At 35.9% G+C, this 72,089-nt stretch overlaps 2 protein-coding genes across 2 annotated transcripts; both read left to right on the top strand.

Moving 5' to 3' along the window:
* The first annotated feature begins 43,602 nt into the window (after positions 1–43,602).
* Positions 43,603–55,180, top strand: LOC131167995 (potassium transporter 4). Its single transcript, XM_058127117.1, has 9 exons — positions 43,603–44,102; positions 49,624–49,864; positions 49,955–50,200; positions 50,423–50,473; positions 50,569–50,829; positions 51,967–52,019; positions 52,411–52,525; positions 52,623–52,877; positions 53,768–55,180. The coding sequence occupies exons 1-9, from the start codon at positions 44,058–44,060 to the stop codon at positions 54,853–54,855; spliced, it is 2,355 nt and encodes a 784-aa protein (XP_057983100.1). The 5' UTR covers positions 43,603–44,057; the 3' UTR covers positions 54,856–55,180.
* Positions 54,896–57,254, top strand: LOC131167996 (non-specific lipid transfer protein GPI-anchored 30). Its single transcript, XM_058127118.1, has 2 exons — positions 54,896–56,114; positions 56,958–57,254. The coding sequence occupies exons 1-2, from the start codon at positions 55,745–55,747 to the stop codon at positions 57,071–57,073; spliced, it is 486 nt and encodes a 161-aa protein (XP_057983101.1). The 5' UTR covers positions 54,896–55,744; the 3' UTR covers positions 57,074–57,254.
* Positions 57,255–72,089: the final 14,835 nt, after the last annotated feature.

Genomic DNA, 72,089 nt, shown 5'->3' with positions numbered 1-72,089 from the left:
TTAAATCTGTCACTAATAAGGGACCAATAGTGACGAATTTACAAAGTCGTTACTAATACTCTGAACTTAAATTTTTTTTATTTTTTTTAAAAAAGGAAGTATTAGTGACGGTTGTCAAATTCGTCACTAATAGTGGTCTAGTAATGACGAACCTACAAATTCATCACTACTACTCTGAACTTGACATTTTTTATTTTCTAAAAAAAATAGTACTGACGGTTATTTAATCGTCACTAATGTTTATCTTTTAGTGATGGATTTAATTCGTCACTAATACCCTAGAAATCGTCACTAATATTTTCCCGAGTTATTTTACGCGAAAAAAATGTTTTCGCGTGATATTTTTCGATTTTTAGTGACGAACATATTAGTGACGAATTTAATTTCATCACTAATATGTTCGTCACTAAAAACTAGTTTTTTTTTAGTGAATGCTTGAGAAGTAATCTTCTGGACAAAACTAGAAAACCTTAATTGAATTGTGTTTTAACGTTTTCCTCATAATATTTTCTTCATAGATGGTATTATGTTATATGAATTGTATATTGAGCTACTGGAATACATGCTTGTGTTGAACATCAACTGCATGACTGATGCAGTACATTGTGAATTGCATGCTGGTAGTGAATTTAGGTTCTCGCATGCTCAAACTCACTGCGCATTATGCGTATTTTTGTGATTTGTTTGCTTCAAACCAAACTATCAAGTTTTAGTGCAGAAATTTTTTTTGAAATGTCCAATTTACAGGCGACATACCGTCGAAATTTCGGTAAAGTTTTTTCAGAATAAAATCATGTACAAAGAAACGTATGCATGATCAGTAAAAACTTAAAGTCATTGTAAATCGCACTTCTCACATGTTGATATTCATAAGAAAAAAGACGATCTTAGGCTTATCATTCAAAATCTAAAACACTTGTCTAAGAACAACTATGTATAAAATACAGTGAAAGGTCAAGAACTAAATGTCATATAAGTAAGTGAAAGCCACTTATGAACACTAAAACTCATTAAAGAATCACAACTCGAAACCTCCTATATATTAAAAACTTTTATAATCAAACTCAAGTTAGTAAATTAAATCCTAAGAACCAAAGATAAGCTCAAGAATCTCGAACAAAGTAAAGACAATTTTAAAATCTTCTAAACCAGGATTTCATCACTATCATTGAATAGAAGAAAAACAAACCATAATCTATTTCCTTAATCTATAACGAAAGCTTTTTTGTCCATAACTGAATCCAAGAAACCCCAACTCAATCTATCCCAAGCCTTCTCACAATCTAAGAAACAATTTCATGCACAACCCAAGCTGCATCAAGAATGCTTGAGAAGCAACCTTCTGGACAAAACTAGAAAACCTAAGTTGAATTGTGTTTTAACGTTTTTCTCATAATATTTTCTTCGTGGATGGCATTATGTTATATAAATTGTATATTGAACTACTAGAATACATGCTTGTGTTGAACGCCAACTGCATGGCTGATACAGTATATTGTGAATTGCATGCTAGTAGTGGATTTAGGTTTTCGCATGCTTGAAATATTTTATTTTGTGAAAACAATCATATTTCAAGTACATGTTTTATAAGAAAATGTCCAATTTACAGACGACATGTTGCCGAAATTCCGTTAAAATTTTTCAAAAAAAAAAAAAATCATGTACAAAGATAATTATGATAAAATGAAAGTTAAAATATTTTTAAAAGAATGAGTGAAATTTAAACGAAAAGTCATTTCATTAAGTCATAAATTTGCATCTATTAACATACATGGTATATCATTTGCTTTTAACTATGATAAATATTATCGTTTGTCCACCACCAGGGATACTCTGTTTTGAAAACGAGTTAAAGTGTTTACATGCGTGATTTGATGCATGCAACTATATATATTCATACATACGCCATTCACATTCATTTCAGCTATTCGTTTAGGGTTGAAAATTATTGTACGACGCACTCTTTATATTTTTCTTCCTGATTCTACTGAGCGCCAACTCTCCATTTTGTTTTCCATTTGCATACTAGTTTTTTATTTATGATTATTAATTTGTAGGGTTCGCGACTGTCATAACATTAGCACGATGCTATGCATGCACTATAGTCGTCGGATGCAACTTTTGATTATTTCTTTATAATTTTTATTGTTATTTGAACAAATGGAATTTCTGTATTTTAATTTGAATTTGTATAATGTATTTGTATTTGTATTTTAAATTTTTTTCTTATTGTTATTTTTTTTATTTTAATTGAATTTGTATATAAATTTGAAATTTTGAATAATTTATGAATTTTGTAGTGATTATGGTTTCAGGTTATGTATGCGAAAATGTAATTACAGATTTTTATAGGAATTGATGATTCAAAAAAAATTAGTATTAAAATTTTTTTAATTTCTTAATTATTAGTGAAGGATTCAAATTCGTCGCTAATAGTACAGTATTATTGAAGGATTTAAATTCATCACTAATAGTAGAAAATTCGTCACTAATACCCTACTACTAGTGGCGAATTTGAGCTGAACCGGTGTAAAATTTATAGTGACGGTATTAGGGTTTTAGTGAAGGTTATAATCTGTCACTAATACTCCATTATTAGTGACGAAAGTTAATAGTAACGATAAATATAACAATTAGTTTAAAACTGTCACTAATACATATAAATTCGTCACTAATACTTACAAATTCGTCACTAATACTATGAATTTATATGTATTAGTGACGGATTTGATCCTTCACTAATACACTGATTTTTGGTAGTGGGTGTCTATTTATATAAGAGGCATGGAGTGCTGTATAAGTGTAGTACAAGTAATAAAATTATAGTACAAGTAAATAAGGGTTCAACTTCGGCTCAAAGCCTAATACATGTTAACAACAGCAATAATATAAAATCATGTCATAATTACATAGGCTAGTTATGGCACCTATCTAACCGACACCCACCTCACGCTTTCTTGTTTTGATCCAAATGCTGTTCACTCTCTCCATGGAAAACCCTTTTGAAGTTGAAAAAAAAACTCTCATTTTGCAACCAATTCTCTTGAAATGGCATCACCTGCCTGCGACTCCTTGTATTTGCTTTTGAGTTCCAAGGTTTTTTCTCAGAAGAATGGCCCATTTTTAACTCTGGAATTTACTTATTTTCCGTCTGATATAATTAACTTGGCGGCAGTGGGAGCTTTAACTCTTCATTTTTTTATTTTATTTTTTTGTTTTCATGGCATCCAGGAAGAGGTCCCATGTGGATCGAGAATCCAAATGGGTTCATTGTCATACTTGAATTCTTAAGCCAATAACTAATTAGTGCCTGATTAGACTGAGTGGGACTTGGGTTTTTTTAATAATCTCTCTCACATGAAAGGCAATCATAAACTGCCACACCGACTTTGGCTGCAGAAGTGCACATGGCAGAAAGGGAGTATGAAACCACCACCCCACAGATGAAGATGATTCTCATGTTCTTGCATTTTGGTGTTATTATGCTTAAGCTTATCTTTTATAAACTGATACGTGTCACTAAATCACACTGTTCCTTTTCTTTTAAAAAAAATGTTAAAAGATTTGAACTCTTATCTCCCTTGCTCTTTCTGCACCCCTTTCCATTTGGCCCTTTCCTAGTGTAGGGATACACTCCTGCACCAACTTAGTTTTTGTCCTCTCTCTCTCTCTCTCTCTCAAGCTTTGCATATGGGTAAGACAATTGAGAGTCACTGACCTGGTGGGTAACACAATTGAGAATCACTGACCTTGGGGGAGGAGGGGGTGCTTGCATTTGAACAGAAGCCAAATTTTTTTGGTATAGATTGATGAGGACAAAACTCAAAATGACCACAGAAAGCTAAAACAAGTGGCAGTCTCTAAGTGTGAAGGTCCTTTCTTTGTATCCAAATCCCAAACACAACCCCCCATTGAGCTGCACAAAGATTCGTCCCTTGGAAAGTTGAAAGTCACCTCAGGTTTTTGACCTATCTGACACTGTTGGGAGGGCTTGACCCCAGCTGGGTGAATCCAAATTCCCAGCTGTCTACTTTAAGTCCTTGAGCTAAATTATATATGGAGCAGTTTGGCCAAAACGCACTCAGTTCTCACTAGTGATTGTTTTCTTCAAAGAAAGTAGAAAAGATAAAAAGAAGAAAGAGACATGTATCACAGCTATCTAGCTACTGGTTCTATATTATTTTATACTCTGCATTCATTTGGAAGGTGCTTACTCCTTGTGTTTGTTCCTTCTTCATGCTTCAGTGCTTGCAAAACACAGAAGAAAAAATGATTTGGGCATAATAATAATACTAGTACTTAATTTACACAATAACCTTCTCATAGATAGGCACTCAATTTCCTACACAATATGTGATTCACTGGATTTAGGCTGAGTTTGATCTCCTTTTTCTTGTCTCAACCTTTCCTTTTTTACAATTTTACAAATGAAAGGCGAGTCTATCGTTTTTACAAAATAAAATTTCTACTTTTTAAAAATTAGTTCTTAATTTTTTAAAATTTGACTTTTTTGTTGGAAGATAGTTCTATTCTGAGGAAATCGGTAATAATTTTTAATATGACAAAATCACGCACTAACCTCTCCCCCCTCTCCGGTACATATGTTTTTTTCTTCTTTTTCCATAACTCAAATAAAAAATTTAGAGCTCATATTGGTAAAGATATTGTTCTATTCAAATAATATTTTTGATAAATATTTTAGTTAACATTTTAAACATATTATTCATATATGTTAATTTCTAAAATTTATGTTATTGATATTAAATTCAGTTTTTGATAAATAATATAATAAAACACTCATAAATTGACGTACCTATTTTAGTTATTTCAAATATTTTAGTTAACTTATAACTTTTTTACGAAACACTCAACACCAACTCTTTTCTTTTCAACAACTCTTGTTTCAACGCAGAAGTCCAACAACTTTTACAATTATTTGAAAAACATTATTTTAAATAGTTCCTTTTTAAAAGTCACAAGGATACCAAACGAAGCCTTAATTTGAGTCCAAGATTAATAGGAGAGTAGCCAATACGTAGTTAATTATCACAACAACAACAATACAACAAAACCAAGCCTTAAGCCCCCACCAGGTGGGGTCGGTTATATGAATTATTTTCCGCCAATTTATGTGATGGACCATTTCTTTTGACAGATTCGGGGATATTAGATCTTTACTCACTATTTTCTCCCAAGTTATTTTAGGTCTACCCCTAACCCTTCTACTGCTCCCCACAGTAACTAACTCACTCTTCGTCACTCGTGCATTATGTGACCTATGTTGCAAGTGTTCATACCAGTTTAGTCGTTCCTCCATTATCTTATCCTCTATAGGAGTTACACCTAACTTACTGCGAATATGTTCATTCTTTAATTTATTTTTCAATATTATACCACTCATTCATCTAAGCAACTTTTATTTTTTGGATATTATGTTTTTTCGTCGCCCAACATTCCGATCTATAAAGCATAACTGGTCTTATAACTATCCTATAAAACTTTCCTTTCAATTTTAAGAGTATTCTATGATCACAAAGCACACTTGAAGCACTTATCTATTTCACCCAACATGCTTAATTTGGAAAGTTATTACCATTTTAGTCGTCCCTCTCTTATCTTATCCTCTATAGGAGCTGCACCTAACTTACTGGGAATATATTCGTTCTTTAATTTATCTTACAATGTTATACCACTCATTCATCTAATCATTCTCATCTCGACAACTTTTATTTTTTGGATATTATGTTTTTTCGTCGCTCAACATTTCGATCTATAAAGCATAGCTGGTCTTATAGTTATCCTATAAAATTTCCCTTTCAATTTCAAGAGTATTTTATGATCACAATGCACACTTAAAGCACTTCTTCATTTTACCCAACATGCTTTAATTTGGAAAGTTATATTAATGGATAATAAATTAAGTGGTTGACCCTAGATAGATACGTAGAATGAAGTATAATGCTTTTTATTTATTTTTTGATCTGAGTATAATGCTTTTTAAGTTGAAAGGAATTGTGAAACTTATGATCAACACATCATGACCGAAATCACTGATTATCAATCTAAATTATGATTAATTAGGCCTCACTAGCCACTTATTTTTTATATAAAAATAATCCAAGCATATATGCTAATGGATTTTATGATTTATAACTCTCAAAAATTTGTAAATGATTTTGATGAATTATTTAATTGGCTTTAGTCTATTTTAGCTTTCCATCATATAAAAGAAGAGCAAATTGCAACTAGTTGGGATGAATATGATGGAATGTTACTGTGCAGCGACTTGAATTTCACTTTTTATTCAAGACTTTAGAGGTAGCGAGGTCAGAAGCAATCATGTAAAAATTATAATGTAATTAATTAAACCCATATTGAATAATGAGGGATGCATATAGGCATGCGTGTTAAGAACAAGACCTTTACTCAATTAACTATGAACTATGATGATGATGGTGATATTTAAATTATGCGTGGATTTACATGGCAGCATGTTTTGGTCGGTTGAAGTTCAAATTGAAGAATAATCGAAAGATGGAGAGAAGCTAACAAGCATCATTATAAGATTTTCCTATGATTAGAGCACATGATCGTGTTATCAAGGGAGATCGATAGAAGAACTGTAAGGATTGAAAATAAAAATAATAATCACTCTTCAACAAGAGTGAATCAAAAGCTTCTCTCATAATCTTACATTTTTTAAAGTTATTTTTTATCCCCTTGAAGAGTTTTTTGATAAACTCAAGTAGTGAGTTAGTATATTTGAAAAATATAATAAACTCATTGTAAAAATTGTTATCTCATTACCATTTATAAAAAGGACAAATGAGATTTTGAAATGACAATCCGAACATTAATCAGTTATTAATTCAGTGTCATATATATATAGTTTTAGTAAATAGCTATATATTTCGATCTCGACCTCTTCCTTATAGAAATCTTTTTCTGTATTCTCATCTTTCTTTTTTTTTCTCCTTTCTGTCTGCATAATTCTATTTATTTCTCTCTCAATATTACTCTATTTTGTCATCTCAATCTCATGTTTTCCTCAAGAAAATATCATTAGCACTCCAAAATATACTACTAGCATTCCAAAATTTTTTTATGATGAATTGACAAATTCCCCCCCCCCCCTCTCTCACACTAAACCATTGTTGTGATCATTGGACAGTTGTATAGCTAACTAAGCTTCTGATGAACTCGATCAATCATTTAAATTAGTCATTTTAAATGTATGTTAATTTGATTTATATATTTTAATGCAAATATATCACGAGGAGATCCATGATTAGATCCTCATTCATGCATGTACATTATAGGCATGGTTTATTAGCTACATCACATGGAAGCACTTGGACTGTATATCCTCCGTCGGATCACAATCCAAATTGATGGAAAATATATACTAATATATATAGTTGTTAATTAGTAAATTCTATCTAGTACTTAATTTATTAATTGAAGTAAAGTAAGTGTGGTTTGATTGGATACAAGAATAATTAATCATGCAATCAATTTATAAACAAATTGATTAACAATTTAGGGAGGTGCCTAGCTAATATTAATTAATGAAGAAGAGAACATGGTCACCATTGCCATGAACTTCTCTAATCATATATCTCCAACGTCTCCGCGTGCTTTCTTTTTCGTCCCCCTAGCTAATATTATTAGCTAATATATATATATATATAATTATAGCAGCTCAAAAAAGATGGTAACACATTCACACTGATATTTTGCTTTTTGCTTTTTAGCCTCTCCTCAAAACATCAAATATAGCATTAATGAGTTTCTGGAGAGACTTTGAATGTATAATATTCTTTATTAAATATTTTTTTGGCTCCTTTTAATATTTTTTCCCAAAATTTGGTAATACATTTTTCTTAAGAGGCTTGGTAATATGCAATATATTAAATTAGTTTTTGCCCCTTTATTAATGATTGAAAAATGGTCTTCCAATTCTAAAGTATCAAACCTAGTTAGTTTCTAGTGACTTTAAAATTATGCAATATTTATAACAACAAACAACAACAACAGCAGCAACAAGATCAAACCTTAAGTTCCACTATGTGGGGTCGATTATATGAATCATTTTCTATCAATTTATAGGGTCATGGACCATTTCTTTTGACAGATTTAAGGATTTTAAGTTTAATAAGATGTAACATAAGAAATTTAGTATAATGTTTCAATATAATTTTGTATTACATTTTATGAAAATTCAACACAAATTCACATGGAAGGCCTCTCCAAACATAGGAATAATGTGTTTGAAAATATATTCTTTATGCTAAACCATGTTTGAATTAAAAGTGTTCAAACATATATGGGGTAAGTCTTTTTACTCAATAAGAAAGGGGAAGAGATGAGGAAAAAATGAATGCCGATTTCTACAAGAAGACATATAACTTACAAACTAAAAACACTGATATATAAGAGGAGAGAGAGAGAGAGAGAGAGAGAGAGAGAGAGACAGAGAAATATATACATGTAGGGGTAAACCCAATTGACCTGTTACTTTAGCAGATTAATTTAATTTTAATTTTCAGTGCGCCTTGGACTTGTAGACCAAATAAATAAATAATAAATAAGTGGGGTGAGATCATTATAAATAGAGCAGTAGGTTCCTTCATTTCCTTCCCCCCCACCCCCACCCATGCCTGCCCTTGTTATCATAAGCTCCATGCTTCTCTACACCTGAAATTCATATTCAAATTATTGCATGCGTGTTAATTGAGAGAATAGATTTTATCATTAATCAGTATTCACACACACACACATATTTATATGAACCCCATCCGCTCTACCTCTCCATCCGTTGGTTGCTAGCTAATTATAGACATAATTAAATTAAGATTAATGATCCATGATGAACTCCTCATCATCATCATCATCCTCGTGTACTAATTAATTATGCTAGCATGAGTAGTAGTAGTAGTACTCCTCCTGCAGCTTCAAAGAGCAGGAGTAAGAAGAAGAAGAAGCAATCTTCTTCATCATCATCTATTACGGAGGCCGGGAATCATAATAACAATAATAGTGATAATAGTAGTAGTAGTAAAAAGTATGTGGGGGTAAGAAGGAGGGCCGTGGGGAGGTACGCGGCGGAGATCAGGGACCCATCCACTCAAGGAGCGCCACTGGCTGGGCACCTTCGACACCGCCGAGGAGGCCCGCCCTCGCCTACGACCGCGCCCCCGCCCCTCTCCCTTAATATCCGCACCAACTTCCTCTTCTACCATCTCCACGCCAACAACAAGCAAAATCGTCAATATGATGACGATCATCTACATATGCAGCTGGATCACGCCACCGCCAACGGCACTACCGCCCGCACTAATATGCTTTTTCATGATAGTAATTATGATGTGAACCACGCTGCTGGATCAGCAGTACTACCACTACCACCTCCACCTCCCTCCGCCGCCGCTACAGTACTTTTGTCCAATTATGATTATCATCATCAGGGTGATCAATATTGTGGTCGTTGTTTTGATGATGAATGGGATGATCAGCTGCCTCCTCTGCCTCCCGACTACATCTCCAGCCTTTCTTCTTCTTCGGATTGCGCCCACCGCATTAATGGTACTTCCTCCAGTTGCTTCAGTACCAGTACCGCTCCGGCGGCCGCGGCGTCGGATGATTACTCCATGATGATGATGATGGATGAGGGTACCACTACTTTATGGACTACGATGAGCCAACACCACCACCGCCAGCAGCAGCAGCATTACTAGTGCTTTTGTGCAGGGATTCACCGGCGGCGACCACACAGTCGTCGAGTCGACAGTACTGCAGTAGTGCCCACAGCCGGCCACGGGGCCATTAATAGTATATATCAACAGATGATCCATCAGTCTGGAGCCTCGTCGTCCATGGCGGCCGGATATTGAAGAAGAAACGGAGTCAACTTCATCACCCCGGACAGTACTAGCTACCTCCGTACCCCCGCTGGCTCTTCGAAAACCCCCCTCAACTGATCATGCATTCCACTTCCACTTCCATCCCTCAAGATCTTATTAACTGTGTGCCTATATATATATATATATATTGTGGATCGATGTTATTATGGCTGGGATATTTAATATTTTGCAAAGTTTTGACTATTGATGCAGAAAGTAAACATATAAATTACTACTGTGAGTGAAGTGAACAAATTAATTTTAAATGAGATTTTTCTTTTTCGTTCATACTATATAGTAAGTGGCAAAATCTTAGCATGCAAACAGTGAGTGCTATGCAGCAAAGCATAGCAGAGAAGTCAAAATCCCAAAGCCAGAACTCTTTAGGTTGTATTAGTACTATTTATTTGTTTATTTGGTGGCATTAATTACCACTTAGTGCTATTTTAAATACAAAAGATCGTCTTTAATTGTATGCATGTACCCAATTTTTATGTCAGTCTGATTTATATTATCCTATAGTTGAACTTGAACTCCACCTATATATATATTGACGTAATTAAACATTAGTGACAATTGATAAATATATTCTAAATGAATTATAGTTTTCAAAGTTAATATATATCATCAAAATGAGACTTGTCACATGCACAAAGGGTTGTTTATCATAAAAATGTGGTTTTGCTTTTTAATAATGGTTTAATATGTGTGTGTGTGTATATATAAATCAATATAAAATTAGATTTTGTATATTAATGCATTTAATATATGTATTTAAAGAATATAGAAGAACTAATATACAATTAATAAGGGCTGATTTATTAATTAAATATGGATAAATTTAGGAAATAAAATGTTAATAATAAAGAAAATAATTAATTTCTCGAGAAGCCTTGTACCTTTCTGTGTCCCGAGTACAAACAATGGTGGACTCCACGCCCAGATGTGAAGTCAATCCTTATGTAGTATGTAGTATGCTCAGGACTATAGCCAAGATACAACTCCTGGATATATTTAAGGTCCATTTAGTTGTAGAAAATATTTTTCATTTTTCATTTCTAGTTTTCAATGAGTTATAAAATTTTTAATTTATTTTATAGTTTTTCAAGATTTTATTAAAAAGGTAGAAAATAAAGAGTTAGTTTAGTTATATAAAACAATTTATGATTTTTATTTTAAGATTTCAAAATCATTATAGAAAGGCAACATGTTTTTTAATTTTTCAAAAAATATATATATAGGATAATATTTGAGATCATGAATTTGAATTTGTTTGTGTTTGGAAGAAACTTAAAACAATGTATATTATATTTTGTCATAGTCCATAAATTCAAATCCAAGATCCGAATTTCATGTTTCCAAGCATAGTATAAGAAATCAAAATTCTAGAAAATTATAAAAATATATTTTCTAATTTTTTATACAAATTTAGGAAATTAGAAAATACGGAGATTTTTTTTATAATTTATCCTAAAGAAAAATAAAATAAGACTATTTTCCACAAGCAAATAGTGTCAAAAATTTTTGTTTTTAGTTTTTTTATTTTATTTTTTCACGTGCAAATGTTGTCAAGCTAAAATAAAATACGATAAAGGACATTTAGCAAAATTTACAATTTGTTTAGTATAAATTTCAAATTTTAAACAAATAAGCGTGCAAGATTGAAGTTAGTGAACTCCTAGCAGTTAGAATTTCAAGAGTATCCTAATCAAATACAAAGAAGAGTGAGGACATGTGGAGACCCCACATCTCGCCCTAATCCAAGGAAGTCATGTAATGTCATTGGGATGTGAAGTAATGTGCACGCATAAATTAAATTCGTATTCTTAAGGGTAACACAGCTTAAACAGTATTTTTAAGACATTCATTTCTCGATCATCAATAGCAATTAAAAACTCATGCTAAACAATATTGACTGATTAGTAAATACAAAGATAAAAAGCAATCACTATTCGTTAATTTAAAATTCAAGACGATCTTAGAGAAGATGTTAGTACTGAAAGATGTGTTTTATACTCTTTCTTGTGAGATGAATTATTACAAATTGTACAAATATGTAGAGAAGCAAGCAACAAATTAAGAAATTTAAATAAAATACAAATTCAATTAGGATGTAAAGAAATCTCACTTTCTTAATAGAGATTCTAGCCCTTTTTGCAAGGCCTCCTTAGGACATTAAGAGAAGGGTCAAATTTGCAAATAAAAAGTTAAATATATAAATAAAAGGATAATAGGGTGGTGTGTGTGAGTGGGAGTACTGGAAATTAAAAGAGGGAGAGAGAGAGGGAGAGAGAGAGAGAGAGAGAGAGAGAGTTGAGGGCAACTTGACTAAAAAGAAGAAAGGGGGAAGAAGAAACCCATTTGGATACTTGATCAAATGGCCAAATGAACTCCAATCGACTTGAAATTTTAGGTGTGCGATCACGACGACAAGGACTTTAACTTGATCAACTTTCATCATGGTATGCTCCTCCAAATTTTTTCTTCTGGTGAGATAGTCTTTTATTGATCTTCAGTTCTTATTCGTGAGATCAACTTCCGAGTAAGACTAATTATGATTTGTTGCAATTTTCGTTGTTATTGAGAGCACTCATAGAACTTGTGGACCCGTGTATTTTTCTCTTATCTAGTGGTTTGGCTTGGACTGATGGTCTTATATATGGTTTTTTTTCCCTAATTTGAGGTTTTCCACGTAAATTTTTGGTATCTTGTTTTTGGATGCTTTATTGCTTTACTATTCTTTCCAATTATTTGTTGATTTATTTGGCGATTTAATTGTTGGGTTGTCGGATTAAATTCTGAAATTGAAATTTAGTGACTATATCTCTAGCTCATTATTATATTTTATGTGTGCAATGTGAGAAAAGTTGTGTAACAATCCCAAAAATAATATGTGAATAATGTAATGATTCCCAAAAAAAAATTTAATTAATTAATTAATTAATTATTAATTATTAATTAAATAATATAATATAATAATTTTATATATATATATATATATATAATAAAGTAATCTGGATGCTTAGAAGCATCCAGATTTCATTTTCTAAAATGCACCCCCCAGTTCACTCTCTCTCGTCTCTCTGCTCTCACCCTCCCTCTCTCAACTTCTCTCTGCGCTCTCTCTCGCCACACTCCCTCTCTCTCCTCAATTTTTTCGACGAAACGTGCACCAATTGAAGAACGAAAAATATCACTGGGTTTTAATTTCAGCCACCAATATTTTAATCGGGGAGATTTCGTGGTTTGGGTGTCATAGGTACCACTCCTGAGATAAGTGATTACGCGCCGAAACTGCGTAATTAGACGTTTAACCCGGACTTTACGGTTTATATTTTTAATTAAATGTCCAAAATTATCCAATATTTTAATAAAGTGTCAAAATCATCATTCTTGAACTTTATTGCACTATGTATGAAGTTTTGGTAATTTTTTGTCACAGGAAAATTCCCGGGAACTAAAACAGATACCTATTCGTATTTCATGCATAACTTTTCCGTATGAGCTCCGATCGAGACAATTCAAATTTTTAGAGAAAGAGGAAACGATCATCTACAACTTTCATGTTTTGAGTTTTTTGAGATACGGGCTCCAGAAGGGTCAAATTTGTGATGAACAGAGAATGAAAAAAATGAAAAAATCAAGTTGCCGGGTCAACCCTTTCCAAACGGGTCGGGTCAGTGCTATCCGGGTCTAGGGCACCCAATGCCTCCTTTAAATCTCCTTCTCTTCCTCTCCTTGCGCAAGCAGCCCGTGGGGGTTCTCCTCTCCTCTCCTCTTCCTCTTCTTCTTCTTCTTTGGTTGGCTTTGTTTTTTTTCATCTTGCTCTCTTCTCTTCCCTTTACTTTCTCTCCCTCAAACTCTCCTCTCTTCCCCTACTTTTCCTTTCCCTCTGGTTCTCTGTTTAGCCACCAGCCCTCTGCACAGCCAGCTCCAACACCAGCATAGCAAGCCTCCTCTCGGATAGCAAACCATAGCAGTCCTCCTCAGCCCTCTGCACAGCAGCCACCACAGCAGAGCATAGCAATCCTTCTCGACAATTTCCAGCAGGCTTCTCGGCCCATTTACAGCCGCTGAAACAGCCCACAAAGTAGAATACCAGCAAGCAGCAGCAGGTCCTCTGCAACTTGCTGCAATTTGCCAGCTGCTACGGCCAACCAGCAACTCCTCCCATGGATGTTCACTCTCTCTCTCTTCCTTTTTCTTCTTTTCTTTTCTTTCGTTTCATTTCAATTGCAATTGAATGTTTTTTTTTTATTTAGTTATTTATTAAATTCTTGGAGAGTTTATTTGAATATTTGTTCAAGTGGTTTTAATTTCTTTTGAAGTTTAATTCTCTTTTTATTTACTTATCTTGTTTTTAATTCAAGTTATTATTATATTTAGATTAGTGGCTTTTTATCGTTCTTTCAATTTAAATTCCGTTTTACTTCTTGAAAAATAGTAATAAAGAAAAAGAAAAAAATTATTAAAAAAAAAAAAAAAGTGTTCTTGTTTTGAAGTTTTTCCAAAAATCTAGTCTTTTTGTTGAAACTCAATTTTGTTAGGTTCCGTCTTGTTAAAGTTCGTGTTTTCATATTGTCTCAATATTGTTTAAGCGTTTAAAATACTAAATTTTGGTTTAAGTTCTTGAATTGTTAAAACTCCGATTTTTAGTGTGTGCTCGAAATTGATTGAGTTTCCATTGCATGTGTTAATTCCTTATTTGTAATTGCCATCTTTAATAATGCATGTTTAGGTATTTCCTTAAGTAGACTAGGATTTCCATACTTGTTTTTTTTTTAATTTAGTGAATGTTGGTTTTAGAGTTTTTAAATTACGTGCCATTTAATTCATCAAAAGTGAAATTGAACAATTTTGAAAAACCCGAATCTGAACTGAGTTCAGTACAATTTTGTTTTTGATTGGACAAATGTGAAATTGAGATTAAAACGCATTCCCTGAGGAGACGATCTAGCCCTTGGGCTTAATATTACACGACGTAACTCCTATACTTGGGATAGCTTTCGAGTTGCTCATTTTTCGAGTGAGTCAATAAGGTAAAGTAAATAAATTATGTCAAACACTTTGGAACTTAACCGATTAATTTAAAGCATGCGAATATGAAAATATTGTATATGATTTTCTGAATTATCAGGAATATGAAAATAGTGGTTTTGGATTACCATATATTTTTCTCAGCAATTATTATATTATAAAATATTACTTAAAATTTGTGTGGCGTGAGAAATGGTTTTGTTACTGTACAATAAACATGTGGGAATATTTTATGATAAAATGTGATTTATACTGGTTTATGGGAAATATTGAAAATACGACAGATATTGTGAAATATTGATGAAATATGATTTTGTTGACTTTTGGAGTCTGATCCTTGATTTTGATAATGACAAACCGCATGTTACTAATGTGTCTGCCTAAGTACTTGAATAGGTTAATCTTTCAGAACACACACATGAAAGTGAAGTGAATGCCAGAAAGACCTTAAAGAGCACATACTCCCAGCATATTTATATATGGCATGTAAAGTAACAAAAGATTGAAGACCTCTCTTTTTATTATATTTGCATTTATTCTTTTAGGTCTGTAATATTTAATATGGTCTGTAATATCTGCATCACATGCGTGATAGGACTATAAGCTCAATGACCATAGAAAAGACTTGGTTGACTGACGCCAAGTTTTTTAGGCTAAATTAAAAATCTTAGACCTTAGACTGACCATAGGTCCCTACACACCACATGACAAGTTCCCTACAACTTAGAAGTTATACTTATGTGAACAGGGGTGACTTCAAATAAAAATTAGGACCTAAAATGACCATTGAAAGGGTTTTTTTCGACCGAACCAGTCTAGTTATACTATGCTGGTCGACCGAACCACTATTGGTTGAGGAGATTAAGACCCGGTCGACCGAACTTGTGTAGTATAAATAATACGGTCAACCAAACCGTACGTGTGACAACCCGAATAAAAATGAAATTTAAAAAAATAAAAAGGAAGAAAAATTACCAGAGGACTCGTCGAAGAACACAGGGGATTCGTCGACGAGAGTATAAGAGGATTCGTCAACGAAAGCAAGATTCGTTGACGAGGAGATACTGAGAAAGATTTTGAGTTGTCTGAATTTCATCGACGAGGAGTGGATTTTGTCGACGAAATTATTAAAGAACTCATCGACGAATGACGTGGCTCGTCAACAAACTCAGTTCTATAAATATCAAAAATCCGGATTTTTACTTCACAGTTAAGCAATCTTTAATCCTCTCTCTCCTCCCTTCGATTTTCTCTCTCTCTCTCTCTCTCTCTCTCTCTCTCTCTCTCATCGATTTTGGGCCGGATTTACGCCGATTCAATAATTTGAAGCCACCACAATGCTCTTGGGGAAGTTCTCTCCAAATCTGCCGGAGCGGATCGTTGGTGAAAGTAAGTTGGAATTCATCCCTAAGTTGAGGTAAGGATTTTTAAACCAAATTTGGTCTTACGGTAGTTATAAGAAATGATGTACACGTGGAAATACTAAAGTTTAATACTGGGAGTTTTCATTTTCAGGGTATTGATCAGGAAATCCTACGGGGGTTAGAGCAGGATATTTTAGGGGCTTTCTCAGTAGCTAGGTAAGGGAATAAACTAAATCAGTTATTTTCCACGCAAATTATCATTATGTATGAGTAAATTATTTTCAGAAAAACATGTATTATATACGAGTATTATGGATTAAATGTATATTTGCAAAAATACTGTTGTATAAAGGAATTACGATTTTAGATGGAACGTATGATTTAATTCAGCATTGTGTAGCATGAGTATTATTTTTCATGAAATGTATTACGTTACGGCAATTTCACGAATAAGCATGTTTTCAAGAATTACGTAATAATGCAGTATATGATGATTTTGAAATACATGATAATTGATTTATTTTCAAAATGTTATGAAATGTTCGGCATGAGGCCGTATTTATGAAATGTTCAACACGAGGCCGTAATTATGAAATGTTCGGCATGAGACCGTAATTATGAAATGTTCGGCATGAGGCCGTAATTATGAAATGTACGGCACGAGGCCGTAATTATGAAATTATGAAAGATGTTATATTATCATGTATTATATGTCATCAGAACCTAGATGTTAGTTTAGTTCAGTTTCAGGAGCTCGGTACTGTAGCTATATAGATAAGATATCTATGTTCAGACTTGTGCTAACCACCCCATGAGGGGGGTAAGAGATGGATAGTTGATGTGGCTTTCAGTGTAGAGTTGTAGACGTCCACCTGGTAGTCCGAACCAGGGTATGGAAGGCCCATCGTACTTACAGACATTTTTGACTCGGCAGTGATCGGCCAGCCATTGTCGAGTCCTGTCTTCGGCTGCACAACCCGTCATGGGGGTTAATACATGACATCAGCTAGCTATTCATCCTGGGTATGTTTTTAGTATTATCAGATATAACAAATGATTTATGAATGATATGAGTTACTAGAAAAATATGAAACTATATCATGATTCAGTATGTTATAACGTATGTTCACAGAGATATGAAATGTATTGTATATGTATAACTGCATTATATATATATTCATGTTGTCACACAGCTGTATTTAGTTTATTTTCCCTTACTGAGAAGTGTCTCACCCCCGAATATTAAATGATTTTCAGGAGACCCTAAGAGACTGGCGGGTCGTGGCCGCCGTTAAGTTAGTGATATTACCCTGTTAAGAGGGTAAGCAATGTACTAGGATCACAATTGTTTTGGTTATGGGATCATAAATGTATTTTGAAATATTTTGGAAGAATGTAAATAAATACAGTATTTTGGGGAATGTAGATAACTCTGGTATTATGTAATATATGGTGTGATGAATATGATTATTTGTACTACTGTTTAGGTTTCCGTTGTATATGTTAGGTATGTCCCCGTTACCCACGGATTCGGGTTGACTTTTCTATTTATTATACTTCATTTTATATTAAGATTTTGAGGTCGTTATAGTACGAAAGTCAACACTTTGACTTAGTACAATCGACCGTCTAGTTTTGAATATGGTGTCCTCGGTTGACCGAACTACCACGTGCCTAACACCCTCGGTCGACCAAATTTTTAGTTTTGTTTGGCCACGGTCGACCGAACCGTATGAGTAGCCGACCGTCCTCTTTGTTGGTCGACCGAACCTCGAACGGTTCAAAATTGCCTTAATGTGGTCGACCATATCTCCAGTTCAAAATGACCACGGTCGACCGAACTCAGTAATCTAGTCGACCAAACCTTGAATATGGTCAACCAAAACTCTTGGATTGTCCAATTTTTACCGAGGTTAAACCAGGGTTATTTTTTATTAACAATACTTAAAATTTTGCAAAAATACTAAATGAGTCCCGAACGGTTATATTTTTTGGAGTGCCTATATATACTCCCTCTTTTGGTTTAATTAGGATCCATTAGAAAACATCATTAGCAAAATATTCTCTAAAATTTCAAAAACCTATTTCTCTCATATAAGCTTCAAAAATCTACTCTCACCCATTCCTATTGCAAGATATCCTTTGTGAGTGTTTCTAGAGATTATCCATATAAGCTTACACTCTCATTGTTGTGATTGCTTGTTGATTTTATTGAGAGTTAAACAGAAAAGTTTTTTTCCCCTTGAGTTAATCAATATTCATTTTGTGGGGAAACTTTTTATTAGCTTGTGAGTCTTTGCATTTTTTATTGCAAGTCTCTTAGGCTTATCTTGTACTTTGTAGAAAACTTTTTGACAAGTTTGCTCTGAAAATATCTCTTGAGCTTAAACTTGTGAAAATCATTTTGAGATATTTTTATTATATCCTTGGAAATCTTTGAAACCCTATTTGTGGTTGATATATATTTATATATTGTTTCAAAGATAAATTGATAATACACTCTCACACTTGATTAATTATTGACATTACCTTGAGTGTTATTTCACATATTTGCACCGAACTTATAGTTCCTATCATATTGTTGTGCATTGATTATACTGGTACAAATCTGCTTGTTGGAGAAGCACATATTCTGTACACGAAATTTATATCGTAAATCTGTTGTATTCTAGGCGTGGCCTAAACGAGTGATAATCTCGTCCAGAAGGATTGTATGTAAAGGTTGAGGTCAGCCCTAGTAATTTGACCTGATTGTAACCAGTGCCGCTCCACCCATTAAGTGAGCCATAGCGAAATTCTCGAGCTTGCAAGTCGAGGCGAGGACGTAAGCATTGTTGGTTGAACCCCGATAACATTTCTTATTTTTTTAATTTTCGCATTTGAATTTTAGCACTTGAATGTTTGCGTTTAATTGTTTTAATATTTGATGAAGTTTGTGATTATATAAAAAGACCCTGGGTTTGTGTAATATTGCTAATATTGCTTGAGGAGTCTAAATTGACCTAGGCAAAAGTTTCAAATTTTCAATTCACCCCCCTCTTGGAAATACACCAATTTCAACAGATTTTATATTAGAATATGTGATGATGGTTTTATACCGAAATACAGACATGGTATTTTTGGTACAGAGATATGTGATGACTGTATTATATCAGGAAATGAAATAATAGAAATGACAGTTTTTATACTGAGATGTGGAAATGAGAACCCTAATGGACTAGTGATGTACATGAGAGCACGGTACTGTTGCTAGTGAATGAGTTAGTGTAACCACACTGCTCAGTGAGAGTGTTTGTATTGGAAGTCGATTGAGCCCGCGGATAGATGTTGACCGCCCCTGGATTCAGACCAGACTGCGATAAGCCAATCGTACTACAAACGCATACAGTTTGACTTAGCCTGGTAGGCCAGCTATGATTAAGTCTTGCCTTTGGGCCGCACAACTTGGTCATGTGGGGTTATTACATGACGGTAATATAAAAATGTCCACTCAGGCTGGTTCCTCATTACAGACATGATGATTCTACAGTAACAGACATGTTGTGTTTCATACCCAAAGAAACTTATTGAGCACGAGCATTTTTGAGAAAAATATATGGTTGCAAATGTAAATATATATATATGGTTATGAGTACAATTTTCATGATTTCTCAATTAAATTAATTTTTAAATGAATGTGTTATGATATATTAAAACTCATATTACCACACATTGACAATAATTTATTTCTTCTTACTAAGAGGTGTCTCACCCTATGATTATATAACATTTTTCAGTTGCCATGAGATATATATATATGGTTATGAGTATAGTTTTCATGATTTCTCAGTTTAATTAATTTTTAAATGAATGTGTTATGATACATTAAAACTCATGTTGCCACACACTGACAATAATTTATTCCTTTTCAATAAGAGGTTTCTCGCCCCATGATTATATAACATTTTTCAGATGGCATGAGAAGATTAGCCAAAGTCAGAGTAGCGTAGCGGAAGCGTGGGTGGGATAGAAGGTTCTATTTAGAATAGATATTTAATTAAATTATGTTTTTGATGTATTTAGACTATTCTTTTAGGGATATGCAAATTGTGATGTTGGAATAGATATTGATGTTGTATTGGGATAATTTAGTACTCTAATAATTATTATGGAGGTCTTCCGTTGTATGAAAGATTCAGGTCATTTCAAGTGGTATTAGAGAATTTTGGAGTAAAATTTTTCGAGTCCTCACAATTGGTATCAAAGCTTAGGATACAAATTCTGTAGACTCTGGAATAATTATTGCCAGAGTATAGGTATGAAGTAGGATGATGACAGGAATGGGTACGCTAGGTGCTGTAGGAGCGATCGGATATAGGACGCATAATGGAGTAAAGTACAACAAGCGAATTGGAATTTTGGAGTTTTGTCTCGCGGCCAAAACTATGATTCTTCTGGAATAGCCGGCAGTTCCGAAAAAGTCACGGCAAACCATTGACATTTTTCTCCTGGAATGCTGCACTATGACATTGTCTTGCGTAAATAATTACTGCAAGGAATGAGCTGCCATTTGCAATACTGTAGTATTTGAAATAGAATTTTGTGCATTTTTTTGAATGTGCGCACCTTTGCACGTTAGAGTATACTCCTAGCCCTTTATGGTTCCCTTATGGTTTAGTGTGCGTGGATGTAAGAACCCGACCCAAGTAAATATGAATTAATAAATAAGAAAAGGGAAAAAGAAATAAAAAGGGTGAAAACTGCAGGGCTCATCGATGAGGCTCCTTTTCTCGTCAACGAAGTTCCTTCTGCAGCTCGGCGATGAGGTTCAGAGGCTCGTCGACGAGGAGAAGCCGAAAGATTTTGGAAAATCCTAAAATCTTAAGCTCATCGACGAGGCCACCGTCTCTTCCACGAGTTCCCTTCTACGGCTCGTCAACAAGGACGTCGTCTCTTTGACGAGGCTGGTCGGGTTAACTTGTCTATAAATATCTAATTCGGTTACTTCATTGCTAAGAAATGAAAACTCTCTCTCTCTCTCTCTCTCTCTCTCTCTCTCTCTCTCTCTCTCTCTCTCTCTCTCTCTCTCTCTCTCTCTCTCTTTAGATCGCAAACATAGACTTATTCTCTCTACGAGTATTCATCGTTCGTTGCGGGAATCGACGATCTGAGGTTACTGCGTGGATCAGGGGTGAATTCTCACAAGATTTGTGGAACGGATCTCCGTTTCGAGTATTCTCGGGTTTTGACCCAAAATCGAGGTAAGGCTCGATTTCCATTTTCGTTTTAGTAGATCTGTAGAGAATAGAATTGTAAGGAAGTATTGTTCTGTGGTTTGTAGGTTTTTTGAACTCAGTCCTCAGTTTTGGAGCTGTAGAGTTCGTGTTTTGGTTTTCGAGTTAAGGTAAGGGGTTTTTTGTTTATATCAGTTATTTTTGAAATCGGGATTGGTGAAACTATTGTTTACGGTTATATGTATGTTTTGGCTATTAATTTGAGGAAATCTATCAAGTAAAATTACAGGATTTTCAAGTTACAGTTTTTGGGAAAAGGGGGTTCGAGTTGTATCTCTGGTTTCGTTAGGAAATCGTATGTATATTGTTGAATATATTGTATGGAGATGGTCGTGCCTTGAATTATTTTAAATTATGTTCTTGAAATCATAATTATGTATTTTCCAAATAAGTGTGGAATGAGCTATGGTATTAAAATTATTCAGGGTTTGTGAAAGGTCACTGGTTAAGCACTGCAAGCTGTGATTTGTTGAAATGAGTATAGGGAAGTGAGGTCCCAAAATGTTCTAGATTTTGTGAAAATGTCGAGTCGAAATAAGGCTGAATGTTGATGATAATCGAAGCATGTCGTCTTATCCCCAAGGACTGAGATGTGGAAATGGGTCGGTATAATACCATAGGCGGAGCGTGTGAAAGACCACTTTCTATACCGGTCTATCACCGAAGGGTGTGGGTTCACCAGATATCGCACCGGTCAACTCCATAGGAGCCTGGGGCTACACCATGTGTCGGGGGCGTCGTGTAATGCGGATCGACTTCGTGCCAAAGAGTGTGACGACACTGGATACGTGGATCATGTATGTTACTAGAATATACTAGAACAGTATTGTGATTATACTGGAACTGCATTGTGAAAATACTGGAATTGTGTTATGTTTTACGTCATAATAACACTCATGTGCCACACACTGATATAACCTGATTCTTCCTTACTAGGAGGTGTCTCACCTAGATTATACAAATGTGTTTTAGGTCCCGTAGCCGGAACTAGCGTCCTAGCGTTGGGAGCGTGGTTGTCGATTAGCCGCATAGAGTACTAGCGTAAGTACTAGATTATGGCCGAGTTGTCGTGTTGGGTTTTGTAGACACCTAGGGCCTTGTTTTGTATTATGGGACCTGGATGTTGGGTTTGTATAGACTCTAGTATGGTATGGCATGTTTGTAATAGTTTGACTATTTTTCGCTGCGTAAACTGTGTTAGTGAATGTGTTTAGGGTGTACGGGAACCCCACGGGGTTGGACCCTCACATTGTATAGTATCATGTATGTTTTGAATGATGCAGGGACAGGTTAGGTTACTAAATCACCCTTGGGGCCCATTGCCGAGTTCGGGGTGTGACAGTGAATCTAACAGCAACTGAAAGAATATTAGTGGTTATCCTCGGATTTAGATTCTTAGAAATCTCAGGGGTTCTTTAATGGTGAAGTCCTTGTGGATATTGATTATCCTAAAGTTTCATGAAAAGTTATGGTTCTTTGGTGTATGTTATTCTCCCTTGTATTTATTGTGCTTAAAGAAAGTATTCAATTTTCCATATTCTTGTAAGTTAACCATGGTCTTGGGAACAGCTTTTCAGAGAGACCTTAGCTTGTCAGTCGACTAAGATAGAGTCCTCAGTCGCCTGTTGAATTATAATTTAGGATTTTGGGGGTGTCAGTGCAGAGTCAGTCGACTGACAAAGGGACCTCAGTCGACTGATTGAGATTTCAAGCAAACAACCAAGAACTGTCAAAGGGCAGTCGATCGACCTCTTTGAGGTCAGTCGTTTGACCTGCTATAGGTTTGGATATTAAGTTGATTTTCATAGGTTTTGTTCAACTGAATCTTATGGGATTTTGAAACGAGTATCTTTTTAAAGTGGTTAAAGAAAATAAGGCAATGATAATGGAATAAATCTAAACTAAATAGATTCTTTTTATGGGGTTGCTTCCTTCTATAATCGTAGTGACACATATTCTTCTTCTATAGTTGTGTGTCAAGATTGTAGGAAACCTAGCCACTCCACTTATAAGTGCTACCACCACTTCAATCTCACCTATCAGGATCAGTCTCGTTCTTAGAATAAAAAAGCCTTGGTTGCAGCCAATAATGGAGGCTGGGAGAATTACTGGAATGCAGACACGGGTGCTACTTACCATATCACATATGATATGGCCAATCTGAACCTAAAAAGTGATGACTATGATGATACAGACCAACTTCAGGTTAGCAATGGTCAAGGTTTGCGTATCTCTAAAATTGGCAATTCCACTCTTAATACACCATCTCATTCTTTTGTGTTAAATCAAGTCCTCTTGGTCCCTTAAATTCAGAAAAATTTACTTTCTGTTCAAAAATTATGTATTGATAATAATGTTTATGTAACGACCTCAAAATTCTATCATTTTTTTTTCTTTATATATACAGTAAACATTCCTACACAACGGAAACATATATCGTGAAACCATTAATACATAAACTATACAATACCAGATTCTAAAATATACAGACCATATAAAAATGTCACTCCAGTATTATCTATCCCAAAAACATACACCACTCTGCCAAAAACTCACCCTATAACCGGGGTGACCAAACACTCTCTCTATCGACGAGCCTGATTAGCTAGCCTATCTAGCTCACCTGAAAAATGTTAGAATAAAGGGGTGAGTCGACGCTCAGTAAGTGGAAATATGCTATCACTAGTGTGTGGGAACTAAGTTAAGGATACTTTTAAAATAATAACTAAACTACAATGTAATAAATCATTTGTAAAACATCTCTTTCTTTCACAATTTAAAACATATTGTATGATCTCTTTTTCTACTTTTCATACTGGTAATATCATATTATACTGTAAAACTGTAAACATATAAATATCTGTACTTTATCCCTAGGACTCTATACGTCATGATTTGACCCCTCATGAGAGGGTTGTGCGGCCCATAGGAGGGACTCTATATGGTCGGCCCTCCAGATAGGTCATCATACTCTACACTACCTAAGCCCGGCCAAACTGCATCCTCTCTTAAGCTTGGGACTGGCTACTACCTCGTCAAACCGGCCCCCTCAACCCAGTGCACTGGGGAGCTGCATACTCTCCGAGCACGCCAGACAGTACCCACATACTATCTGAGCTATGTGGTTGCACTCTATCTGTATCTAGCAACGGTACCGTGCTCTGTAATCTGTATTTGTTTGTGTATCTTTCCTCAGGGATCTGATACTATATACATATATACATATACTCTTTTACTGTTTTCATCATGTTTCTAAAATTACCGTAACGCTGTCTTTATGTACTATATATATATACTGTAATACTGTATACTGCATCTGTAGCATCTTGATGCTACCTCTGTATTTTTATCTATATATTACGGTAATAGGAAACATGGTATAACAAATTTTGTATAAAGCTGTGATATAAATACTGATCTGAATAATACTGTATACATGTATCTGTATATATGTATATATATATATATATATATATATATATATCTGTTTCCTAAACTATTCAAATAAAAACTGTATATGCATGTACATTTCTCTGCGAATATAAATCTATCTCTGTATAATCTCATATGCTGGAAAACCATATCAAATGTATATACTATCTATATCTTTGTATGTAGTATAGCATGATGTTTCATAATAACTTTATAAATTCATTCTTCACATGAAAGTTTACTTAGGCCACACAAATATTTATGCTCATTTTTTATAAAAACTACATAATAGACTGACATAAAAATATGCTTATAAAATCTCTATTAACTCCATTAAAACTCCTAGCATAGCATATTTCCCTTACCTCAACTTTGAAAAACCCCTATAAAAATCTGGTTGTATACCCGTAGGATTCCTAACTCGACATCCTGAAAATGCAATCCCCCAGAACAAAACATCAGTATTTTCTAGTCTACATCATTTTTTATAACTGTCAAGAAGTCAAAAATTCAATAAAAGACCTTACCCAGAATTTAGGATGAAATCTAACTTCATTTTCTCGACGATCCGCTCCAGCAAACTTGTAGGGAATTCCACCAGGAGCGTCGTGGTAGCCTCGGATGAGGTTGATTCGGCGACTAATGGGGCCGAAAATGAAGAGAGAAGGGAGAGAGAGTCGTAGAGAGAGAGAGAGGAGAGAGAGAGAGAGGAGGAAAATGATAAAAATCCCGGATTTCAACTATTTATAGAACAGGGGATTTCGTTGATGAGACCCTGTATTCGTCGACGAGTCCTTCACAAATTTCGTCGACGAGGCCCTGTATTCGTCGACGAAATTCAGGCTGCCTCAGAACCCTTCTCGGTATTTTCTCGTCGATGAGACCCTGTGTTCGTCGACGAAATTTCTTAACCACTCGTTGACGAATTCCTGTATTCGTCGATGAGTCCTTTTAATTTTTGAATTTATTTTATTCTCTAAAATATAATGTCGTCGACGAACGCGGAACGGCCTCCTTTCGTTTCTATATCTATTTTCCTCTCTCTTTAATATTTGAATATCAATATTTTTCTGAGTCGTTACAATTTATTTCGAATTTCATGACAAATATTTTCTTGTGAAGGATTACTTGGCGAACGTCCTTCATCGAGGTCAAGTCAATAATGGTTTATACCATTTTTCCAACACCAGCGTTCATCATCAAGCCCTTTCAAGTATTCATGTTTCTTTTGTTCAGTGGCATTGTCCACTTGGCCATGCTGCTCCTCAAGTTGTTCAACGTGTTTTGTCCTTCAATAAGTTTCCAGTTGATAAAATAAAGAGGCACAGTGTGTGCCCTGATTGCCAATTAGCAAGAGTCATGCTTTGAATTTTAGCACTTCTAATTATGTTTCTCATGCTCCATTAGACTTAATTTTCACCAATGTATGGGGTCTGACTTCTATAACCTTAACTACAGCTTTCTATATAATTATTCAAAATTTTTATGGTTATTTCCATTTAAATTAAAGTCTGATGTTGAGCGTGTTTTTCTTCAATTTCAATGTTATGTGGAAAAACTTTTTGAACGTAAAATAAGGGCCATACAATCTGATTGGGGTGGTAAGTATCGTAGGCTACATAATTATTTTCAAGAAAACGGCATTGCACATCGTCAAGAATTTCCTCATACTCACCAACAAATGGGCTTAATTGAACAAAGGCATAGAAAATTTGTTGAAATTGGACTTATTTTCTTATCCATTTGAGTTTACCTCTAATGTACTGAGAAAATGCCTTTTACACTACAACTTATTTAATTAATCGTCTTCCCACACCCATTCTCAACAATTTGTCACCTTATGAAATTATCTATCACCGAGTCCCTGATTTTTCTTTTTTACAGGTCTTCGAATGTGCATGTTGCCCTAATCTTAGACCATATAACAAACATAAATTGGATTTCCAAAGCAAATCATGTGTTTATCTTGGCTATAGTGTTGATCACTATGGGTACAAGTGTCTTGACTTATCAACTAATCAAGTTTATATGTCTCATCATGTAATCTTTGATGAAAATTTGTTTCCTTATCAAAAAAATACCTCACCCGCATCTATATCTATAAGCAGCAATGGTAAGAGCTGGTAAGCAACTTGTTCACTCATGTCTCCTTGCCTTTATATCCAGAATTATTGATATGCAATCCAGGATCTTACCACATGAAAATAACCTTAATATGCCTCTAGTGTCTCACTTTGCAAGAACATATGAAGAAGCACCTGTCAGGCCTGCTAATTCTGCCTCCCGGTCCGTCATAATAGCTGCTGATACCTCTCTACCCTCAAGCATACCAAAGGATACAAAGCAAGCCTCAGATCTTGCTGCAACATAACAAACGCATGCCATGGTTACCAGATCAAGGAGCAATATTTTTAAACCAAAAGCCACCTATGTTGATTTTGTGAGGTATCCCCTACCAAAAGCCTTACTCAGCTCTGTTGATTATGCCGATGTATAACCATCATGTTATAGTGATGCAGTCAAATAACCACACTGGTGTGCAATGATGAATGTTGAGTTTGATGCCCTTTTACGCAATAGGACATGGTCATTAGTCGCACCACCTTCAAAGGCCAACATAGTTGGCTGTCGATGGATATACAGAATTAAAAGACATGCTGATGGTTCCATAGAGCAGTATAAAGCGAGGTTGGTTGCCAAAGGATTTCATCAGCAAGAAGATGTCAATTTTAATGAAACCTTTAGCCCTATTGTCAAGCATGCTACAATTTGAATTGTCTTATCCCTGGTTGTTTCTTTTAACTGGCAGATTAAGCAAATTGATGTACAAAATACTTTTCTGCATGGAAAATTGGAGGAAGAGGTATATATGGCACAACCTTAGGGCTACGTTCATCCGTAGTTTCCTTATCATCTTTGCAGGTTACATAAATCATTATATGACTAGCTCCGAGAGCTTGGTTCTCTCGTCTAACTGATAAGTTACGATAGGATCGATTTCGTGATAGTAAGGCTGGCACTTCTCTTTTATTTGGCTCAAGAATGATATTCTAGTTGTGATTCTTATTTACGTTAATGATATTATCATCACGGGTAGTTCCATTCATATCATACAACATGTAACTCTTACCATAAAAGAGCTTGGTGACCTTAGCTATTTTTTGGGGTAGAAGTCTTGCACTAAAGAAAAGGTATATAATAATCCAATAATAATAATAATAATTAATTAAATTGTTATTTATTAAATTTAATTAATTAATTAAAATAAATACATAATAATAATATAATAATAATAAATAAAATAAATAATATTATAATAATAATATAATGCATATATGGTGGTAAGTATATGACTAGAAGACAAAGTGTGTGTGTGTATATATATATATATATATATATATATATATAATTTAATATAATATAATGTATAGTATATATATGGATTGATATGAATTGAATGACTTCTGACAGACAATTCAATTCCAGTTTGTTTTCTTTCCCTCTGGCCACTTGCATGCAACGTGCATGCATTCGCTGACTCTAGCATTTAATCTCCTCTCCCCACAATGAATAATTTCCTTAAAAGCAAACTTATCCTTCCCCAGGCATGCCTATTGCGAATCTCTGTATGCAGCGTACGGAATTACTAAAATACCTACCTTACTTTCCTTATAAATAGGATCAGGACCCTAAATTAATTATCATCAAAAATTTTAAGGGAGAATTGAAGGAAAAAGTAGAAAAAAAGATTTAGTGATGGATCAAAAATTTTTGTATACCTAAAATTTTTATTATAGTGATTCAAAAATTTGCTTTAATACCAACTGTAGTAACTCAAACCCAATAGGGTTCCTATAGCTTAGATACCAACTGTAGTGACCCAAATTTTGTACAGCGAAAGACCTCAAATGCATTATAACAGAGTACTGAAAATCTTATCATAACAATATCTTCAATATCAAATTAAATACATTCTTAATAAAATTCTAAGATATACAAAAAATAAAAAATTTAATATTGAATCAAAACCGCTCTTTCTAATTCCACCCACGCTTCCGCTACACTGCTCTGATTTCGACTATACTCCTTAAGGTATCTTAAATGTATGAAAATAATTGGGTAAGATAATTTAATCATCATTTTGCTTTAATAAAAAAATTCATTTGTAATCTGTCAATCACATATATAAATAAATACTCGTAGTTTCTTTCAAAATATCATTTATGCCTATTAAAGGTCATAATCAAATAAATAACCAAATATGTATAAAAGACTCATTTTTGGCTAATGCATGTCATGTTTAACCCCCATGACCGGATTGTATGGTTCGAAAACTGGACTTAGCATTTGTAACGACCTACCTATTTTACCATAAATTTTTTTTCATAATAACATATAATGTGATAATCCTGTACGGCTGAATAACATAATCAACATGGACCCATGAGTACCAAGAATATACCCTAAAATATAATACAAATACCTAAGTAGTAAGAAACGTAAAATCAAATACATACCAAATCGTCCAACCAACACAATACCAGAGTTTTACTACAACTATTATATACATACATGTAGTGACCCGAAGAATAATATTAATTTAATAATAAAGAGGGAGGAAAATGGAAACATGAACAAAAGGAGGCAGTAGACTTCGTCGACGACATCACATTTTGAAGATAATAATAATAATAATAATATTATTAATAATAATATTAATAATAATATTAATAATTTTAAGGAATTGTCAGGACTCGTCGACGAATACAAGGGTTTGTCGACAAGTGCATAAGGAAATTCATCGACGAATACAGGGTTTCATCGACAAAGGTAAAATTTGGTCGACGAGAAACTACCAAGCGAAAGATGGGCTGCTCTAAATTTCATTGACGAATACAGGGTTTCGTAGACGAATTTAATGAAGGACTCATCGACGAGGTGACATGTCTCGTCGACGAATCTACCCCTATAAATAGTGGAAAATTGAGATTTTTATCATTTTCAGCGCCTCTCCTCTCTCTCTCTCTCTCTCTCTCTCTCTCTCTCTCTCTCTCTCTCTCTCACTTCTCTCTTCGTTTCTGGGCCTATTCCTTGCCGGATCGAAGATCTGAAGCTACCACGACGCTCCTGACGAAGTTCTCTACAAGTCTGCCAGAGCGGATCGTTGGTGAAACGAAGTTGGATTTCATCCCAAATTCAGGGTAAGACCTTTTAGCCCATTTTTTGCCTTCTGACAGTTATAGGAAATGATTTATGCGAAAAAATACTGATATTATGTTCTGACAAATATTATTTTCAAGGTGTTATGTAGGAGGCCCTGCGGGTGTTAGGCTAGTAAATCATAGGAGCTTTTCAATAGTCAGGTAAGGGAAATATGCTATGCTAGGTAATTTTAAAATATTATACAGTTTATTAAATTATGAAAATTATGTATTAAAGTATGGTGTGACTTTAGAATATAAATCTAGTATGGAGATATGTTTTTACGAATTTCAGTACCAAGATTTTATGAATTTCAGTACCATGATTATACGAATTTCAGTATTATGATTATGCAGTTTCAGTGTTATGATTATATAATTTTCAGTATTATGATATATGAATTACAGTACAGTTTATGTAATATCATGGTTATTACGATTATTTCAGAATCATGGTAAATCAGATAGTTCTATATAGAAATATATTATATAGTATCCGACCCTGTTGGACTATGTAGTTACAGAGTACGATATCGTTACTATAAATATTATGTTATGTTATGAGTGCAACCACCTATTTAGATAATACGTGGTAGTAGGTCGATCACCTAGGCCCTTGACATGGACAGGCTCCCCATCAGATATAGGTTGAGGTGGGCAAATTAGACCGATGGAATATAGTGATTTATTCCTGGTTGGCCAGTCAAGGTAAATCCCGCCAACGGGCCGCACAACCCTGTCATGAGAGATTAAATCATGACACACAGTTATTCACAGGGAAAGTTTTCAGTTACTATTACGTATGTATAGATTTATAAAAACAAGGAAAATATTTATGTGCACTAGAAATATTTTAAATAGTAACCTAGAACACTGTTATGTTAAACAACATGGAAAGGATGGTGTATTTTATTACTTGTACTGTTCTTACGTATCTAGTTATACATGATTATATAAAACAGATTTTCATGATATAATAGCTCATTTGCCACACACTAGTAATAGCATATTTCGTCTAACTGAGCGTTGGCTCATCTCAGTGTTGAATCATTTTTCAGGTGATCCAGATAGGCGAGCAGACTAGGCTCGCAGATAGACGGGCTTTAGTAGTGCCTTGTCAGTAAAGTGAGTATTGTGAAGGATTTTTGTATACCCCAGTATAGTTGAGGGTATGTTGGGAACAGATATATGTGTATATTTTGGGGAATATGTTAGTACTCTGGTATTGGTATTGTATATACATATTTACATATGATTATATTTATTTGAATTATGCTTCTCGCTGTTTAGGTTAATGATTGGGTTCACCCCTCAGTATGGTATCAGAGTATGTAGAATATTATAGTATAAAAATAAAAAATAAAAAAATTCAGTTAATTAAGCAGGTCGTTACAATACACATATCCCAAAGTAACCAAAAAGTGGCCTAAGGTCTCAACCCAAAAATCCTTCAGACCCTAGCAAAATGACTTATCCTTCAGACAAGGTAGAACAGTCGACCTCCAATGCTGCGAAGCTTTATCCGCTCTTCTATCTAGGACTCCTGAAATGTTTATATAGCTGGGGTGAGACACCTTTCAGTAAGGGAAATAAACTAACATCAGTGTATGACAACATGAGTATTTATATGTTATACATATAACAGTACATAAATCATATCTAATGAAATCGTCTGTTTCATATCAGTTCAAAACATAATTTATCATAATATGATATAACATACTAAGTTTCCATACATGAAATCATATATATATATATATATATATATATATGTACATGAAATAACACCCTGGATGGATAGTTAGCTAGTGTCATGTCTTACCCCCACATGACTAGGTTGTGTGGCCCGAAAGCGGGACCTAGCAATGGCTGGTCGACCATGCTAGATCAACATAAGTCTGTAAGTACGATGGGTCTGCCCCTCCTGGTCCAGACACCATAGGGACGCCTGCACTACCATAAAACCACATTGACTGCCGATCTCCGACTACCCCTTACGACAAGTGGTAGCACTAACATAAACATGATCGTTATCATATGGCTATAGTACCGTGATTCGTGAAAGCCTAAACCAAACTATCCGGGTTCTGATAACATATAATAAATCTCAAATAATGATACATAACTGTTTCATAATAATATCAGTCAAGATAATATTTTCATGAATTTTACCTATCAACATAAAAATCACGGCCCTTACGCCGCCATAGTAAAACATAAAATCCACGACCCTTACGCCGGCATATATTTGAAAATACATAGTTTGAAATCTCTGTATTGTTTCAATACCATACTTAAAACATAGTTCTCGTATTGTTTTTAATATCTTCCTGAAAACAGTATTAACATGCTGATTCTGAAAAACATAATATTCTGATATTACGTAAAATCATATAATTTTATACTCATGTCACTCAAAAGTGAATATTGTTTTGTTCATAAAATCTGTACAGAATCATATTTCCTACTGAACTGTATTAAAATCATATTTCTATTAACATTAGTATTTTCACACTCAGTTCTATAACATACATAATTTCCTTGAAAATAGAAGCTGAATATTAATAAATAATTTCATGAAAATACTGACTTAGTTTATCCCCTTACCTGACTTATGGAAAAGCCCACAAATTACTCTAAAATTACACTCACGTGTTCCCCAGCTCAACACCTTGAAATTGCATTTCCCCTAACAAAACCTCAGTATAAACTCATCTAATACCTTCCTCAACCCAGAAATATCAAATACCTTAATAAATATTAAAATAATCAACTTATCCAAAATTTGGAATGGTTTTCAAGTTAGCCTAACTGACGAATCACTCTACTAGATTTGTAGAGAATCTTCCCAAGAGTGACGTGGCGGCTTTTGATCGTCGAACCGGCGAAGAACGGGGCCGGAATCAAAGAGTGAAGGAGAGAGAGGTCATAAGAGAGAGAGAGAGAGAGAGAGAGAGAGAGAGAGAGAGAGAGAGAGAGAGAGGGAGGATTTCTGTAATTTTCCTCGTTGAAAAATGGGTTCTTGGGCTTATATAGAAAACTTGTCCACGTGGCCTCGTCGACGAGTCACATTTCCATTAGAGGAAAGGATCAAGGTAAAATGGCTAGATTATGTTAGATTTTATTTTAAATATATCTGATTAAATTTGAGTACGTGAATGTGGTTATATTTGTTTTATTTAAATATATACCTAATTAAAATTAAAGTATGTAGGTTTGATCTTGTCCGTTTTTATTTAAATATATTTAAGTTAAATTAAAATATGTGGAGGTGATCATACCCGCATTTTTATTTAAATATACCTGAGTATATTATTATACATTTTCTCAGGTAATTTATTAAATTATAATTAACACGCAAATCGTGTGGCATGAGTTTATTTTATTGCATAATTAAGCATGTTTGGGATTTTTGCGGTGTTATGTTTTTTAAATGATTTATTGCGAATAATGATAAATTTGATTTACAAATTTTATATTGGGAAAATTATGAGATTATTATACTGATTTATTGCATAAATTGTAATTATATGTTTTAAGAACCTTGATGGCTCGAATGTGGTGGATGCTCGGTACCATAGCTACAGATGAGTATGAGTGCAACCACACTATTGTGAAAGTGTTGGTAGTGGATAGTAGATTTGTCGTGAGTGCACACCTGTTTCTGGACTAGGATGTGATATGAAAATCGCACTTACAGACATGTTACAGTTTGATTTAGTTTGGTCAACTAACCAAGTTAAGTCCAGTCTTCAGACTGCACAACCTGGTCATAGGGGTAAACATGATGTGCATAAGCCAAAATGAGTTTTTTTTTATACGTATTTATATATTTATGTGATTAGGACCGTTTATTGGGCCTAAATGATTATTTGGATGAAAAAGTATGCATATATTTATATATTTATAAATGGTCATATTTGAAGGGCCTACATAATGATTTTTAGTAAGGAAAAGCATACACGTATATGTGAACGGAGCCCCGGGTAGTAGGGCTAAATGGTGATGTGAAAGAAATGTATAAAGGTAAGTATATATATTTATATGCATACATATTTTTGGATAAAAATGATTTACAATTATTCAAAAACGATTTTTAATAGTAAATTGTTAAATGAGTTATTTTTACACTGGAGAGCTCATCTCAGTCACACACTAATAATAATCTAGTCTATACTTACTGAGTCTCGTCTCACCCCCAATTATTATTTCATATTTCAGGACGTACTAGAAATCAGGCATAGCAAGCATCTGGGTGGGATTAGAGAATATAGATTAGAATAAGTGTTTGTATAATATTAGTTAAAAATGTTTTTATTTTCCACGTGATGTAAATATTGTTACTTGAAGATACCAATGTAAATATGGTTGTTCAGTACTCTGGTTTATAATATTTGAGGTATTAAATTATTTCCACGACTTACATTGAATTTATTAATGGAAATTTGCACCCTAGACCCCATTGGGTTCGAGGCACCACAAGGCATGTATTTAACTCAACATAAGTATGTGGCTAATCGTCTAAAATGCACTCACATGGCAGAAGTCAAACCGTGCACAAGTCCTATGTCAACTAGCTATCAATTGTCTGCAACTGAGGGCGCTAAATGTTCAAATCCTCATCTCTATAGACAAGTTGTTGGAAGCTTACAATATTTAGCTTTCACCAGACCTAGTCTTACTTTTTCAGTACACAAAGTAAATAAATTCATGCATAACCCGTTGGAACCACACTGACAAGCTATGAAAAGGATTCTACGTTATCTTAAACATACCATATCAACGGTTTTGTTTCTCAGCAAATCATCTAATTTCGCAATTTAAGCTTTTTTAGATTTTGATTGGGAAGCTGATCGAGATGATCGTCGATCAGTAGGTGCATATTGCACTTTTATGGGCAACAATCTTATTTCCTAAAGGTGCAAACAACAATTCACAATTTCCCATAGTTGTACCGAAGCTGAATATAAGTAACTTGCAAATACAGCTTCAGAACTACAATGGTTGCAATCGATTTTATGTGAAATTGGCCTTAAGATTGCAAAATTGCATGTGTTATGGTGTGACAATATTGGAGTCTCATACTTGGCTGCTAATCCTATGTTTCATGCTCGTACAAAGCACATCAAGATTGATTTTCATTATGTACCTGACCAAGTTTGAAGAAAGCAACTTAATGTTCAATTTATATCTAGTAGAGATCAACTTTCTGATTCATTAACTAAGTCGGTGTCCCTTTGAAAAATTCAAATCATCTTGGCCAATCTGAATGTTCAAACACTACCCTTCAGATTGAGGGGGCATGTAGAGGAAAATGTGGAACTGAATAACAAACCAAGCAAGCAAAGTTGTAGTTGTTAACTGGAGGAAAATAAGAAGGAGAAATAAGAGGACAACCAATTCGATCTTCTGCTGTTATTTAAATTTTGAAAAGAAATTATGTTGTATCAAGAAGATAGAGGAAAATTAGGAGGACAACCGATCCGATCTTCTACTGTTATTTAAATTTCGAAAAGATACTTTGGTGTACTGAAACTCTATATAAAGAGTAATCATGTATCATGTTTGATATATGATAGAATATCAATTCAACTATCCTCTGTTACTTACCTTTACTCCTATCAATTCAATTCTTTTACGTTTATTAATATCTAATTCTTAATAGTGAGATCGGCTCTCGAGTAAGACTGTTTATGATTTGTTGCAATTACCTTGTCATTGAGAGGTCTTGTAGAGGTGGTGAACCTTGTATTTTTCTCTTATATAGAGGATTTGGCCTGGACTAGTGGTCTCGTGATTTTTTTTTTTTTTTTTTTCAATTTGAGGCTTTTCACATAAATTCTTGGTGTCTCGTTTTTGGATATTTCATTGTTTTGCTATTCTTGCCAAATATTTGTTGATTTATTTGGTGATTTAATTTTTTATTTTTTCATATTAAATTTTAAAATTAAAATTTAGTGACTATATCTCTAATTCATTATTCTATTTTATTTGTGTGAAGTGAGAAAAACCATACGCATATTTTGTGCAACTTTAGTTATTTCGTTATTTTTCCAGCACCTTCACATACAATTTAAGTTTACGCTATCCGGACTGATGCCGCAAATCAATTTGATCTTGACTTGCTCCTCCAAGATGTAAACCACATGGTTTACTCCAAATCTCTGCACAAAATAAAGAAGACACTTAATTAATTGCTCCACCAAAGAAACACCTCTATTTGAAAAGTCACCCTCTCTATCATTAAGACTACTACTACTATGAAAATTAATAGAGATGTCAATACTAAAATGTATATTTCCTAATTAATGCATAAACTTAATTAATATAAATATACTTAAAAAATGTGGGTTCAAAATACACTCAAGATGAATTTAAAGCTTAATATTCATAATTCAATGTGATTTATATATAAATGAACCAAAAAATATAAGATACAATTTTTTTTTTCTAATTAGATGCATTTGCTAATTGATAAATATTTGTTTTGATATTAAAATACACCTAGATTTGTTTTTTATGTTGTTTAAAAATAAATATTGTGATTTGTAATTGGTTATTTATTATTGCATTTGTATATGTTTAGTACATAACAATTGAATGAAATTGGAAATTTATAAACTTGATTCTGTAATATATTCCTTTTACTTAAACTTTAATTTTATTCTACTCTTATTGTTTTCTGCAAACCATCGCATATTTCATGCAGTTTATTCATTCTTACATTTTGATATTAATTACACTTGCTCATTAATTTAGTGACATGAATTTTGGAATTTGAATTTGAACTCATGTAAATTTAAAAGAAATTTAATATAATTTTATAATACATCCTATTCAAATTTATACAAATTTAAATTTAAAAATGATTGAACTCCAAACTCCCAGATGTAGGGCTTGCATTTTCACTTTAATTTTGTTGTTGTGGCAATTTTTGTTTTGCCTAGAATTGGTTATTGCAAAAATAATTAAGACCCATGGTTAGCATTTTCACTTTAGTTTTGTTATAGTGGTTATTTTTGTTATGCCTTTATTGTTTATGGTGTGGCTCTTATACTTGGGGTTTCATAAGTAAAGAAAGGAAGAAAAACATAAGGGTGCTACACAGCAAGGACTCATCGATGAGTGCCATGTGCTCGTCAACGAGTAAATTCCGAGAGTAAGGAAAATTCAGAGTTTCTAAGATACCGAGAGCAAAATAAGGGACTCGTCAACGAGTGGTCGTACTAGTTGACGAGTGGCCTTCTCTAGCTCGTCGAAAAGTGTCTTATTCTCATCAACAAGTGCATCTAGGCTGCGAGAAAATATTTAAATTTTTAATTGAAACATTGGGGTGGTTGGAAATTCGGAGGGAAACTTCCGAGGGAGTTTTATTTATGTTCTTCTAGGCATGTATTGACAGAAGAGAGAGATCATTGTGAAGTGTATTTTGTATTTTGACATTTCTTAGTGAAATTATTGTGCTAATTGCTTCTGTGGATGTAGGCTTTGCCAAACCACGTTAATCCTCATGTTGATTCTTGTTGTTTCTCATTTAATAGTTGTGTTTCATTTGCTTGTTGTTGTTTTACTTATTCCGCTGTGCATTCTTTATCTGATCATTATTACAATAAATTGGTATTAGAGCAATTGTTGTCATGGCATCAGGATCATCTTTTGCAAGATTTTACATTGTCAAATTCAATAGAATCAAAAATTTTGGAAGAGTTAAGGACAATACTTGTACAATAAGGAAAGGGAAAGGCATTACTTGGTGTTCAACCGGATGGAATGGATGAGGCAACATGGGGAGAATCACAAGCAAAGGCTGCTTCTACAATACGCTTTTGTTTGGCCGACGAAGTGCTCTATAGTGTGATGGAGGAGGATTTCTCCAGCGGCTAAATGGCGAAAGTTAGAAAGCCAATACATGTCCAAATCACTCAATAATAAACATTTTCTTAAGAAGCGTATTTATTGGCTTAAGATGGTTGAAGGATCAAACTTAGATCAATGTATAAATGTCTTTAATCAAATCATAAGTGACTTGATGAGAGTTGATGTTAAGTTTGATGAAGATGATAAGACTTTGATGTTGCTAAACTCTCCTTACCATCGACTCATACCTATGAAAATCTAGTTACCACCCTTACGTGGGGAAAAGAGACTCTTGATCTAGAAGAGGTAACAAGTGTCTTACTGAATTTTCATCAAAAACTGAAAATATGTGATGAAGGAGAAGGACTTATGGTAAAAGGTAACAATGAGCGTGACAAAGGAAAGTTCAAAAGTGGGTCAAGTCAGAAATCTCGTACTCAATCCAAGAAGAAAAAGGAAATCTGGAGTTATAAATGCGGTAAAAATAGGCATGTCAAACTGGAGTGTCTGGATTGGAAGAAAGGGAATGCTAATAAGCATGAGGGGATTTCAAAATCAATGAATGTGGTTCAAGAAAGAGGTTCAGTTTGTAGTGATGGTGATGTTCTTTCAGTTTCACCGGGGTCGGATAACCTTACGAACTCTTGGATACTTGACTCGGCATGTTCTTACCATATGACTCCAAACAAGGAGTGGTTCAACACTCACATGTTAGTGAACTCAAGTTCAGTTCTTATGGGTAATGATGTTTCTTATAAGATCATTGGCATAGGAATTGTTAAGATAAAAATGTTTGATGCTGCTGTGAGAATCTTGAGCAATGTAAGACATATATCGGAGTTAAGGAAGAGTTTGATATCACTTGGCACCTTAGATTGTAATGGTTTCAATTACAAGTATGAAGGTGGAATTATAAAAGTATGGAAAGGAAATCTGACGGTGATGAAAGGACAAAAGTTAGGTGGGAATATCTACACATTGTAAGGAACAACTGTTGTAGGTGGAGCTGCAATCGTAGATGCTAAATCTCATGAGATCGTCTTGTGGCATATGCATCTTGGGCATATGGGGGAACATGGTATGAAGAAATTACACAAAAGGAAACTCTTGAAAGGTTTGAAATCATGTCAGCTGGACTTTTGTAGGATTTGTTTTCTTTAAAAACAAAACAACGCAAAATTCAAACCAATTGTACACAAGACGAAAGGTATTCTTGATTATATGCATTCCAATGTTTGAGGCCTAGTTAGAGTTGCATCAAAGGGTGGACATGTGTATTATGTGAGTTTTTCTTATGATTACTCACGAAAATTCTGGATATACTTCATGCGGCACAAGTCAGATACGTTTGCTAGGTTCAAGATTTGGAAGACTGAAGTGGAAAACCAAATGGGGAGGAGAATCAAATGCTTGATATCGAACAATGGAACAGAGTATGCTGATTCTTGGTTTATGGAGTTTTGTGAGTAGCAGGGCATTAAAAGACACTTTACCATTTGTCGAACACCTCATTAAAATGGTGTGGTGGAAAGGATAAACTGGACTTTGGCTAAAAGAGCTCGGTGCCTCAGGCTTAATGTAGGGCTACCAAAGAACTTCTAGGCCAAGACAGTTAGTATAACTTGTTTTCTGATAAACCGATCACCAAGGGTGTCATTGGAGGATAAAGTGGCAGAAAAGGTATGGACAAGAAATACAATAGACTACTATGAATTGAAAGTATTCGGGTATCCAACCTATGTCCACGTGTCTAGTAAGGAGAGGTCTAAGCTTGACCCAAAGTATTGTCGTTGCATCTTTTTGGGATATCAAAAGAGTGTGAAGGGGTACAAGTTGTGGAACCCGGTGGCAAACAAGATGGTGATTAGTAGGGATGTAGTCTTTAATGAAAAGACTATGGTAAAGCGTACTCAAGATTGTGATGAACAGAAACAGGAGCCAGAAAGTTGGGGTAGTGATGAACATGTTTGCAGGTGGAGTTAGAAGCTCAAGGCAATGACAATTATCATGGTCCTTTGGTTGCAGGGAGCTCTAGCTCGGGAAACCAGCAAGTTGACGATATTCTTATGCACTATCAGACCTCCACCAAGGTATGGATTTGAAGAGTTAGTGTCTTATTCTTTCCTTAGTAGTTGCAACGATCCAACTACATTTCAAGAGGCAGTGTACGGTCAGGAGAAAGGTAGGTGGATGGATGCAATGATTAAGGAGATGGAATCACTTCATAAGAACCAAAATTGGGAATTGGTGGAACTTCTAGATGGGAATAAACCGATAGGTTGCAAATGGGTATATAGGAAGAAGGAAGCAATTTTAGAAAAGGAAGAAGAAAAATTCAAAGCAAGGTTAGTGGCAAAAGGGTACTCACAGAAGAAGGGAATAGACTATGATAAGATCTTTTCACCTATGGTCCGACATACATATATTAGGATTGTGTTGGGGTTGGTAGCTTATTTTGATCTTCATTTGGAGTAAATGAATGTGAAGACGACGTTTCTTCATGGTGACTTGGAGGAACAGATCTATATGGTACAGCCGGAGGGATTCAGTGAACCAGGGAAAGAAGACTTAGTTTTCAAGTTGAAGAAATCTCTTTACGGGTTGAAACAGTCTCCAAGGCAATGGTATAAAAGATTTGATTCCTACATGATTAAGATTGACTACACAAGGTGTGAGTATGACTACTGCATCCATGTGAACAAGCTTGATGATGGTTCTCTTATTTTCTTTTTATTGTACATCGATGACATATTGACAGATGCAAAAGATTTAACTGAGGTGAATCAGTTAAATGAACTGTTGCATAAGGAATTTGACATAAAGGATCTTGGTTCAGCCAAGAAAATGCTTGGCATGGAGATTCACTGGCACAGAACTGTAGGGAGGTTATGGTTATCTTAGGGCGATTATGTACAGAAGGTGTTGGAGAGGTTTAGCATGGTTGATGCAAAACCAGTGTGTACACCTCTAGCGGGTCATTTTAAATTGTCTACTACAGATTGCCCAAGTACAGATGAGGATATCTGAGACATGTCAAAGGTCCCCTATGCTAGCGTTGTGTGTACGAGGCCAGATTTGGCACATGTTGTAAGCGTGGTGAGAAAGTTTCTCTCTAATCCAATAAGACAATATTAGGAAGCCATCAAATGGATATTTAGATACTTACGGGATACATCGGGATATGACATCATGTTCGGCAAGCAGCGAAGTTGTCCTTCAGTTATGGGATTCGTTGATTCTGACTATACAAGAGATATGGATGACAGAAGGTCTACAACGGGTTATGTTTTTACCCTTGTAGGAGGACCTATATGTTGAGATCCATGGTTCAATCTCCAGTAGCATTGTCCACAATTTGAAGCTAAGTATATAGCGGTTGCCGAAGTTGTAAAAGGAAGTCTTATAGCTTACCGATTTGGTCAAAGAGTTGGAATTATAGCAAGACGGAGTTGTGACAGTCAAAGTGTTATTTACTTAGCGAAAAATCAAGTGTACCATGCTAGAACCAAGCATATTGATGTGAGGTTCTACCAAATTCTGGAGTTGATTACTTCAGGTGAACTTGTATTGGAGAAGGTTTACAAGTCTGAAAATGCAACAGATATTTTGACAAAATCGATGACTAGTGAAAAGTTCAAGCATTGCTTGAAGTTACTCTATGTCTCCAATTGATAGAAGGGAGACAAACCCAATCGGACGTTTCAACTTCAAGGTGGAGCAGTCAAATATGTTCTTCGGGTTCTCCTAAGGGGCGCATAATCGTCAAGGTAGAGATTGTTGTTTATGGTGTGACTCTTATACTTGGGGTTTCATAAACAAAGGAAGGAAGAAAAGTATAAGGGTGCAACACAATAGGGACTCGTCGACGAATGCCCTGTGCTCGTCAACGAGTAAATCCCGAGAGTAAGAAAAATTCAAAGTTTCTAAGATACCGAAAGCAAAATAAGGACTCGTCGACGATTGACTGTACTAGTCAATGAGTGGCCTTCTCTGGCTTGTTGACGAGTGAATTGTTCCCGTCGACGAGTGCATCTGGGTTACGATAAAATATTTGAATTTTGAATTAGAACATTAGGGTGGTTGGGAATTTTGGAGAGAAACTTCCGCGGGAGTCTTATTTATGTTCTTTTGGGCGTGTATTGATAAAAGAAAGAGATTATTGTGAAGTGTATTGTGTACTTTGACATTTCTTAGTGAAATTATTGTGTCGATTGCTTTCATAGATATGGGCTTTAATGAACCACATTAATTCTCGTGTTGATTCTTGTTGTTTCTCATTTATTGGTTGTGTTTCATTTGCTTCTTGTTGTTTTACTTATTCCGTTGTGCATCCTTTATCCGATTATTATTACAATGACCTTCAATTAGTTGTTGCAAAAATAATTAAGCTCATTCAAGAACCAAACTAATTAAAATTAAATAAATAAATTTTTGGTTTAAGGATTAGTAGAGAGATTAAATCCTTCATCCTTAGGAATAGATTTAGTGTAATAGTGTTGGCCAATTTTAGTAAGGTATTATCTGCTTTAGTCCAATAACCTCACAGTTGTATCCTATAAACAACACCTACAATAATTGGAGTTGAAATCATCTTTATAAATTTCTTTATTACACATCTAACGTGGGATAGAGACGCTCTCCCATCCAATATCAACGTGATAGTACCCTCATGTAGCTTTGATACCAAATGTGTAGTGCTGTCAGTCCATTTGTCATAAGGTATTACCTATTTTGATCCGCTAGCCTTACATATTACTATAAAAAGGGTATCATTGGACTAAAACCTAAATATCTTTATAAGACCAAAATCTCTTTAGCCTCTTTAGCAATTAAATGTCTAATAGCATACTTAACCCATCATATAATATTTAATTAATATTTATTTTATTCAATGTATAATAAAAAAGAGTACATATTATTATGATTTAATTTTTAAAAAAATTAACTCTTTTTTATTTTTATTATAAATTTATAAAAATATTATATTATCATTTTATTAGATGTTATAACTAATTTATAATTAGGAATAAATATTTTTTCATACAATCGTAACCTAAGAGTGGTAAGTGGTAACAGATCACTTGGTAAGGAATAATGAGAATGACTAGAATAGTAGAATTACATTAGGGATGGGCGTGGTTTAGCTAATTGAACCATACCCTTCGAACAATTATTCAATCAAAACGAAGTTTTGATTTAGTAGAAATGCAAATTGAAATCGATTCGTTCAAAATGAATAATTGATATTTGTTTAACTTATTTTTACATAAATATTCAATGATTAATTGAATTGAATTAAATCGTTAAATATAATTTAAAATTTTAAAGTCACTAGAAAAAGTTTTTTTTTTATAATAATAAACATATAAATTTAAAATATTCATCATTAAAGTTTAACATCAATTTTAGTGCAATATATATTTTTAATATTAATTATTAAAAATATTATTTATAATATATCAATTGGATTCAATTAATGGTGATTATCGAACACATCAAATAAAAACCAAATCAATAATAAAAAATAAAAAATCTTTCACCAAAATTGGATCAAAAAAATAGGTGATCAACTTGTCAGTTCGATTTGATCTGGTTTTATGGTTTGATTTGGTTTTTCAATTTTTATTGTCCATTCAATTTTCCAATTTTTCGGTTCTTCCGATTTTTAGTACACGGGGAAGACGCGTACGCGCACTTCTCTTCGTCATCCTCATTCCCCACCACAACAATTAAACATATAAGGAGCGGATGATGTATGATGATGATGATGTATATATATATATATATTATATAAATAAGCATAAACAGGAAAGCACAGAGCTGTAGGGACTTCTTGGCGTTTGCTCACTCTGCATTTTCGTTCATCTTCCCAATTCCGACAACACCGCCTCCCTCCGTATTGGATCCATTCCTACTGGATAATGGCCGCAGGACATAATTAGGGAAACCCCATCCCCACCGTCAAGAACTTTGAGGAACACAGCACCGGCAATGGAGTCGGAATCTGGAATCTCTCCTCCCCGAAACCCGTCCCAGGTTCACCTCCTCCCGCTAGGGCTTTGGTCTTCAGTCTGAGATTCTGACCGAGTGGTCTTTTCCATCCATTCTCCGATTGCTTTTTTTTTTTTTCCGTTTTTCGCGGCTACTGGCTGCTGCCATTTTCTTCTGATTGTTTTTTTTTTTTTTGGATTATCATGTTGTAATCCTCGGTACAGCTTTAAAGCTATTTAGGTTCTGGTTGTGATTTTTGATTTGCTTCTTATAGTGGGCTTGATTCTATGTTGTCTTTGTAGCAGATACTTTCATTCAATTCAATGTTTTTGGTCCAAATGATATGTCTCTGGATCGAGTATTGCTTGAGAATTTTTTTATCTTACGCGTTTAGACTTTTAAAATCACTTACTTATTTTTAGCTTAAACGAATCTCTCTCTCATTTCTTAATGAATGGATTTCTTTTCGAGTTTTTATTGTTTTGGTTGTGGGCAGGTGGAGTGGGGGAGGGACTCCCGGAAGCGCCTTCTTTTAATTAATACTTTGTAACGCGTCCTACTCTAGGAGTCAATTCCTAGCAAGTTGCAATTGAGGTTTCATTCCCCGTTTGGGTGTGTGCGTGCATATAGAATTATGGAAAGAATTTTTTTCCAGGGCAGAACAACTCCTTTTTAAATATTTTCAGGATCATCTGCTACTTCGTCAAGGTTGTAAGTCTCTGAGGCGATTATTGCCCCCACTCTAAACAAGTTTGGTAATGGTTTCTTATAAAAGTTTCAACAGGATACATCTAACCATAAAGAAGAATCTACAAATTGCACTTTTCTAGGCCCTTTTTATGAATTCTCGAAGAAAACGGGGTATGAATATGTCCACTAATGACCATGTTCTATAATTCAAAATTTCGTAGACTCTTAACCTTCATACATATCCTTGATGATAACTATTTACAAATGACTTACTCCATACTCTTCTAGAATCCGCCGGAGGACCTCCCTATGTACCTTAATTGGCTTTGCCTTGGAAAAAGTCCATGTTCTTTTTCCAAAACTTCCCCATTAATCTTCTTAATAGATGTATAGCTTTTGTGGATGTTGTAGAGATAAAACCAAATTGATTTTTTGCACCCTTCTTTCTAATCTTGGTCTTTGTTTTGTTATCCAAAGCTTCATTCAGTGACTCATAATCTTAATTCAACAACAATTATTATAGTTTTGAATATCTCTTATATTTCTATACACATGTATTAAAGTGTTTTTTTCCTCACATTTTTTGTCCTTATAGTTTCATTAAACAAACTAGTTAGCCTAGTACTCTATTGTTAGCTAAGCATTTCTAAATTCAATAGGGATGGCAACCAGTCCTACAACTCCCATTTTTTTTAATCCTTTTTAACTTCATTTACTATATTTTTGATCCATGGAGAGATACTTTACATGATAGAGGTTTTAAGATAAGTAGAAATAAGACAGAGTATATGAGATATAAATTTAGTAATTTTTTTAGGGGGAATATTGAAGAAAAATTGAAACTTGATGGTCAAGAAATTAGTGAAACTAGTATATTTTAATTTATTGGATATATTATGCAAGGTAAAAGAGAAATTGAGAAGATGAAACACATAGAGTTAGAGTAGGATGTATAAAATGGAGAAGTGCTTCAGGATGTGTCCTATCACCTGTGATTTTAGAATACACTTTTAATTTAAAGGAAAATTTTGTAGGACGGTTATAAAACCAGCAATGCTCTAAGGACTAGAATGTTGGGCGACTAAGCAACAATATATCCAAAATGTTGAAGTTATTTAAATGGGAATGCTAAGGTGGATGGTTGATATAATTCTAAAAGATAAATTAAGGAATGAACACATTCGAGCTAAGTTATAAAAGATAAGATGAAGGAAGGGCTGTTAAGATGGCCTAAGCAGTTGCAACATATGCCAAACACTAATGAGGAAGAGTGAGTTGTTAGTGGTAGTAGATAGGGTTAGGCCTAGAATAACTTTGCAAGTTGCAATTGAGGTTTCATTCCTTGTTTGGGAGTATTTGTGCCTATAGAATTATGGAAAGAATTTTTTTACCAAGGAAGAACCACGCCTTTTTTAATATTCTCAAGATCACTTGCTACTTCGCCAATGTTATATGTCTCTTATGGCAATAATCACTCTCACTCTAAACAAGTTTGCTAATGGTTTTTTATAAAAATTTCTAGAGGATACATCTAAACCTAGAGAAGAATCTACAAATTGCATTTCTCTAGGTCTTCTCTTTCTGATTTCTTAAAGAAAATAGAGTTTGAAAATGTCTACTAATGACCATGTGCTGTAATTCAAAATTCCCTAGACTCTTACTTTTCATACATACCCTTAACGATAATTGTTTACTTATGACTTACTCCATCCTTTTCTAGAATCCATCGTAAGGCTTCCTATGTACCCTTTGTCTAAGTAAAAGTCCTTTTTTTTTTTCTGCAGAACTTTCCCTTTAATCTTCTTAATAGATGTATAGATTTTGTGGATGGTATAGAGATAAAAGCGAATTGATTTCTTTACCCTTGTTTTGAATCTTAGTCTTTGTTCTGTTATCCAAAATTTCATTGTGTGACTCATAATCGTAATTTGACAATATTAGGACTAGGGCTCCTCATGGGTGAGCTTGATATACATAGGTAAGCACCAACTTGACCCAAAAGCTTAAGCCATTAAGTCCTGGTCCAACCATATGTATAAGCACTCATCCTCTACTTTATTTATCCAACATGGTACAAACTTACAAGTGGAGCTCTCAACAATATTTCCCTCACTTGTGAATTCCAACTGCTCCACCTTGAACAGAAGTCATTCTTGATCACTCCATGTCATGCAACCAACTAGAAGCCACTACTCAACCATGGGATAGACCATGAAACCATGAGAGTTCACTTGTCCATAGGATTGGCACTTGTAGAATCCACCACTCATCTTCTATAGGATCAACATTTGTAGGAACCGTCGGCTCTAATATCACTTGTTAGGACTAAAGGAGTCCTAACGGGCAGACTTGATATACATGGGTGAGCACCAACTTAGCCCAAAAATTTGTGCCATTTGGTCGTGGACCCAACAATGTATATAAGCATCCATCCTCCAACTATTTGTTTTTTAACAATGTGGGGCAAACTCACAAGTGAAATATTCAACAGACGACAATATAATTTTGAATATCTCTTCTATTTATATACATAGGTATTAAAGTGTTTTTCCTCAAATTTTCTTAGTCCTTGTAGTTTCATTCAATAAACTGATGAGCCTTAGTACTTCATTGTTGGCTAAGCATTTCCAAAATTCAATAGGGACGACCACTAGTCCTACAACTTTTACATTTTTTTTTATCCTTTTTATTGCATAGTTAACTTCATTGGCTATTTTTTTTTATCCATGCGGAGACACTCTACAAGCTAGAGGGTTTAAGAGAAGTAGAAATAGGACATAATATGTAAGATGTAAATTTAGTAATTTTAAGGGGAATATTGAAGAAAAATTAAACTTGATGGTCAAGAAATTAGTAAAACTAGTGTATTTCATTTCTTGGATACATTGTGCAAGTTGGAAGAGAAATGGGGAAGATGCAACACAAAGAGTTAAAGTAGGATGGATAAAATGGAGAAGTGCTTCAAGATGTGACTGTCACCCATGATTGTATAATACCTTTAAAATTAAAAGTAAAATTCTATTGGATGGTTATAAGACCAGAAATGCTATAAGGATTAGAATGTTGAGCAACTAAGCAACATCATATCCAAAATGTAAAAGTTACTCAAATGAGAATGCTAAGGTCGGTGAGTGATATTACTCTAAAAGATAAATTAAGGAATGAACACACTCATGGTAAGTTGCGGAAGGTCAGAAGGAAGGGTTATTAAGATGGCTTAAGTCATTGCAACATCTGCCAAACAACGCATTAGTGATAAGTGAGCTGTTAGTGGTAGTAGCCGAGGGAGGGGTATTCCTAGAATAATTTTGGTAGTAAAGATTTAACACTTGACAGCCCTCAGTTGTCAGAGAATATTGGCCTAGATCTTGCAGAATGGCAGAACAGGGTTCATGTATTATAGTCAACCCCACCTATTGGGGACTTAAGGTTGATGGTTGTTTATTTTGTTTTCATTGAATATATTATTGACATAATCATCTTTGTTTTTGTAATATTTTGACATTACCTAGATTCATAGTAGTCAAAGGCACACCTTGGCACAAGGTGTAGTGGGGGCAACAGGCTTAGTGCCTCGAAGGGCTGAGACAAGGCCACCTTTATGAGGCATTTTTGAGGTGCAGTGAGACACGCCTTGTGAATGTTTAGTATTCACACCTTTCTTTTTAGTCTTTTTTAGGTTTTACTTGGAACCGTAGGCAGAGTTATTCTACCCTTTGAACCAGAGTGAAAGACTCGGCGTGAAAGACTCTTTGGCTCTTCGAACCAGCATGAGCCTTATTCTTCTTTGAGCAGAGTTCAAACCATCTTTCTTCAAGCAAGCAAGTCATCTTCTCTCTTCTTCTTCTTCAAACTTTTGTCTGAACTCTTGACCTGGTTGAATGGTTGGAGTGCAGTGAGTGCTACTGTTCAATCTTGACCAGGTCGAACAGTCGGAGACATGAAGCCACAGTTCTTGACTTGCAACTTTCATCCTCAGTTCTCACTAAATCAAACATTCAGATTTTAGACCAGGTTCTTTCTTCTTATTGTCATCTTCTTTTCTTCTGTCTCTTCTTCTTCTTCTTCCTGGTGAGTGACTTAGTAAGTTCAGAGCAGCGTTTAATATTTACACCAAATCAGAAATTCAGACCAGTCTGCTTGCTCTGGACCACACCAGAGCAGCCATGCGCCTCTGCCTCCAATCTGAGGCTTGTGTTTTTTTTCCTTTTTCCTTTTTCTGTTTCTGCCTTGTCCATTCTTGTGGTGACCTATGCTTGGTAGTTGGTAGTCATAATTCTATTCATTTATATATTTAAATTCAAATATTACTGCTTCGCATTGCACTTTGTGCCTAGGCTCCAAGTACCCTTGTGCCTCAGTGCACTTTGCACCTTTAACTAGTATGCCTAGATCTATGCTTTTTCTTTCCATAGCCCTATCTATATCTAGTTTTAATGTCTTTCTTCCCATCTTTAGCAGCCAGTCTAGTATACAAAATTGTTATATGCTCTAAGTTTTACCAATAGTTTTTGCATATTTTCTTGGCCCTTTATACTCATGAAAATTTTTCATATTTCTACATTTGTTGCCAACTTGCCATTGTCTTAAACCACAACATTCCACATGTGATTCCTCAAAACCAATATAATCATTAAGTTAGTTAAGTATTGACATTAGTTGACATATTTATTGTATAAACAGTATCTAAGTAGAAAGTTGAAAAATGTAGGATCTATTAGAATTTTGGTTCTGAGATTTTTTAGTTTTTTACTAGGTGTGATGGCAGACCTAGTGTCTTTTGTAGCATGTATATGTTCCACTTTATTTGAAATGCAAGCCAACATGGGCTCAACTGATTCGAATTTAACTGGACTCCATGTCTGTTCTTTTGCAGCTATCTTGGGTGAATCTTTCCAGAAACTTGATATTAGCTTACCAAAGCTTTGGTGTGGTTTATGGAGACTTGAGCACTTCGCCTCTCTATGTTTATACTAGCATATTCATAGGAAAGTTACAGGATCATCAAAATGAGGAAGTAATATTTGGCGCATTCTCCTTGATTTTCTGGACATTTACACTGATTCCATTGCTTAAGTATGTTTTCATCCTACTAAGTGCAGATGATAATGGGGAAGGTGAGCTGAAATTTAGCCTTTCTTAGGAATTGGATCTAGCTAGTTCAAGAATCTGTTGATTAAGCTCTACTTGGTATAAAATCATGTCAGGTGGGACATTTGCTCTTTATTCGCTGCTTTGTAGGCACGCAAGGTTCAGTTTGCTTACCAATCAACAAGCAGCTGATGAGGAGCTCTCCGCATACAAGTATGGGCCCTCAATGCACACAGCAGCATCATCCTCTTTGAAGAGATTTCTTGAGAAGCATAAAAGGCTGCGGACAGTCCTACTTGTTGTGGTGTTATTGGGTGCTTCCATGGTTATAGGTGATGGTGTGCTCACTCCTGCAATTTCAGGTAATGCATTAAAAGTTATATTTCTAGTGGAAATAAGTTGGAGTTTCTAGTGATGTCACTTATTTATTACACTACTCGGTGTAATAGTTGGCAACCCTACTATATATGGGAACTTTGGTTGGCCTTAACGAACAGCTTATCCGAAAATGCTGGATTTTTTTTCTTTGGGATTTTTCTTTTTTGTGGAAATAATTAAGTCTGGTCATTTTACTTCAATTGCAGTTCTATCATCTGTATCAGGGCTGCATGCTACAGAATCAAAATTAACCAAGGGTAAGTAGTTTTCTTTTGTTCTTTGCTCTTCTTCCTATTTATGTTTGGTGATTTGATAACTTTTATTTCTTTGTGCCATGTTTTTTTAATCATAGGTGAACTCCTCCTGATTGCATGTGTCATATTGGTGGGCCTGTTTGCTCTGCAGCACTTTGGCACCCACAGGGTAGCATTTATGTTTGCTCCCATTGTTCTTATCTGGTTGTTGTCAATTTTTGCAATTGGGCTGTACAATACGATATATTGGAATCCAAAAGTTGTGCTCGCGTTTTCTCCACATTATATTATTAGGTTCTTTAGTCAGACCGGCAAAGATGGCTGGATTTCTCTTGGAGGTATCCTTCTTTCAATAACAGGTATGTTGGATCTGTACGTTAGGCTTATTTGCATATTAAATGATCTTTTGTATTGGTTTAGGAGTGTTGTCATGGATCTCTTTGTGTCAAGGCACAGACCAAAGATGAGCAAGGTTTTCCAGTGTTTTTGACAAAAACTGATAGTGATCCAATTTGTTCAGTTCCCATATCTTTGAGTAGATCCCTAATTGTTTTACTGAATTACTGAATGTTGATTATACAATTAGGATCAGTGAACCAAGTGGTTTCTAGGTCTCAACACAAGTAGGTTTTTCTATTTGGGGCTTTGGTAATATAGGCCTCAACACAAAAACCTTGAACTTCTAACTAATTTTCAGGCATACATGCGGGCTCACCCCACTTAATGCATGTGGCAGAAAAGAGTTGGAAAGAGTGGGAAAGAGGGAATTTTAACTGTTAACATCAACATTTTCTAAATAACTACTCATCCAGTGAAATCTTGCACTGTAACTCGAGAAGCAGGGACCAAATGAACTTGTGCTATGGACCTCCTTAACTTCAGTTGAACAAAAATGGTTCAATGCTGTGAGATCACAGTACAAAGACTAGAAATGCCTAGAATTTGAGTCACACACACTTTAGAAGAATAACTTGTTTGGCAAAGCTGGAAGGGTTGAGAGTCCTGAGACTTAATGGGATTCTTGAGTTTTCCCATGTTGGGAAGAAGCTCTCTTATAAATACTCCACTGTTCCCAACTTCCCTCTTTTCTGACATCATGCCAGGGCCTAGTTCTCTTGGATTTCATGAGGCCCGCATGGCAGTAACACAATATAACCTAAATATATTTTAATGAAAATAAAATTTATTAAAAACATTTTAAACATCAATTTGGTCATTCAGTAATTTTGATTTGGTTTTATTTGCAAACTGATACCAAAACCAAATATTAAAAATTAAGGAATCTTAAACCAAAGCTGAAAAACAGACTTAAATTTTTGGCTTGGGTTCAGTTGGGTGTTTGGGCTCTATATATAATTTGAATAACCCTAGTTTAAGGGCTTCTAGGTCTATTGAAAACTATATAACTTTATTAATTCATGGACACGGGATATCAATTCTTTTTTGCATATTGTCAAATTTCAATGAGATATTGAGCTTTTTCTTGATTTCACCAGGTACAGAAGCTATGTTTGCTGATCTTGGTCATTTCACTGCCTTGTCAATAAGGGTAAGCAGTCGTTCATTTACACATCAAGCTCTAAATTGCATGTGGAAGACAATGAATACTTCTTGTATATGGGAGAGGGAACTCACCATTTCTTTTCTTACCTAGTCTTTTCTCTTAGTTCAGATGATAAGTATAGCCAAGTATCTGGAGGGTTGGAAAAGGGGAGCCAGCATTCTAGAAAGTAAATTTAAATCAAATATTCTTGCCGCTCTAATGTTCATATGAGCAAGTTCACAACGTCTTTTTTTGTCTTAAAAAATTATTTAAAATTTTTCCCTATTTTTGTATAATTTTTTTTTTTCATAATATCATATGGAGCACCAGGGTACTGCAATTTTCATTTACTAATTGGTGTAACAAAAAAATCTGATTGCTGGTTTTGTCTGTGCAGCTTGCATTTGCATTTGTTATATATCCCTGTTTGGTTGTACAATATATGGGTCAGGCTGCTTTCCTGTCTAAAAACCGATCTTCTTTTCGTAACAGTTTCTATGACTCAATACCTGGTTCGTTTATCTCCACAATATTTGACGTTGATCCCCCAGCATAATGCTCATAACCTGACTACATTTAACGTTTCTTTCTTTCTTTGTGGTCTCTCAGAAAGTGTGTTTTGGCCCATCTTTGTCATTGCCACCCTTGCTGCTATAGTTGGCAGTCAGGCTGTGATCACTGCTACCTTTTCCATCATTAAACAGTGCCATGCCCTTGGTTGCTTTCCGCGAGTTAAAATTGTTCACACCTCAAAGCATATACATGGGCAGATTTACATCCCGGAAATAAATTGGATTCTAATGATACTTACTCTTGCTATTACTATCGGATTTCAGGACACAACTATAATCGGAAATGCTTATGGTAATGAGCTCCCTCTCACTCTCTCTACTAAGCAAATTGTGGAGTTGCGTTGCATTTTTGTAGAAATAAGGAAAATCTAATATTTCTGAATGAGCATTTAGATGAACTTCTGACTTCTAGGATTCATTTTTCTGTTCAGCATGAACTGGAGTCTGGATATGGACATTTAGAGGGGAAAAAATTCATATTTTGGAGTCTTTTGTCATCTAGGTCCATTGCAACACTCTGGATGATTGTGTTTGATCTACTTTTAAATGGATGTGTCATTTCATCACTGCAGTTGCAGGAATGTGTCCTTGTCAAATGCGGAAGCATTGTCTTAACAAGTACGTGTATGCACCAGTGAATGCATGTGTTATGAGCATTGAGCACTAAATAGAAGTTGAATACTGCAGGTTAAAATCTAAATAGTGTTCTTTCCTGAAAAGTATGGCTTTTCTTGACTTGTGGGATTGAGAATGTGAGATGGTTGGGCCCATATGTATGTCTTTTACTTGACGACATGCTTGGTAGCTTGGACGCCCTACTGTGAATGCTGCATTACACTTGTGTCATAAAAAAATGCCGATTTGAGCTAATCGTAATCATGGTTCTCGTCTTGAATAATTGACTTGTGTTCCTTTCTGGCAACAAATTTTCCTTTGACCAAGTAAAAATTCTATTATGAGTTTTCTTTAAGCGCCATGTGAAGGAAATTGTCTGAATAACATTTTCCTAGTTTACAATGGACCTATGCATAGACGGATCATATAGGCCCATCCATGGAGTAACCAAATAAAAAAGTCGTTCCTTGAGTCCTGTAACTTGTGCTATTTTCACACAAAAGCTGGCTTTTCCATTCTCTGATAATATATATTTAATTGATGTTGTTCCAATGTGAATGTTTGCAGGTGTTGCTTGCATGACGGTTATGATCATCACTACATGTCTCATGGCACTTGTCATATTCTTCCTTTGGCAGAGAAGTTTTCTTCTGGCTTTGGTATTCCTTCTCTTCTTTGGGTTCATTGAGGGTGTGTATTTAACAGCGGCATTGATGAAAGTTCCTCAGGGAGGATGGGTTCCTATTGTGCTCTCGCTTATCTTTATGTTTATTATGTACATTTGGCACTATGGGACCCGCAAGAAGTACAACTTTGATCTGCATAACAAAGTCCCATTAAGATGGTTACTTGGCCTCGGTCCTAGCCTTGGTATTGTCCGCGTACCTGGGATTGGCTTTATATACTCAGAATTGGCAACTGGTGTCCCTCCAATTTTTTCTCACTTTGTAACAAACCTCCCTGCTTTCCACAAGGTGTTAGTTTTTGTTTGTGTAAAATCGGTTCCAGTCCCATACGTTTCACCAGAGGAGCGCTTCCTCATTGGCCGGGTTTGCCCTAGACCATACCGTATGTATCGGTGCATTGTGAGGTATGGGTACAAGGACATTCAGCGGGATGATGGAGACTTTGAGACTCAGCTCATCCAAAGCATAGCAGAGTTCATCCTGATGGAAGCCGTAGAACCACAATTTGCAACCTCTGAGAGTTCGACCCTTGATGGGAGAATGGCCGTTATTAGCACCAGAACCGCGCAGTCAAGCTTGAGCTTAGTAGCATCTGAGGAGGAGGATGTTAGTGTTAGCAACACCTTTCAGAGCAGCAAATCTTCAACTCTCCAGGGTCTGCGTTCTGTTTATGATGATGACAACCCTCAGGTCAGGAGGCGCCAAGTTAGGTTTCACTTGCCAGAAAGCCCTGGTATGGATCCTGCAGTTAAGGAAGAGCTGTTGGATTTGATCCAGGCTAAGGAGGCAGGGGTTGCATACATAATGGGACACTCGTACGTGAAGGCGAGGAGATCTTCCTCATTTTTGAAGAAGCTTGTGATCGACATAGGCTATTCGTTTCTCCGTAAGAATTGTCGGGGCCCGGCCGTTGCTCTTAATATTCCACACATCAGCCTAATTGAAGTTGGCATGATATACTATGTCTAATCACTATTGCCTCGCACAAGTGAGAAGGAAGTTGCTGAATGGATTAAGCTCTCTGGATATGGTCAAGCGAAAAAAAGGGCTCTCTGGATATGTATTTCTTTCTCTCTCTCATGGATAGATGTTCATATTGCCTTGCACGAGGGATAAGGAAGGTGCTGGAACGGTTAAGCTCGCTGGATATGCATATATCTAACCGTTTCTCTCTCCCTCTCTCTCTCTCTCTCTCTATGTACAGAAATCCTTAGCTTTTATAGTGGATTCTATTGAATGGGCCAAGCAGGCTTTTGATCTTAATTGCAATTCAATCATGAATGGGATTTTTACTCGTCTGGGTCCACAAAAGGATTTATATATGGCATCTCTCCTCCAGTAAAAGTGGGTTAAATGTCTCACTGAATGTGTATGGATTGTTACCCCTCTTTGGGAGTCTAGAGTTCTGATTGATTTGGGTAGAATGCAATGAAAGATTGTACTAGCTAGTTTTGCTCAAATCTATACAAACTTGAATCCAGGCCAAAATCCATGCTCCCAAACTCAATCTTAGCATTCAGTTTCTGCTGTGCATTTGGGAGATTTCTATTGGATCAATGGCTTTGATAACATTTTTACTGGTATAAAGGACTGCTTTGTGTGTGTGTGTGTGTGTGTGTTGTCCCAATTTCCAATTTGTTTTTCCACAGAAAATAGGTATGCTTTCTTCACAAGTAGCTGAACCTCTTCAAATGGCCATTATTGTCAACAAAGCAAGGTCAAGAAAACTCATATGGTCAATTGGCAAATTTAGAAGTTGGGTCACCTATATAAATCAAACGAAAACTCGTTACTCCCTCCCTTTGTGGTATATATACCCACATACAGCCAAGCTGCTTTGTGTCTTGTGAAACTAAAGATGGAGAAGATGATGCATGCTGTGGTAGTAGCAGCAGCCGTTGCAGTTTTGAGTATGGCTTTGGGATGCAGAGCGGTTCAGGATAATGCGTCCTCCTCCTCCTCCTCCTCGTGCGTGAATGAGCTTGTTCCTTGCCTCCACTACCTTAATGGCCTCAGCCAGCGGGGTGGCAGCAGTGAGGAGTCGCCACCAGACAGCTGCTGCGACCCCCTCAAGGCGGTGATGAAGTCCAAGCCACAGTGTCTGTGCAGCATGCTCAGCAATGAGGGCACCCGTCAGGCGGAGGAAGCGGGCGTGAATGTCACCGAGTCCCAGGAGTTGCCTGCCAGATGCGGGCAGCATGTCAATCCCATCTCCTGTCTCACAACAGGTAAGAGTACCTCACGGTTTGCTTCCCATCTGATCGATTTCCCAGATGGAGGCCATGTGTTTGGCACACATGTTTCTTTCACTAATTTGTAGATCAGCAATCTCTTTGGCTCAAGGTAGGTTTAAAATCTTAAAAGATTTTAAATTTTGACACTCGAAGAGTACAAAACATTTGAAGAAAATTGCTGATAATTTTGATTTAGAATTTTTTTTTTTAACAAAATGAAAATTAGCAGTAAATTTTGGAAAAATTATAATGGAACTTCGGTACAAATATTAATATATAGATATATTTTAAATAATGCAAGATTTAGAACTATTACTGTAAATAAATTATATCAATGAAAGGTATGTACCATGCGGTGTATAGGGTGCAATATATTTAATCAATACACACTCTTATACACACACTCGTGCAAACGATATCTATAGATCAGCTAAAATCCAACTAACCAATTTAGGTGTAAAAGGTCGAATAAAATTTTGTAGCAAATATGTAATACTTAATTTTGCATAAATTTTCAAAAGCCTAACATTTAGCATTCATATATCTTTCTTGTAAAAAAAAAAAAGAAGTATTGGGATAAAGTTTTTATACTTTGGGGTTTTGAATCTCAATTTTCAATTTGAAGGATATCTTGTTCTGTCATAATTTTTTTGAAAAAATTCTAATTTTCAATCAATTTTGCTAAAAATTTGGGATTTCAATCAATTTCAAATGATTTGAATCTCAATTTCGAGTGAATCAAGCAACATAAAAAATGAAGAGAGACTTGGTTTTTCTGTGAGTTCAAGATAGAAGCAAGCAATATGAGGATTAATTAATTGAGGAGCATGCATGCAGGAGGGTCGTCATCATCAGTTCCCAATAATAATTCAAAGAAGACAGTTCCAAATTGGATCAGGATCAGCAGCTGGCTTCTCATCCTCAACCCACTCATCTCCTGCGCGCATTATTAATATTATTATAATTATTATTAAGCATAGCCGGGCAGCCTATGTAGTTACCCTTCTTTCTTCTTCTTCTTCTTCTTCTTCTTCTTCTTCTTCTTCTTATGATCATTACTATACTTCCCATGTATATTTGTGTTTGATTAATTTTTAACTAAATGCTTCAATCATTATTATTATTTAAAGATTATGAATTCGCTTACAAACCCACCCCAGAAATCATACTTAACGGCTCGTTTGGTTTGGAAGAATAGTTATTTCTTGCAATAAGATTAAATATAGTTGAATTTTTGGAATCAAAGAAATAGTTATTAATTATTTCATTCAATATATAATGATAAAGGAATAAATATCTCCATGATAAAATTTGGAAATAATTATTCCTTATTTATTTCTTATTATGTACTCATAAAATGTTTCACGTTATTATTTGATTTATAATGATAACATAATTTCTTGTATAATTAATTGTAACAGGCCTATTAAAAATTGAGGGACCATTTGGTATCATTATTAAAAATTAGAGAAGCGAAAATCAAAAACAAAAATTAAAAACCAGAAAATAAAAACTAAAAATTAGAAACCAGCAACCTGTTTGGTTAACATTTATAAAATTAATACAAATTAAAAACTTAATTAAAAAACTCTTATTTTCATCTTTAAATTAAATAATATTATAAAATATGATTAAAATAATAAAATTACAAATAATACACATTTTAAAATTTTGCTATGATAAAAATAACATTTATTATAATTGTTTTACTTCATTATTCTACTTTTAAATTTACTTTATAAAAAAAATATTTGTTTACTTTTTGAGTTTGAACCATGTTTTGAAGCTGACAAAGCACAAGCATCTTATGCATGTATTTAACATTTGAACACGTTTATCTTACAACACACATAAGGAAAAAGAAAAATGGAAATCAAGAGGAACTTAAAGCTTACACACTCGACCTATTCCATGTAGGCCTGGCAAAACGGGCGGGCGGGCCGGGTTTGGGCGGGTCACTAACGGGCTGGGTCATAAACGGGTTGGGTCATAAACGGGTCGATGTTAAACGGATCACACACATGTCAACCCTAACCCGCCCATTTAATAAACGGGCAGGTAACAGGTCACCCGTTTAAAAATATATAATTTTTTTATTTTAAAATTTCATATAAAATGACATTTAAAAAAAAAACAGTATTATATTTATTAATTTCTAAATTAAAAGAATATAAAATGTAAAAAATAATACATCCCTTTAATGAATACATTTTTTAAAAAATGTAAAATTAAAAAAAAAACACAATGTGACTGTGTGAGTGGTCTGAGTGGAGCAGCTAGAGACTCAATTTCAAAAATCAGTACATAGTCTAATGAAGTTGTTTGAGATGGGGGGTTTGGATGACTTGCGCCCCAATCAACTTTCCACATAAAAGGATTTATATCCTAAATCCTAATTCTTCTTTCCAAACTTTCCTAAACCCATTCTCTCTCTGTTCTTGATTTCTCGGATCAACTTTCCAGGAAAAACATCATGGGAAAATTCAAAAACTTTACAAACAAGAGTCGTGATCAAGAAGCTCCAAAGAAAAATCCTTACCCACGAATGCCAGACAGAAGAACTCATTACTGTAAAAATTGAAAATTGGAAAGACTCCGGCCGCCCGGCGCAGAGGAGGCATTCCGAAATGCAAAAACCAGATATTGGGCACAGATCAATGGTCTCCACTGCCCCTGCCAAATTTCCGTGCCAGACTCAAACATCTACATTGATGAAATAAACTGGGATTCGGAAATAGTCGATTTCGAGCTGTTATCGAGTCTGGGAAAGGCGATCGATGAGCACGAAGAAGAAGAAGAAGAAGAAAAGTTCGAAGCGGATAAATATTCCCACCTCTCGCTTGATGAAATAAGCGGATAAAGGAGTCGGGAACTTTACTTAGCCTTAGGGTTTTTTTTTTTTTTAAGTGTGACTGTGTGTGATTGTGAACAGTGAGGTGTGAAGCCGGTGAAGGCTTGAAGAGATGGGGGGTTGAACTGAGAAGCAGAGAAGGGGGAAGGGGCTGACCGCTGAAGCAACGAATTAACGGGTCACCCGGCGGGTGACCCGCCCAAACCCACTTAACCCGTTTATAAACGGGTTGACCCGTGACCCGCCCAATTATTAAATGGGTTAACTTTTTCAAACCCGGACCCATTTTAAACGGGCGGATCTGGGTGACCCGACGGGTTATAACCCGTTTTGCCAGGCCTAATTCCATGGAAGTCAAAAAAGCAAAAGAAGAGAAAGAAGGACGTGGATGAAAGCTCAGAATGACCATAGATAGACTTTAGGGGACCAACAATTTTTAAGAAAAACCTTTTTCACATTTTAACTTGTAAGTGCATTCAATTTCTATTTTTGGTCTACAATAATGCATACCATGCATGACGTGGATGAAAGCTCAGAATGACCATAGATAGACTTTAGGGGACCAACAATTTTTAAGAAAAACTTTTTTCATAAAAATGCTAAAATTGAAAATTTCCATGCCCCGGTCGACCGACCCATACACATTATACTTACCACAGTTGACCGACCTTGGTTTTTGACCCAAGTCAAAGGGCCAGCCGACCGTCCCTTCTTGTGCCTTAAATGCTCGGCCGATCGAACTAAGGCAAGCCGACTTGCCTTTGATAGTTTGGCCCAGTTTCTAATGCCCGACCGACCGGCCATTTGGTTCAAAAAGACCATGGCCGACCGACCTTCAGTGATAGTCAACCAGCCTTAAGCCTTAGTCGATCGAACCTACGAAGGGTTCAAAATCGCCCAACATCAACCAATCGGTGTCTCCCTGGGTCAACCGAACTTCTTTGAAAAATTCAAATTTTGACTTAGGACGGTCAATCGGCGAAGCCCTGGGTTGACCGAACCTCTCGGGTTTTTCAAATTACAACACTTAAATATGATTAATTTTTAATTAAATAATTTGAAAAATACGCGTATCCCCAAATGGTCAGATTTTCCAAAAATCTATATATACCCCTTTTATAAACATAATTAGCAGGTTGATTAGCTAAAAATTATCTCCAAAATATTTTGTGCAAAAATTTTATATTCTTTGATTTTCAAGCATATTTGATTCTCTTTCTCATTATTCCTTTGCAAAATCATCTTAGGAAGAGAAAACATATATTCTCATCCTCTTCATTTGCAAACTCACTACAACTTGAAGAGTGAGTGATAGACATTCTTGTGCGCATATTCTCATATATTTTTAAAAGCTTATACTCTCATTCATTCATATTTGTAAACAAGGGTGTACACGGTATTGCCAAAATCGTCAACCGAACTGAACTGCTCAATTTTTAAAATACTAAACCACAACCGAATCGTATACGTTTATGACCAAACCGAACCATTTACTCTACCAATTCGGTTTGATTATTTCAGTTTTACTGAATTTTAAACTATCAAACAAAGAAACCATTACTTGAGGTCAAGTTAGGCTACAGGCCACGACCTACTTTATTATTCTAACTGGGCCAAGGCTTTGAACACAAAGCCCAGCACATGAAAGTATGAGAAACCTTGAAAGGTAGATCCAACTACAATATATAAGGTGGAGAAACTTTTTTCTTCTCATTTCCAACCGATGTGGGACGGCTAGCATCAAGGGGTTCCTACCTTGGCAATGATCTCAAATTCTTCTTTCCGGTCAAGCAGGTTCTTGCACAAGAAGGCCACTGAGAAGAAGATGGTCGTGGAGGAGAATGTTGTATTCGGCTCCATGTATAAACCCTGTGATTCACATTTCACACCAGAGAAAATGTGGCCATGAACTGCATTGCTACGTGACTGCATCGGCGTGGAAGATGTGGGTGTTGGCGACTAGCGTGGGTGTGAGCGTCACTGCATTGGCGTGGGGGTGGAACTTGGGAGGAAGCGGGAGGTGCTGTGAGGACGGAAGGTGTGGGCGACTTGGCGTTGGTGTGGGTGTGAGCGTCGGAGGGCACGACAGTCGGCACTTAGCAGCTACTAGGAGTCCGGGACCAAGAGTATTGTGCGTCTCTTCACTCTTCCCAATAGCCAAGTGACAAGTCCCCAGACCAATAGGCAATAATCGGCTCTTCCGCTCCAGTAAACTAGTCCAACATCACCAAAATGGGAAGCATGAACCTCATGCATCCTATATAAAATCCTTCCCCACTCCTCGAAAAAGTACAACAAGACACAACAATTCAAATTAAAAAAATAATATATTCCACAGGACACATATATATAGTATTAAAAATAATTATTTTAAAATTATAATTGGTTTTTGGTTTTTACAGTTCAGTTTTTAATTAAGACGGAAACCAAAATCGAAAATCAGTTTTTTATAAATTCAAAATCGAAATCGAAGACCGAAATTGAAAAATCGAACCGAAGCTTCAAATGGTTCGGTTTCAATCTGATTTTCAGTTTTTCGATAAATTTTGTACACCCCTATTTGTAAATCATTTTTAGAGAGTGAGCTTGAGTTTTTCCCATTCTATTTCACTAATAAATATTGTTGGAAAAACTCTCTACAGTTTGGGAATCTTTGCACACTCATTGCAAAGATTCAAAGCTTATTTTTGTGCTTATTGAAAAATATTTTTGAAAAAGCTAATCATCATTATCTCCAACAATTTGTTGTTGAAAATTTTATTTAGGAGATATATATTAAGTTTTAAGATCTTTGATATTCTCTTTGCAAATATTATATTTCAAACAAAGATCATATTTACTATCCTTTCTCTCAGTATTTCACATATATATTTTTTAGAGATATTATATAAATTCTATTGAGCTTAAACTCCCATCATACTAGAGTGCATTGCGCTTATTGTTGTACATCTCTGCTTGTTTAAGAAGCATTTATTTGTAAGAAAAATATTCATACTTGTTGTATTCACAGCGTGTGATCGTCGAAAGAGGAGGTACCATCCTATAAGGTGTGGGTTTTGGCACCGCTCGTAAAATGTGGCTAGGTTTTGGCACCACTTGTAAAGTGTGGTTAGGTTGGCCTCAGCCCTGTAATGTGAGTTGGGGTATTCCTCGCCCAGTAAGGAGAGACTGTAATTGGTGACGCTCCACCCTTTAAGTGAGCATTTTAGTGAAATCCTCTTACTTGTTAGTTTGAGGCGGGGACGTAGGCAAGATTGGCCGAACCCCAATAACAAATATTGTGTCTCTCTATCTTTCCCTATGCTCTTTAATTTCCACACTTAAATGTCATATTTATATCGTTGTGTATGTAACGCCCTAATCCTTTATATGAACCTAGAGTGCTACTACACATACGGAATACTTGTATCTGATAAACATACATAAACAACACACCCTAAACAGGGACAAACAGGTGTATCTTAGACATATCTATAATCATGCACAACGGAAAACATAAACATTCTCATTCGGGGTTCTATTAGACATATACCAAAGTTCTATCTGTATTTTTCAATACATAAGATCCCTGTTTAAAACATAAACATATTACATCCTCTTACATTCTACCACACTAACGACCCACTACTAATACAAAAACTTACGTTTACTAACAAGACTATATGTGCCAAAGTCCCTCTAGAAGAACTAGGACCGACTTCTTGTAGGACCTGAAACAGAGGTTGTAAGATTGGGGTGAGACACTTCTTAGTAAGGTGGAAGATATTACAACAACACGTGACTACATGAGTTTATTCCAATTAAAAGCAGTTGCACAGTATTACATGCACAGTACAATACTATTAGAGATATACAGACATAATATAACATCATTACAAGGGAGAGTCCCCGAGGTTAGGGTAGGGTACAGGCTCATACAGTTCATTCACAAATATAACAGTTCAGTATGTTCCAGTTCCTATCACATGTCACGTTCGTTTCGTCAAAACCGCTTTAATTAGTGTATAATTCGAAAAATACCATTTGAACCGCAAATATGGGTATCAAGTAGTTCCTACCTTAGTTTTAAAGCAGTTAAAGTAGTTTTGGAAAACTTGGAGTTCATATGCCAAAACCCCTATTTTTACCAAATATCGTAAAACCGTAAAATCGTAAGAAACAACATTTATACCTGGTAAAATATTGCAGATAAGCAGTTAAAATGTGTAGTAAGACATAACTGTCTTTCTAGTGGTTCAGTTTTCTAAAAATACTGATGTAAACAAATCACCTTACCTTAATCCTAAAAACAAAAATACGAACGGATTGATCCAAAACAATAACCCGGGATCCCCGAAATCTAAAAACCGAAGAACAATACTTCACTATAATCACGACTACTACATATGTACTGAATCAGAAACGAAATCAGATCCTTACCTCGTTTTTAGGAAAAAACTCGAATATCTTCAAAATGAAGATTTGATCTGCTATAACTGAAGAGATTCTCCTTCTGATCTACGCAGAAACCTTCGATCATGGAAACATATGACGAACAACGAAGGATCGTAGAGAGAGAGAGAGAGAGAGAGAGAGAGAGAGAAAAATGGTTCTAGAGAGAGAGAAAGAGCTTTAGGTTTTCTTCACCCTTAAGCAACCAAAAATGATATTTATAGAGCCTTTGACTAAGTCAAATTCGTCGATGAATCGGCGCCTTCGTCGACGAACTAGCCACTCAGTTCGTGGACGAAGCTCTACCTTCGTCGACGAACCCTATCCAGATATTTTCTTTGGTTTCACTCGGTATCTCTTCGTCGATGACTCTTTGAATTTGGGTGATGAAGAGCTAAAGGGACTTCGTCGACGAAGACGAACATACTGCCTTCGTCGACGAACCCTACTATAATTCCCTTTTTACCCTTTTCTTATTTATTTTCCTTATTTATGGGTTTGGGTCTCTACATTGTATGATTTAAATTCTTGCATATTTCATTATCTGTGGAATTGGTATTTGCATAGAAAGACGCTAGGTTGCGTAATACTGTCTGTGATTTTAATCTAACCTAGAAAGAAGCTTTAAAATACCCAATTCACCCCCCCCCCTCTCGAGATTACATCATTCTTATCAATTGGTATTAGAGTCTCATTGCAAAAAGGTTAACTGCTTGTGCTAAAGATCACAATGGCTGTAGTTTATGTATCCCATTCGGTGAGGGACGTTCTTGCTTTAGGCCTCCATTATTTTGTGGTGACAATTTCCCCACTTGGAAATTCAATATAAGCATATTTATAAAATCTATGGATTGGAGGGCCTGGCAAGTTATTGCTAAAGGAACTTGTATGCAAACGAATGAAAATGATATTAGTTTAATGCATGCAAATACAAATGTCATGGATTTGTTATATTGTGCTTTAGTTTCTAACATTTTTCATGAGATCATGGCATGTAAAAATGCGAGGGAAATTTAGGATGAGCTAGAGAAGAAATATGGAGAGACCAATGAGAAGGAAACCACTCCTCCGAACGCTCCAAACTCAAATAATCTGGAGAAGGTAAATCATGGACTAGTAACGTCAATCGACGAAAAAGGTATATGATTCCCATCCTACCTCAATTAATGATTCTTCTGTTGAATATTATAATACATCATGTGTTGAATCATTTGTCGAATGTTGTGATAATACTGTTAATGATTCATGCGATGTTTATTGTGAAAAATCTTGTGATGAATCATGATTTGAATTATATGATGAAAGCATGCCCGTATATAGAAAGCTAGAAAATGGTTTATTAAAAAATGAATAAGTTTCTAGTTAGGATGTCTAAGAAGAAAATATTTTTGATAAATTAGAATAAAAAGGTGGCAAATCAATTAAAACAATTAAAAAAATATCATGCTATCCTTGAGAAGAAAAAGATTGAGAAAGTTTTGAAAATTACCTGCTCGGAGGATGAAATGAATGATCATTCATAAATATCATCCAAAGACAAAAATGAAAAGAACAATCATGACAAACCCTTAGGAGTTAAAAGAAATATATCCTTTAAAAAGGGTTCGTCTTTTAGAACTCATAGTCATTTTCATGCCTCCTAAAACAATAATAGGATAAATGAGCAAAATCCTTCACATAAAATCAAAACCTACTTATTCTGTGAAAAGAAAGGGCACACTAGATATACTTGTTTATTTAGAGGTGTCAGAGGCATGGATAAAGAAATGGAGTGGGTTGTCATGAAAGCAAACTCCTTATGACCTGAGGGAGATTGGATTCCAGCTGAAATCACATAATTATTTTAAATTATTCCTTACTTCCCGGGTTTATAGGTAGCGATGACTAAATGCTCGAGAAGTGATTAGTGCCTTAAATGTAACGACCTACTTAATAAATTGATTTTTTTTTTCCATAATAGCAAGTAACATACTCTGATACCATTTAACCTAAGTAGCAGGAAGCAAAAATCATACAAGCATAACTATAAACCATTATATACAATACCAGAGTTCTGAAATGTTTTCCAAAATATACAAAGATAATTGTATCCCCAAAATGCCCTCAACTAGCTAGGGCTACACAAAATCATTCCCAAAATATACTCACTCACTGACAGGGCACTACTGAAGCCCCTCCATCTGTGAGCCTGATCTACTCGCCTATCTGGATCACCTGAAAAATATTTCAACACTGGAATGAGCCAACGCTCAGTAAGAAGAAATATGCTATTACTAGTGTGTGGCAAATGAGCTAACAATATTATGCAAAATCTGATTTCATATTACATTTATAACTTGATATGTTAAGTACAGTATAAGTAAGAAAATGCATCCCCTTTCCATGTTGCTTAACATAACAATATTGTAGGTTATAATTCAAAATACTTCTAGTGTACATAAGTAGGGTCCCCGAATCTGTAAATCCATACGTATGTAATAGTAATTGAAACTATTCCCTGTGGCTATCTGTGTGTCATGACATAACCACTCATGACAAGGTTGTGTGGCCCGTAGGCTAGATTTACCCTAGTTGGCTAATCAGGAATAAATCACTATACTCCGTCGGTTGATCTGCCCACCTCAACCCATATCTAGACGGGGAGCCTGTCCACGTCAAGGGCCTAGGTGATCGACCTACTACCACGTATTATCTAAATAGGTGGTTGCACTCATAACATAACGTAATATCTGTAGCAACGGTACCGTGCTCTGTAGCTGCAAGTCCAACAGGGTCTGATATCATATAATATATTTCTATACATATCTATCTGATTTACCATGATTTTGAAGTAATCATAATAACCATGATGCTACATAACGTACTGAAATCTAAATAATCATAACATGGAACTGCATATTCATAATACTGGAATTCGTATAATCATGGTACTGAGATTCGTATAATCGTGGTACTAAAATTTGTAAAATCATGGTACTGAAGTTCACATAATCATAGTACTTAAATCCGTAAAATCATGGTACTGAAATTCACATAATCAAAGTATTGAAATTCATAAAAATTATGAAACTACAATTCGTAAAACATATCCCCGTACTACATACATATTTTCAAGCCACACCATATTTTAATACATAATTTTTGTAAACTGTATAATATTTAGAAATTTCCTAGCATAGCATATTTCCCTTACCTTAACTTTGAAAAGCCCCTATGGAACACTAGCCTAACTCCCGCAAGGCCTCCTACACAACATCCTGAAACCAACATATGCTAGAACATAATATCAGTATTTTTCTGCCTACATCATTTCCTATAACTGTTAGGAAGTCAAAAACTGGATAAAAGTCTTTACCTTGAATTTGGGATGAAATCCAACTTCGTTTTCCTGACGATCCGCTCCAGCCGTCTTGTAGAGAACTCCGCCAGGAGCATCGTGGTAGCTTCGGATCATCGATCCGGCGACTGGTGGAGCTGGAAACGAAGAGAGAAGGGAGAGAGAGTCGTAGAAGAAAGAGAGGAGAGAAAGAGCGGCGAGAGAAATGAATAAAAATCTGGTTTTTAGCTATTTATAGGGCCAGATTCGTCGACGAGACACGTCACCTCGTCGACGAATCCTTAGTAATTTCGTCGATGAAACCCTTTATTTGTCGACGAAATTCAAAGAAGCCTGAACCGTCTCATGGTATTTTCTCGTCAACGAAGCCCTGTGTTCGTCGACGAAATTTTGAAGACCTTCGTCGACGAAACCCTGTGTTCATCAACGAAGCCTGGAAAATTTCTGAAATTTCTATTATTCCAAAAATACAATGTCGTCGACGAACACGGGGCCTCCTTCTGTTTCTATTTCTATTTTCTCTCCCTCTTTATTATTAAAATGCTATTATTCTTCGGGTCACTACATTCTCCCCTCCTTATAAAATTTCGTCCTCGAAATTTACTATCTGAATCTCTATCTATACTTTCCATCATCCAGTATAAGCAAAGGGTCTACTTATTTTATTACCTGCCCTCACTTATGGCAGAGGAATACCGTGGTTACATACCATATTCTGGGAAATTACACGCATAAAACCAAAAACTATCTACTAACTAAAATCAATACATGTACCTGCAAAAGAAACTCATCTAACTATTATACTTTACCTGGATATCTTTATTCCTCTTAGAACAACTGTGGGTATCTCTGTCTGATTTGCTCCTCAAGTTCCCAAGAAGCTTCCTCTATGGCTTGATTCCTCCACAAAGCTTTAACTAACTGTATTTCTTTAGTACGTAAGGTCTGAACCTTTCTGTCCAAAATTTGTATTGGTACTTCTTCATATGCCAATGAATCCTTGAGCTCTATCTCTGCATAGCTAATGATGTGGGATGGGTTTAGGACGTATTTCCGTAACATGGCAACATGAAACACGTCATGAATACGAACCAAAAATGGCGGCAAAGCTAGCCTGTAGGCAACTGACCCAATTCTATCAAGTATCTCAAAAGGGCCAATATGTCTAGGGCTCAACTTGCCCTTCTTTCCAAATCTCATAACTCCTTTCAGATGAGCTATTTTCAAAAATACCCGATCTCCCACATCAAATTCCAACTCTCGGCGGTGAGTGTTTGCGTAGCTTTTCTGCCGACTCTGTGCTGCACTGATCCTGTCTCGAATAAGTCGGACTTTATCACATGCTTGCTGAATTATTTTCGGACCCAAAACTCGCCTTTCGCCTACCTCATCCCAGAAAAGAGGAGATCTACATCTTCTACCATACAATGCCTCGTAGGGTGTCATGCTGATGCTAGTCTAATAACTGTTATTATAAGCAAATTCAACTAGCGGCAAAAACTGAATCCAGCTACCTCCAAAATCTAACACACAGGCACGAAGCATATCTTCTAATACCTGGATTGTTCTCTCAGTCTGACCATCGATCTGAGGGTGAAAAGCCATGCTGAATGCTAGCTGAGTCCCTAGTGCCTCCTGCAAACTCCTCCAGAACCGTGATGTAAAACGTGGATCACGATCCGAGACTATGGATACTGGCACTCCATGGGATCGAACAATCTCCTGTATATATATTTCTGCTAACCGATTCATAAGGTAGCTGACCTTAATAGGCAGAAAGTGCGCTGTCTTCGTCAATCTATCAAATATCACCCATATGGCATTCTGACCATACAACGCCGGTGGCAGCCCAGTAATAAAATCCATGGACACGTGGTCCCACTTCCACTCGAGAATGAAAAGTGGCTGCAACTGACCAGTCGTCCTATGGTGCTCAGCTTTAACCTGCTGGCACGTCAAACACTGCCGCACAAACTCTACTATCTCCCTCTTCATGCCACTCCACCAGAAAGAATATTGCAAATCCCTATACATTTTTGTACTGTCAGGATAAATAGTGTATAGGGACCTGTGTGCCTCCTCTAAGATCGTCCTCCTAATACTGTCATCTGTAGGCACACACAATCTGGTGTGGAATCTCAGAGCTTCATCATCAGAAATACTGAACTCCTCCCCCCGACCATCTTGAACTCTGGCTATCACCTCCACTAACTCTAGATCATCTCTCTGAGCAGCTTTAATCTTCTCATATAATGTGTGCTGTACAACCAAACTGGCTATAAGCGCCTGAGGATCATCCTCCACCAATTCCACACCAAGTCTCTCTAAGTCCATTTGAATCGGATGCTGAACTATCGCTACTAACTGCGTTGTGTCTTCTGATTTACAGCTCAGTGCATCAGTTACCACATTTGCTTTACTTGGGTGGTAATTGATGGTGCAGTAGTAATCTTTGATGAGTTCCAACCACCTCCTCTAGCGCATGTTCAGCTCTTTCTGCGTAAAGATATATTTTAGGTTCTTATGATCATAAAATATTTCTTACCTCTCACCATATAAATAATGCCTCCAGATCTTTAGCGCATGAACAACTGCAGTCAATTCCAAATCGTGAGTAGGGTAGTTCTTTTCATATTCTTTTAGCTGTCTGGACACATACGCCACCACCCTACCCTACTGCATCAGCACACAACCAAGCCCTTTCAAGGATGCGTCACTGTAAATAACATAGTCATCGCCTCCTAATGGAATCGTCAGAACTGGTGCAGTAACGAGCTGCTGCTTTAATTCCTAGAAGCTCTGCTCATAATCTTCATCCCACATAAATCTGGCATTTTCCCTAGTTAACCGCGTGAGAGGTCCTGACAAAGCCGAAAACCCCTCCACAAATCGGCGATAATAACCTGCCAGACCCAAGAAATTCCTAACTTCCTGCACACTCCTCGGCCTAGCCCAATTTACCACTGCATCAATCTTGCTGGGATCCACTGAAATACCATCTCCTGAAATCACATGGCCTAAAAATGCCACCTTCTCAAGCCAGAATTCACACTTGCTAAATTTAGCGTAAGCTTCGCCTCCCTGAGAGTCTGCAACACCTACCTCAAATGCACCTCATGCTCCTCAAAACTCCTCGAGTACACTAGTATATCATCAATGAAAACTATCACAAACTAATCTAGATACTGGTGAAAAACTCTGTTCATCAAGTCCATAAACACGGTCGGGGCATTCGTCAAACCAAAAGGCATAACGAGAAATTCATAGTGCCCGTACCTGGTCCTGAAGGTTGTTTTCGCAACGTCTTCCGCTTTTACTCTCACTTGATGATACCCGGATCTGAGGTCAATCTTGGAATATACCTGTGTACCCTATAGCTGATCAAATAAATCATCTATATGGGGTAGAGGATATTTATTCTTAATAGTAACTTTGTTGATTTCTCTGTAATCAATGCACATCCTCATGGACCTGTCTTTCTTCTTTACAAACAACACTGGAGCTCCCCATTGCGATACACTGGGTTGTATAAACTCCTTATTCAACAAATCCTGCAACTGCTCCTTTAATTCTCCCAACTCAACTGGAGCCATACGATACGGGACCTTAGAAATCGGTGCAGTCCCTAGAGGTAAATCTATTAGAAAATCTACCTCGCGCACAGAAGTAACCCTAGTAGCTCCTCTGGAAAAACATCTAGGAATTCTCGTACCACTGGAGTGCAATCAATCTTCAATTCATTTTCAGATGCCTCTTTCACAAATGCAATAAACCCCTGACCTCCGTCTAGGAGTAATCTGCCTGCCTGCAAGGCAGACACCAGCTGTGTTGGAGCACGTACCCATGAACCAACGAATCTGAATTCCTGGTCTCTAGGGGGTCTGAAAATGACTTCTTTCTGAAAAAAATCAATACTATCATAATTGGCAGCCAACCAGTCCACACCCAGTATTATGTCGAACCCACACATATCAAACACAATCAGATCTGCCGATAGCACTTTTCCCTGAATTTCTATCGGATAACCCCTAAGTATCCTCTGACATCTTATCACTGACCCTGATGGCGTAACTACCGACAGTGCTATATCTAATGACTGGGTCTCACTCTCACATAATTTAACATAAGATGCAGAAATAAAAGAATGAGTCGCACCCGAGTCAAAGAGAACAATAACTAGATATGATAAAACAGTAAATGTACCTGTCACCACATCCGTAGCAGTCTCTGCATCTCTTGGCGTCAGAGCGTATACTCATCCTGGGGCCACATTCCTCTGCTGACTACCACAAGGTGCCTGATATCCTCCCCGAGCTGTCTGATGTCCTCCCAAGTAGGGCCTGGGAGCTGGAACCTGGTCCTGCTAACTCGGGCAATCACGTATCACGTGACTAGGTCTCCCACAACGATAACATATGCCTCTGCCTGCTCGGCACTCTCCCAAATGATATCTCCCGCACTTCTGACACACCGGGTAAGTCGAAGCACCTTGGTTCCCACGAGGTCCTGTCATCTGTCTCTGGTCACCCCTATCGCGACCACCTCTCCATGGACCCCTACTAGTGCCAGCCTGAAACCCCTTAGGCACTAGCCTCTTCCTCTGACTCTAAGCTGCTACACCCCTTTGAATACCACTCTCAATAATCACAGCTCTGTCTACAACCTCTGTGAATGTCTAAGCCCTAAAGCCAATTACCTGCTCAAACAGATTCTGTCTCGGTCCCTCTTCAAACTTTCTCACATTTTTCTCTTCATCAGGTGCTATATATGGAGCAAAACGCGACAACTCGACAAACCGAGCCGCATACTGAGATATAATCATCTGCCCCTGTACCAAATGCAGAAACTCTGCAGCTTTCGCACTCCGAACGATAGCAGGGAAATATCGATCAGAGAACAACTCCTTGAATCGGTCCCACGTCACTGGAACTGGAGCCGGCCTCTGCTCCTCTATCAGACGCGCTGCTCTCCACCAGCGCTTCGCCTCCCCTGTCAACTTAAATGTGGCAAATGCTACCTTCTGCTCATCCGTACATGGAAGCACTGCCAACGTCTCCTTGATATCTTGGACCCAATTCTCAGTTACAATCGGTCATCACCTCCAGTAAAGGATGGGGGCTTCATATGCGTAAACTGCTCAATCGAATAGCCATGCTCCCCGGAACTCCTAGTCATCTCAGCCATCACCTGCTGAGTGACACTACATAGTACAGCATCTGAGTCTCCTCCACCCATGCTGGAAGGACCTGGCCTATCCTCCCCTGCATTCGTGCCACTACTACATGGGTCCATCCTGAAAACAAGAAACACACTTAAGCACTTATTCCTTATACGGACCTATCTTATACCA

Source organism: Malania oleifera, chromosome 11, assembly GCF_029873635.1.
Source record: "Malania oleifera isolate guangnan ecotype guangnan chromosome 11, ASM2987363v1, whole genome shotgun sequence".
In the NCBI taxonomy this organism is placed as follows: Eukaryota; Viridiplantae; Streptophyta; class Magnoliopsida; order Santalales; family Ximeniaceae; genus Malania; species Malania oleifera.
Note: the sequence above shows the minus strand (reverse complement) of the source record. Positions and strands in the feature narration are given on the sequence as shown.

Coding starts and splice junctions, on each gene's coding strand:
- LOC131167996 (XM_058127118.1), top strand. CDS start 55,745: ATGGAGAAGATGATGCATGCTGTGGTAGTAGCAGCAGCCGTTGCAGTT. Junction 56,115..56,957: donor CATCTCCTGTCTCACAACAG/GTAAGAGTACCT, acceptor GCATGCATGCAG/GAGGGTCGTCATCATCAGTT.
- LOC131167995 (XM_058127117.1), top strand. CDS start 44,058: ATGGAGTCGGAATCTGGAATCTCTCCTCCCCGAAACCCGTCCCAG. Junction 44,103..49,623: donor CTCCCCGAAACCCGTCCCAG/GTTCACCTCCTC, acceptor GTTCTTTTGCAG/CTATCTTGGGTGAATCTTTC. Junction 52,878..53,767: donor TATAATCGGAAATGCTTATG/GTAATGAGCTCC, acceptor GAATGTTTGCAG/GTGTTGCTTGCATGACGGTT.